This window comes from Coenobita brevimanus, chromosome 41, assembly GCF_032717465.1.
Source record: "Coenobita brevimanus isolate Jiangsu-jjx chromosome 41, ASM3271746v2, whole genome shotgun sequence".
Classification (NCBI taxonomy): Eukaryota; Metazoa; Arthropoda; class Malacostraca; order Decapoda; family Coenobitidae; genus Coenobita; species Coenobita brevimanus.
This window is the reverse complement of record NC_136994.1, coordinates 5,722,969-5,795,057: the sequence shown is the minus strand read 5'-3', so window position 1 is coordinate 5,795,057 and position 72,089 is coordinate 5,722,969.

Genomic DNA, 72,089 nt, shown 5'->3' with positions numbered 1-72,089 from the left:
TGTATGCAAACATGTTTCAGTGCAGCTTCAAACACTGGCAGCAAGGCGGTGGTATATGTGTGTCCATACCAAGTAGCTGAGACTTCATCATGATGTTGCCAACATTATCTAGATGCTGCTGTTCCCAAAATGTTTGCAGCTTGTTCGCTATTGTGTTGTTTACATGTTGCCAGCATTTGTTCCAGCGCACGTGTGGACGCGCCCTAACCAAACGGGGTGATGTGCAGCCTACTACTATTCTCCCATTAACTGGATGGAGAGATGAGAATGCAACTTCCATCCAGGAATCAAACTCCATCGCTGTCCACTGAAAGGGAACATCGGTTCAGCCTTGTAGGGGCATTTGCTTGCGGAAGTTGATGGGCCTGCTCGACCAGACAGACTGGGACTGATCTACTTTTACTACTACTGCTACTGCTACTACTACTACCACAAACAGAACCAAGAAATCAACCAACCAGTCACCGAAAACAAAATTCTAAACAAATAAGTAAATCAATACATATCCCTAATATTATACTAATTCAGGTGAGGATAAACGTACATAATATGACTTGCTGACTGAAGAACAAAAGTTTTTCAAAACTGTTCTCTAATTACAGGTCTAGTACTATTCAAGGACAGGAAAAGGAAGCGCAGTATGTTGCTGAATATCTTAATAGGGGATGAAGTAGGTTAACAAAACTCATGACACACCATCACTTGCAAGACGCGAGAGAGGAAAGCAAACTTATTTTTTCCTGTTGCTGGAAAGAACTTTTAAATATTACCTTCTTTGCATTGCACCTATTCAATTAATCCTACAGCACCCATTTTCATAAGGTATAGCCTACTCTCATACCCCTTCCTCACCCTTCACCAACACACCGCAATTCGTGTTCATTCCACCCATTTCTCTCTTCATCGCGCTTATTTCTTTGCTCTCAGACACTTTTTTTTCTCTTGGACGAGAGTAAAACAAAGAAGAAACACACACACACACACACACACACACACACACACACACACACACACACACACACACACACTGCATTCATCCCACTTATCCAGCAGAAACCATTTTCACAAGAATCCGGGGACTTCAATGGCGAGTGAATGTCAGTGTGGCTCATTAAGTTGGGCAACTTTTGGTAACTATCTCATTCTATCATTTTTTTTTTTCTGGCTTTCTTGACTACCTCGCCGGTCTGGATGATGGTGATGATATATTTTCTTGCCACAGCACCAACGTCCTCCTCACTCATTACTTCCCACACCCATTTCTTTGCCTCCTCATAGACGGTTTCATCGCGAGACGCAGATCACGCGGTCAATAAATGAGCTTGTTTCACAGCAGAGCTTACAGTGAAAATGCTGAGGCCTAATGAAAAAAAGCAAGTTTAAGTCAAGTACCATCATCATCCCAACCCAGTTTCCAAGATTCACACTGAGGGCTGTATTTCTATTTCGCTTCGGAGGTATGGCAAAGCCTCTTCCTCAGTTATTTATTCTGATAATCACACATAAATTTACTTTTCAGGTGTTACTGAAGGAAACTTTGTCAATACTGAACAAACATACGTAACTAGCAAGGGAAAATATTAAGATGGAAAAATAAATCGTTCTGGAAGAAACACTATGAACTCTCCTATGCTACTTGGAACACGACCCTGAGTGCGGAGATCTACAATAAAGTTCTTTGATGAGGAAAAAGGAAGCCGTGAGTACAAGTGTGAACATTACTGATTCACTTCATTAAAGTCTATAACGAGAGAGCGAGCGATGACTAGAAATCCAGCGACAGAGCTTTAGAGCCAACCAAAAGTTTGAGAATCATATTAGTTCCATTATAAAATGGATCGATATTTTTGCACCCAACTGTACAATCCCTCTCGCTACTGTGTCGAGCAAAGCTGACAAATTTATTCTTATAACTGAAAAGGAAGATGGAGCCCTACTCATATTATTATTCAGTTATTGTTGTAACTGTTGTCTCAGCCTCTACTAAACGTGATCCCAGAAGACTGCAAGCTGAAGTTACCCTTTTCTTGCTGCCTACCATCCTCCTTCTGAGGGACGGGAATAAAGATGAGGGATGTGGAGGCGCTCGGTAATATCGGTGCCCTCTCACTAAGGCATTCCTCTGCACCACATACCTAGCAGTAATATCTTTCTCCTAACCTTTCTCATCAGACAAGGGACAGTCTTCTCGTCAAATTAGAAGGCTTCTTAACACTTCTTGCTTAGCGAAATAATTTGCATATCACGCTTATCTTTCCTCCTTTAGAATAAACATATATTTCTTTCACCTCTTCAGTCCGGCTGGGTATTTTCTATTGTGCTTGTGTTATCTCCAGACTATTTTATTCATTTGAGAAATGCTTTCCGAATTGGAGACGTTAAACAAAGCGTTCAGAAACCCTCTTATCAAAATGATGGCTCTCCATTACTGAATAAATTCGTCTGACAGCAGCAGAAGAAAAAAAAAAAGAAAAAACAATAACGTCGTCAGACCCAAGGGGTTAATATTATGAGAGGATGCTGAAAAATAATACAAGATTATATGAACGCACCATATGCAAAAATAGATATGTAGGAAAGACGTGCTACATTTCTTTCACATTAACTTGGTTCAATATTTCACATCTTCCACTTTGATCAGTGGCAGAAAAGACAGTACCGAGGCTCGAATTCCTTTCCATAGCTATTTTTCGTGACTACCACCGTATTCCAGCGTTAATTTTCTGTTACAACTTAGCATTCAAGATGCAGAGACGTCATATTTAGGCCACATTAGAGTAAAAAAGAGTATAGAAAGTTGTAGCTCAATTACAAAAGACAATGCTACGGCTCTTCATCCTTTCCATAGCACTTTTAGTGACTAGCATCATGTTATAGCGTTAATGCTTTGTTACATCCCAGTGTTCATGATGGAGAGATAGCAATTTCAGGCAAGTCAGAGCAAGAAGAGTGCAGAAACCCTCCCAAGCTGAGAAGAACACCAGCAAGCTCATCTCTCCAAGAATCCTCATACGATACTGGTAAAGCAGTTATTCAACGAATGTTAATTACTTCGTTTTAATACTCAGCATGTGTTGCTCACGTCTTGAGTGCGGAAATATGGAGTAATTGCAGGCAGACCACGCCATGTCACGCCACGTCACGCTGCATTACACTGCATCACACCAGGTCACACCACATCAAGCCACACCACACTGTGCCACGCAGCACCACACAATACATCGCACCACCACCAAATGCCACCATCATACATTACACCAAACCACACAGCACAGCATACCACACAGCACACTGCACCACACACCATGCTAAACACCACTACACCACAGACAGCCACACCACACACCACCACAGCACGCGCCACATCACGTCACACCAAATCATACCTCACAACACCACGCCACAACACGCCTCACAATGCCGCACAGACGCATAACACCCGTCTGGCAGTGCTTTGTCATCACTTTGCTTTGCAGCTCTCTGATGCAAATGTCAACCGATACTCACAGTTCTTCATGCAGCACGTCAACTCTGGATTTGTCTTCCTTATTCTGTATATCCCTCTGCCTGTAATCTCAGTCCTCTTAATGCAATGTGCCCAGGCATCTCGAAATGAATGGATCTTGAAACTGACTCTTTCATTTTTTTCTTAGATTTTTTGCAAACTTTTAGCCTGTGTTTTCTATCTTTGCAAAAAAAAAAAAAAAAAAAAAAAAGATGCATTCTAAACTGGATTCTTGCTACTATCAAGGAATTACACTGAGCTTAGGGGAGACTTTTCGAACTAAAGAGGCAGTCTTTATTTATTCCTGCGCTAGTATGATTATCTGAAATGAGTAAAATTGTCTGAAGATGATAATTAAATATGAAATGTACAATACGTCGTCGAACTTAAACATTTAACTCTCTCTCTCTCTCTCTCTCTCTCTCTCTCTCTCTCTCTCTCGTGAATGTGTGTGTGTGTGTGTGTGTGTGTGTGTGTGTGTGTGTACACTCGCATATGATTGGTAATCAACAGAGAATCCGATGACGTGTGATGTTGTTGCCAGTCCCAGTCCATTTTAGGCAGCCTAGGATTTTGTTTTGTTGTTGTTTATTGTTTTCTATTTTACTTTTCTGACTGACTTAGATATATCCTAAAATAATCTTTTTTCCTGCTACAGCTGAACAAAACAGTTAAATTCAATAGACTGGTGGCTTAAGGTAAAAATGTGCCTCTGAAATGAAGGGGTTTAGTAACTGTCTTGGCGTGGGCTGGAACCGAAAACTCGGAGGTACGCCCAGTAGGCGATGAGTGCTATGCCTTCGAGTGTAAATATTGCGCTGTTTACCCTCTCATGGGCGGAACAACTCTATTTTCTTTCAGCTTAACCAGGAGATTTTATTATATTTTATTATTATTATTATTATTATTATTATTTTGAGGAGTTAAAGGTCTGAGAAAGAAATATAAGAATCAGTGTGAGTTATGGAGACAAAGTGAGTTACATGAGACAGAGTGAGTAGAGGTGTCAATTTAGAAGTGGGAGTGAAGTACAGGTGCCTAAGAGTGAGTTATAGAGACTGAAAGTGAATTATAGGGGGTGAGTGTGACTTGCGGAAGCCTGAAAATGAATTACGGGAGTTTGAGAGTGAGCTATAAGAGTCAGAGAGAGTTAATGGACCCTAAGAGTATGTTACAGGAATCTGATAGCGAGCTGAAGGAATCGGAGAGTAAGTTTTGGAAGCCTGATAGTGGGCAATGGGAATGATAGTGAATTATGGAGGTCGGACCGAGTTATAAGAGCCTAAGAGTGAATTATAGCAGCTTGCAATGTAGTTTTAGTAGTCAGAGTGAATTACAGGAAGCAAGAGTGGATTCTAGGAGTGCGAGAGTGAGTTGTAAGAGTTTGAGAGTGTTATAGAAATCTTATACTATTAAGTAAGAGAATGTTTGCAAAGACGGGAACAAAAATTTAATTTGCTATCGAAGTTTTCAAATAGCCTCTCGTCTATCCTCAGACTGCTGGAAACTTGTCACTATCGTCCCACCCTCCCACAAAAAATAAATCAGTAAAATAGAAAATAATGATGAAAACACACACTGCTCGCCCCACTAATCATAAAACTAACAGTGGGAAATGTAGAGCAGATATCGGGGTCGCATTCTGGTCTGCTGTGGATAAATGTCGCTTTTTACACCTTACTGTTCGCTTGCATGGTGTTTAGGTTCTTAGTCCTTTCAGCCTGCAGTCCACCGGGTCCACGTTTAGATGAAACTGGTAAAACAACAATGGCAACCACAACTCTTTCAATCCGGTGGCGCTTAGTTTATTCTTTCTGTCCTCTGGCGATTTTGTTTAGCTTGGGATAGATTTTTCAAATTTGCGGAGATTACGGGGGATTGATACAGCCGTCAGTACTAAAGAATTCTTCTAAACCTGATTTAAGCATCTTGAATTAGCATGAATACCCTGAATTACTTCACTTGGCAGAAGGAGTTAATATCGACTCAAGTTGCATAAATATCTTACTAGCGAATAGTAACGTGCTATGATCAGAAATTTACCAACCACGGGTGCCCCCTCCCCCAAAAAAATAAAAAGCTGAGTGGAATACTGGCCCAAGAGTTATCAACGTGCCCTATCTACGTATATGATGTGCAGAATTATATACATACCACAAGAGAATATCAGGGTGTAGTACTCATAATAATTCACCAAGAGAAAGGTGCAACAAAATCTGCTATGACACTTAGAATACGGCACTAAGTCACAAAAAATGCATATCTTTGGGTTCCGTGTAGGGGATTTCTTTCCTGTATACCACTTTTGCACTACGAGCCAAGTTTGATTTTCCCAGCATGCTCATCATTCTTTTTCTTACCTCTAACCTAACTTAGCCTTTCCTAAACCTAACCTAAACAAACATATTAACCTACAGTAATTGACTAACGAACTAACTTAACAAACTAACCTAACCTGACACTAAGAAAACAAACCGAACTTAAACATTCCTGGGAAAAAAAATGAAAAAATGGTCTGCAGAAACGAAAACAACGTCCTGGAACTTCCGCACTGAGACTAAATTAACCAATCCCGTCAGTGCTGCAGTGTGGCTCCGGATTACCCCTGTCTTTGGGATCAACTGAATTAGCTGCACAGGGTTACGAGCACCTTCGCAGTCTAGTGCTAAGTGTTGTCGCAGTGAAATAGAGGAGTGAGATAGAAAGATAGATAGACAGACAGACAGACAGAGACAGATAGATAGATAGATACACAGACAGACAGAAGGATTACGAGAGAGAGAGAGAGAGAGAGAGAGAGAGAGAGAGAGAGAGAGAGAGAGAGAGAGAGAGAGAGAGAGAGAGAGAGAGATACATGTACATAAGTAGTAAAAAATTAAGCACTTTAGCATACATAACTGTCCTCAATAATTGTCTTTAACTCTTTCATGATGTGGCCAGATCTATTATCTTATTCCAGTACACAGCAAAAGAATATATTTAACTGAGGGTAAACCATAAAAACTTAAGATTAGTGTCTCAATTAACTCTCTCATGATAGGGACAACTGATATGCGATTCCAACCAAAGTCAGACGATGTCATTCAGCCGAAACTGAGCCATAACAGCCTGAGGAGAAGGAAACTAGACACCAGTGTAGAAGGATGGACGGCGAGAGGAGTGACGGCCAGACAGACAAACAAACCGGCGGGAGTAAGCTAAGTGGTAGGAGGAAGGAGAGAGGAGGTACACTGGCGAGACTGAGGCAGGCAGGAGTGGTGTCTGGCAAACATGGTGGGGTGGAGTGAGGTGAGGGGGCGGGGAGGGAGGGGTGTTGGGGGGAAAGGGGGTGCAAACATTCAAGCAGAGATACAGCTGGGCAGTCACAGGCAGGGAGACCAGCTCCCGTAACTTACAATGGATCTTAGTCAGTTTTTGCAATATATAAATGCACAGAATTGAAGTGCAATACCGTAGTAAATAATATACTCTTATTTTATTTTTAGCGTTAGTAATCCCTCTACAATGGGGTTCTGAAGCGCCTGGTAGCTGTAAGAGTAAAGTTCAGGTAGGTTGTCCGCAGGATTGCTATTACATTCACTTTCTTTCACACATACAGAGAACAATCACTTTAGTAAAAAAGGAGTGAACCATTAATTGAAGAAGTAACATGTACGAAGGAAAAAAACGATCTGTGATGACAGTTGTTGCGGAGACGAGGTTATCTTCCATGTGGTTAGGATCATTTATAAATACGTCCCAAGAGGCAAAAGTTAGTTAGGAACTTCTCACGGACTCTGGCTGGTCCCTCTCGGTAAATCCTTTCATGTCAGAGGGCTTTATGGGACTGCCTGGCTGTGTGAGTGGACACCACAAATTGTTAATTTGGGGTGGATGGACGCTGAGAGGAACAAGACGCTATCATACGTGAGGGACGTGAGAAGAGAAAATGGCGCATGGGAGAGCCGAAAAGCGAAGTGGACAAGGAAAAGAAGAACTGAAAATAAATATAAAGGTCATAGAAAAAGAGAGGAACGAGGTGAAAGAAAAGATGAACGGAAAAGTGAAGGAAGAAAGAAAATATAAGAAAAAGAAAATTTTGGGGTGAAATATACTATAGATAAAGAGGAAAAAACTAGGGCACCAGGGAGCAAAAATATGAAGGGAGGGGATATTGGATGACAAATATTGAAAAATAAATTATGGGGAAGAAATATGCAGTTACACAAATGAGGTGGAAGGGCTAGGAAAAAACAGTAAAAGATAAGGTAGGGTGAAAGGGAAATGGGGAGAATGCATAAAGTAAGTAGGGAGTCTGGTGGAGGCACAGGGGGAAAAGAGGAAAGATGGGGAAGGACGGAGAAGGAGAGGGACATGAAAGAGTAAGGAACAGAGAGAGCATGGGGAAAAAAAAGAAGAGAAATATGGGGAGGAAGGAAAATGAAGAAAATATTGAAATGGGCAGTGAGAGTGAATGAAGAAAGATTAAATATGAAGAAAAGAGTGAAATCTGGTGTGGAAGGCATATGAAAAGTTGGGAGAATAGGGGGATGGGGTGATGGATCAATGATGAATACGAAGAAAAAGTGAAAATTTAGGGTGGGAGATATAAGAAGGAAAAAGTAGAGAAAGAATAATAGCTCCAAAGACAACCCCGTGAGGAGGTCGTAGTTATGATGATAGAAAGTTGAGAAGTGGAGAAGAGGAATGAATGATAAGAAAGAAGTAGAAAAGGCGTTGGAAGAAAGGAAAGAAATAAGGGAGCGGAAGGACTAGGGAAAGGAGGGAAACGGAGGCGTGAAACGAGTGGGAGAAAAGGAGGAAAGTGAAGGAGAAAATTGAGCGGCAGATAAGATGACAACGAAAGGACAGTGTGGATGAACATGGAGAAAGTGGAAAAGAGAGAAGCGAAAGAAAAGATGTGGAGGAGAGAGGTGAAAGAAATATAGTGGAAGAAAGAAAGGTGAAGGGCGATAAGAGAAAAGCGAAAGAAGCGAAGGAGAGGAAGAAAGGGAAGGAAAGGCTAAAAGCGAAGCAGATGAAAGGAAGGAATCACAAATAGCCACGATAAGGATGAAGTTGCGATGATCTAAACCAGGGCTGAGGAACCTTTCTCCTATTAAGGGCCATTAGGATATTATTAACATCATTAGCGGACCATACAAAATTTCAACTTAAAATCAACTGTAGTCCAGTACATTTTATATATATATATATATATATATATATATATATATATATATATATATATATATATATATATATATATATATATATATATATATATATATATATATATATATATATATATATATATATATATATATATATATATATATATATATATATTCGTTCATGGGTTTATGAAATTGCATTTATGAATTGCCTTGCGGGCCTCATCAAATGGTCTTGTGGGCCTTATACGGCCCGGAGGCCTGACGTTCCCCACCCTTGATCTAAACTAATGAGGGAGGAAAGGATGGAGGAAGGGAGGAAGAGAGGGAGGAAGGAATAATCAAAGAGAAATAGCAATGTACAGTAGGTCTGGGAGGATTTAGAGTAGGATGGAGAGCAGTAAAGCGACGGAGGAGAAAGGAGATGAATCAGAGAGAAACGAAGACTGGAAAAAGAGAAAATAAAGGAAAGGAAACAAGAAGTAAATTCTAACACAAAATATACAAGAGGAAAGAAGATGGAAAAGAGAAAATATGATGAAAAGGAGAAATTGAGGAGAAAAGGAAGAGGAGAGGAGAAAAAGAAAAACTGAGAAAATTAGAAGGGAACAGGAATAAAAGAGAAGAAAAAGAGAAAATGAGACGAAAAGGAGAAATATGGAATGCGAGTAATAAAGTAAAAAACGGAAAGAGAAGAAGGAAATGAGAATGGATGAGAAAAATAAAATAAAATGAGAAAACTACGTGAACAAGAAGAAACACAATAAAATCACAAGAAGCGGTGCCAAGGCACAGCAAACCCATTCCTGGCAGTCATTTCAGTGCTGACGTATAAACACAACAGGATATCTAGTCAAAGATGTGACATACTAATTTTGGAGTAAATCAGGTGTAAAATAACGATTTTATGCCCATTTGAAATTTTAGGCCCGACCCACCTGACACTGACCCCCTACCACTAACAGGGGGGTGACCTCCCTAATATAATGAGGCATGTTATAGGATGCAGATTTGAAAGATACACCTCTAGGTTTTGGATTCATGTCGATATGACGAATTCGAAAGGAGTTATGGCGATTTTTTAAAAACATTTTTTGGGCCTACAGCCTGGGCGTTTGCTAAATTTGGCCCAAAGTTTAATTAACTGATCAGAAGGTCAGAGTCCATCATCCCTGTAATTTTAGTCAAAATCGCACCAGTAGTTTTCGCGTAAGTTGTCAGCTGACGGACAGACCGACACACAAAGAAACAAACAGACAAACCGAGTGAAAACAAAACCCGTCCCCGAGCCCCTCCAGGGCGGGGACGGGTAATAAACAAGAGAAATAGAGGAGATGAATGAAAAAAAAAAAAAGGATTGAACAAAGGGAAAAAAGGAGACGAAATAAAATAAGTACAAGAGCAGCGATGGAAAAACAAAAAACGACAGAAACGCAGGAAACACGAAGTATGCAGAAAAGAAAAGAAAGAAATGACAAAAAAACTATTATGGTGGACATGGGGTTTGAATGGATAGAAGGTGGAAGAAGGGATGATCAGAGGTGGAAGAGTGGAAGAGAGGCTTGTGAGAAGAAGCAATGAACAAGCAGTGATGATGAGGGGGTGGGAGAGGTAAGAGGAAAGAGGAGGAGGGGGAGGAGGAGGAGGATTGGAAGGAACGAAAGGACTGACAGTCGATAATAATGTGTGTTGAAGAGGTAGTGGAGGAAACAAGAGTAAAGACTAAGCGAGAATAAGAAGAAGAGAGAAGGGAAAGGAAGAGGAGGAGGAGTAGAAGGGAAGAGTGGAAGGAAATGCTATAATTCAATTATGAAGGTAGCAGGGCGGAGAATGGATGGGGCGAGAGATGCAGAAATGAGCAAGAAGGGAAAATAAATAAGAAGGAAAGGAAGGCAGAGAATGAAGAGGACTGGAGAGGAAATAAAGGATAAAACCGAGAGTGCTGGGCATGGAATGGGACAAGCGGTTATGATGAGGGTGGGAGGGAGATCTGTGGAGAGATGAGAGGAGGGAGAGGAAGAAGAGGAGGACGAGGAGAGGAAGGAGAAAATAAGAGGAAGACTGCAGGAGGGGAAGGAGGGAAAGGAACCAAGAATGAGTGCGAAGGAGTGAAGAGACATTTATGATAAGGTTGAGAGGAGTTTGGGTGGGAGTAGGTAGGGAGAAGAAGAGACGAGAAAGAAGAGGACATTGACTAGAAAAGGAGGGAAGAAGGGGAAGAAGAGTGGAAAGAAAGGAAAACAATGGAAGAAGGTTAGTAGGGATAAGAGGAGGACAAGGAATGGAGAAGAAATTTGAGTAAACAAGAAAAGGTAAAGCAGAGAAGGAAAGGTGTGGGTAAATCCACAAGAAAGAATGTAAAGAAAATGAAGAAAATGAACACGTTAATATCGAGAAAGAAAGAAAAATAATGAAGACATAAGAAATGGAAGGAAAGGCAGGATAAAGTGCAAGTGAAAGGAAATGGAAACAGCGGTGAGGGAGAAGAGAGTGATTAATTCTGGAAGAAAATAAAGAAAAAATAAGAACAGGTAGAGTACATGGGACAAGAAGTGAAAGGATGGAAAGATAATGAGAAGGAATGAGAGCGAAAGGGAAAGCATCAAGAGGGTAAGTGAGGGGATAGAAAGGGAGGCAAAAAGGAAACAGAAAAAGTATCGTAAAAGGGAAAGGAAAAATATGGATTGGCGTAGGACAGGAAGGAAAGGAACAAGCGGAGACGAAGTGGAAAGCGCATGAAGATTACTGTGGGGAGAGAAAAGAAAAAGAAAATCATAAACAAGGATGGAAGAGATTGAAGCGCTTAGGGAAGATGAGGGGGAAGAAACAAAAAGAAAAAGAAACAAGCAGGAAGCTAAGGAGTGCATGGAGAGGCAACAAAGAAGGCGTAAAAGGAAAAGGAAGAAGACCTAAAGGAGTGGATTGGAGATGAAGATAGGAGGGAGATGAGCAGAAACAAAATGAGACGTCGGAAATGGAAGGAAAAAGTGGTGAAGGAGGAAATGGGAGGAGAGAGGGAAAGAGAAAAATGTGTAGAGATAGAGGGAACTGGAAAAACTGGATATGGGGTGGATCAGAGGACAAAAGGGAGATGAAGGGAAAAAAGAAAAAGCGTATGAGAGGAAAAACAGAAGAAAAGTTGTACATGGCAGAGGGCAAATGGACAGAGAGGGCGTGAGACAAAAATTAAAGATGCCAACGGACAGCAGAGGTAAAACAAAATAAACAAATGTGTAATGTATAAACAGGCAAAATGCATTGTCATGAAGCACAACAGAGAAAAAGCAAGGACATAACGGAGGGATACATGAGTGAGGTAAACAGGGACTTGTTAATGATCTATACTACAGGCAAGACTGCTGCGAGGATGTAACAGAGGCAGAGACTACAACGTTATCTGTGCTGTAGGAAGGAGAGCTACGGGTTCACGAGTGAGGGAAAAGGAAACACTATTAGACAGCAAAATTAGAATCACAATAACACAGGTTATTCAAGAGGAAGACTAGCATCCAGGAAGACAATGAAAGAGAAGACACAACAGACATAAAAAAGTGTACTTAATGTATAAAACACGAAAAGAAAAACACACACACAATCAAGAATCAAAGTAACATATAGGAAAGGAAGTGGGGAAAAAACAACAGATAAAAAAAGGTATGGCTAAAGCTCACACAGAGCGAGGAGCAATCAGGCGGTTGAAAAGTAGCAATAGAAGATACAGAAAACCGGAGACAACAAAGGAGACTAAAAGAGAGTAGTCGTTGTCCATGTATAATAATAAATAACAGTAAGAAAAGTAGTTCAAGACGAGGAAAAGAATCATATCGCAGGGAAGATAAAGGACAAGACACAACAGACACAAAAGGAGATAAGTGTCAAGCATTTACCAGACAGTAATAACAGGGGTATATGCAAGGCGTGGAACAGGGGAAAGAGGGACAGAGTATACAGGAGAAGATAAGAAGACAAAAAGGAACTGTATATGCAAATCACATATGCAAGAGGAAGAAGGGATGCATAAGTTATATACGCTGAATGATAAGATTCATTAAATAAAATGAAGGACAGGTTGACATCACACAAAAAATTAAATACGAGGTTCACAAGGGAGAAATGACAAAGAAGAAGACCGCAGATAGAAAGGAAAGAATATGTAGTCAGACAACCAAGAGCACAGACAGACTGACGGACAGAGACTGAGACGGAAGAAAGAGAAGTAAATGAATATAAGGAGGCAACCTATCAAGTCTCACGGGAAGAAGTGGCGGTAAATAGTGAAAATCAGCAAATGTCAGAAAACAAGTACACAGAGAGAGAGCGAGAGAAAGATAAACGGAAAGCTAAATACGGAGAAAGGAGACTGACTGAATATGTACACAAGGACTGGATAAAACAGAACAAGAGAAGAAAGATGAGATGTTGGTAAGGATGGGAAGGGCACAAAGAGATCAAAAGGTTTCTGTATGAGAGTTACTTCAGCTGTATGTACTACTCCCATATATGGTAAACCAAAACCAAAAGTGAGAGAGAGAGAGAGAGAGAGAGAGAGAGAGAGAGAGAGAGAGAGAGAGAGAGAGAGAGAGAGAGAGAGAGAGAGAGAGAGAGAGAGAAATACAAAGGAAACGAAAGATGATGGGAGTGAGAGAGGAAAGGAGCAGAGGTTGGGGGGGGGGGGAGAGAAAAAGAACAGAGGGAAATGGAAGAGACAGGGACGGAAGTTGGTCAAGTGTGCAAGGAGACAGAAAGAGAAGGGAAGGGAAGAAGCAGAGGCGTAGAGGGGAAGGGGAAGAGTAGATGAGGAAGCATTGAGGGACGGAGTAACGGAGGGACGGAGGAGGACAAGGGAGGACAAGAGGGAAGGGGAGGGAAGACAAGAGGGAAGGGGAGGGAAGACAAGAGGGAAGGGGAGGGAGGAAGGAGAGGGTATCAAAGGGAGAGAGGGAGAGGCGCAGGAGGAGCGGGGAAAGAGGTGACGAGGGAAGTGTGTGAAGTGTGCAGGGAGAAGGCAGATGTCTCAGGGGTAATAACAGAGCCAAAATGCTCGAGTCACTTTCACAAATATTTTTTGAAGCTTTTAACTTAGATTATAAGTGGAAATCTATAGTGGAAAATGAATTAAATTACTAGTTGAACGACCACTCTCGGATGAATAAAATCGTCTGGCTATAGCTGGAAAAGAATACTGGATAAAGGCTATATGTAGGGTCCAAATCTGGCTGTGGTAGAAACTAACCCCCTCTTAGTCCAAGGACATATTTTGTACTATATTATGGATGTTGCCTGACGATGTTATGCGAATTAGAAAAAATGTATTGTAGAGATTAATTAAAATCTTTCCAGCTTACTAAGTTTCTCGCAAATCATGTAATCTAGTTTGATGGTATCAAGAACATAAAGGAAAAAAATCATCAGGTTGAAAGGGTGAAAGTGTTGCAGTCACTGAAAAGATGTGTCCAAGTGTGGCATTTTCTTTCCTTCAGCATTACACCAAGTTTGAACTGGATGATTACGGTTACGAAAAACAGAAAGAAGACAAAAGCTAACCTTGTTAGAATTAAAACCATAGGAAAAAATGAAGCTGCAAAAGTGAGGAATTTGTTGTGCTGCATTAATGAAAAGCAGAAGAGGCGAAACACTTTGCGCACATTTATCTCTTGCTGTACTCCTTCTGCTCAACCTCACCAAAGTACTGAATACGAGCAAATTTTGCTCGTATTCAGTACTTTGGTGAGGTTGAGCAGGAGTACAGCAAGAGATAAATGTGTGCAAAGTGTTTCGCCTCTTCTGCTTTTCATTTTTTTTTTTTCTTCTGGGTTCTGCTCCTAAACTGAGTTAGTCTCGATTATACATCTGTCCATAAATGATTCACGTTGATACTATGGGTCAAGGGGGAAAGTGCCGGATGACCTAGAGTGTGAAGTAGATGCAATGAAATAGTTGGCGAAATATAATCCCCAGTTGACTTTGTGCCGAGATATACATGTGGCGTATATTACACCACAAAGTATTGTACCTTGCATTTCATCTACTCACGTGGTTTCCTTCCATCGTGGTTGTTTTCCTCAGTTCACCTACACACGTGGTTTCCTTCCCTCACGCCTTTTTCCACACCTTGTTCTTGGAATCAGCATCGCTATTGGTGCCGCTACCAATAGAATTCAATTTCTTCTCCCTCCTCACCTGTAATGGTGCCTACCACCAATCAAATTTGAATATTCAGGCAACCTAGGCTTACAGGTGCTCTACCCACCTCATTAGGGGGCTTACAACCGAGCGGGCGACCTAACTCCTTCTTGCTACTCCCAACTTCACCCGGCTACTACCTGCCTTGCTCTCCATCTCTCCTGGTAAAATCTGGCCACGTGGTACAACTTTACATATACAATACACATAAACACATCAGCCCAGCATTCCCGCTTCTCACTAAATTCATTACTCATATTTGTAGTCTGTAACTATTTTACCCATGTAATTGATCCACACATGCTGTAATATAATGGCCTTGTACTATCTTGAAATCATGCAGTAACTCTGTATTGTTACTAGTCAATAATTACTCCCATGTCTGTTTCTTCCCAGCAAATTTGTGCATATCTATCCTTACCATTTGACTTGGCGTAGCCCCTAGTAAAATATTCCCATAACTAAAACGCTACACACACAAGCGGGACGAAGCGGCTCTAGGGAGTACGAGGCGAAGGCACATAAACTGAGGCGGAAAGGAATGGGCGAGAGAGGTGGGGGAGGAAAATTGCACGGAAAATGAGGAGGAAGATGTTGGAAGAGGGAGAGGGAAAGCGTGGAAGGAGAGACGAGGGTATGGAGGAGAAGGAAATTGAGGAGGAGAAAAAAAAAAAACGTGAAGGGTGGGAGGGATAGCTGAACGCGGGAGAAGATGAATTTGGGAAGAAGGATGTGGGAGGTGCAGGGGAAATAAAGTGACACGAAAAGTTTTGTGCAGGGTGGTGGGTGGAGACTACAGGGAAAATGAAGACAAGCAAGGGGCCAAAATGAAAGAGGAAGAGAAGGAGGAGCAGAAATGTAGAAGCAAAAGGAGGAAGGGGAAATGTAGAAGCAAAGGGAGGAGGAGGAGTTGGTGGTGATGGTGGTGGTGGTTGTGGTGGTGATGGTATGGTGGTCGTGGTGAAGGAGGAGGAGGAGGAGGAGAACGAGGAGGAGGAGGACGTGAGCACGTGATGAAAGGAAACTGGTTGGGCGAGGAAGGCCGAAGGAAAGAAAAAACTAAATAAGAAAGGAAAAAATCCAGGAGGACAAATAAGAGGACAGAAGGAGAGGGCAAGGAAGAAGGAAGAGGGCTGCAGATGGTAGGGTGATCAAGACTGAGAGAATGAAAGACAAAAGGTAAGAATGGAGGAGGGAAACAGGGAAGACAAATAAGGGAAACAAGACACAGGCTATTGGAAGGGGAAAAAAAAAAAAGAAGGGGGAAAGGGAAAGTCAGGCAGACAGGAAGGAAAGACGAGCAAGACAGGAGGAAAGGAAGAGCGAAAATGGAAGCTCAAAGAATGAGAGAGAGAGAGAGAGAGAGAGAGAGAGAGAGAGACAGACAGACAGACAGACAGACAGACAACAGACAGACAGACACATAGACAGACACTCTGACAGAGATAGAGAGGAGAGAAAAAAAGGCATACGATTGTCAGGAGACCATCTAGCAAGTCGAATGGGAGGAAGCGGTGATAAAAGAGAAAATAAAGACAAAATGAAACGAAAACAGTTAAAAGCAAAGAATGCCAGAGAGATCAGGTACAGAGAGTAAGAGCGAGACAAAGCTAAAAGGAAAAATAAATACAGACAAAGGAGACAGAGTGAATACGTACGAGTACCGGAGTGAACACAAGGAGAGAAAACAGTACGCTAAGTAAAGGGAGAGATCCGAGATGAGATGTCAGTCAGGGTGGCAAAGGCTCAAAGATATCAAAAGGCTTCTGTGAGGTTTACTCCAACTGTACTGTCTATACGCCTCCAATTTGTCGTGAGCAGTAGCTGAGAGAGAGAGAGAGAGAGAGAGAGAGAGAGAGAGAGAGAGAGAGAGAGAGAGAGAGAGAGAGAGAGAAAGAGAGAGAGAGAAGAATGTAGGCGAGAATTTAGAATGCAATTTGGATTTTATGATGACGATGAACAAATGAATGTAAATTACCATTAGAAAAAAGAATATATAGGTAAACGTAGATGTAAATAAACCATAATCCGTCCGTGACTGAAGGCATGAATAACTCGGTGCTTCAAACTTGAATGCTGAAAGATCAAATATGTGTGGGTGGCAGGCAGTTACCGCGAACATGGGAGAGAGTGGGAGTGAAAGAGTATAATCTGAGTGTGGGAGCGAGAGACAGGATGTGAGAGAGTGGGAGCAAGGGAGTGGGGGTGAAAGTGTGTGTGGCCAGCAGGAGCAAGACGGAGGTGATGGCGTGAAATAGGGATTCAAAAGGGTTGAGGATGTAAGCAGTGGTGCATATTTTACCAGGTTATTGTATATCAGAATCTCGCAGCTTAGTTTCTGTAACTGTTTCTGTACAACACAGATATAAATATAATTGAAATAACTGAAGATTAATAGGCGAGAAATATTACTTACATAGAGGTGATAGAAAACTTCCCAGACGCATGAGAATATGTGCCAATATCAGTGGACAGGGGAGAGTGAATAAGTGAAAAAAAAAAAAAAAGTGAAAGAAGATCCAAATGACACCACAAAAAGTGGCATGTTTGAGGGAGATGTTGTTCAGAGTCAACAGAGCAATGGAGAGATTGCAAACATATAACTACTGTACTTCTCCGGCTATATCTCGTGGAAGTCAACCCTTTAACCACCTATTTTCCTCCACAGGCCTGGTCACGTAAGGACACATTTTCCACCAAAGACCTGTTTTTTCCCGTGGACCCATTCTCCCTCATGGACCTACTTTTCCCCACGGAGCAATTATTTCACTTGAACTGATCCTTCTCTTCGGACTTGCTTTCTCCATAGATCAATTTTTGCTCATGGAGAAATTTTCTATATGGACCTATTTTTCCCATGGCCCTATTCGTCCTATGGAAATATTTTACCTATTGACATCTTTTACCCATGGACTTGTCTTCCCATGGCCCTATTTCCTTCGCTGGCCTATTTTCCCCTTGAACCTATATTCCACCATGGAACCATTTTCCCCGCTGGACTATTATCCCCTCATTGGCCTGTTCCCCCCCTTGGAATGATTTTTATCATTTTGTGGTAGATGGGGGCGCTCACCACCCACTCACTCGATGTAGTGCTGCTCTCGGATGTCTGCCCTTTCCTCTCCATCCTTCTTTCCTTCCATTCTCTTCTGTCTTTCCTTCATTCTTTCCTTGTCCTTCTGCCTACGGGTGACTTTACACTCCCTCTTCTATCTTTCTTTCCTTCATTCGTTCCACTTCCTTCAGCCTGTGGGTGACTCTACACTGAGTGACAAGCCAAATGGTTTCCTGTGCACCAGGAAACCATTTACTGCGCTGGGTGGTAACCATAAAACCAAATTTTGGCGCCTGGTGGTTTAGTGGGTAATTATTGCACTCCAATCGGATTGAGCCGGCGAAGGTTTATATCCAAGAGATGGTTGGGGTTGATTGCTCATGTAATGCCACTCAGGGATGAGTGAGGCTGGTCATTCTCATCTTAAATGTCGGGACCAACTGCCTAGCCCCGGGCTCCTACGCTCCTCATGGGGCGATGTAGGATTGGATGATGGATGGATGGATGGGCCTATTTTTGTTCTAGGATCTCATTGGTCCTACTCTCACTCATGGACCTATTTTCTCTCCAAGGGAAATCACCAAAACTACACATTCAGACCTGTTCTCCCAGTGGCTTACTTCGTGGACCTATTTTCGCCCGCTGAAGCCATGTTCCTACTTGGGTTCTATTCTCTAAATACATATATTCCTTGGACCTACTTTCTCACTACCCACCCACCCACCCTGCATGGTAACCCATCCACACACACACACACACACACACACACACACTCTCTCTCTCTCTCTCTCTCTCTCTCTCTCTCTCTCTCTCTCTCAGATGGGTTAGGTGTACCCATCATCAACTCTTTCACAACTAGGGTTGCTCTCCTGGGTTGAATAAAACAGTTTCACTATAGCTTGATCAAAATAATAAAGTTTCATCGTAAAGAAATGGTTAAGCCCTTACGCCCATTCCATACGATTGTATTTAGTTTAGGGGAGACACAGGCTCTTAAACATTGTAATAAAAACAGTCCATCAGTAAGCTGAATAAATCATCTGCTAGTAACAAGAGTAAATAAGGATATACAGCATTCTTTGTAAGGTGGTTAAAGAGACAGTGGCGGAACAATTACAATAACTCAACCATTTTCCACCCAGACCACACATGTGTCAGCCAGATTTAAATATGAGACTTATAAATATAATTCTTCGTTCTCCCGCTGCAGCGAAAGCACGGCCAACCTTCTTCTCCGACAGAATTATACTTGCAAATGTTTAATCATGTGGGGCCGGCCCACTTTCGTGCCGGCGCATATTTCATGAATCTCCAACATCAGCCTCTCCCCAACACCCACACAACACAAATCCACCCCTCTACTCACACAACACCCAGCAATCCCTACACTTCCCCACCCCTCCACTACGTAACATTCACCCATCCCTTTAGTACACAAAAGCCGCTCACCCATCCACTACACAACACCCACCCATCCCTCCACCACACAACACCCACCCACCCCTCCACCACACAACATAAAACCACCCATCAACTCATCCATTACACAACACCTCCTCACCCGACGAATGCACTATGTAGAGCGTAAGGTGGGGGGCGAATAACAGAAAGAAAACTCCCTGTCTGTTCCAGATCTACAACCTCCTCTCCGCCTCCTGAAGATAAAGAAACGAGAAGGCAATGCAGGGAAAAAATAAACACAAAAGCTCCTCCCAGTCTGTTTCACATCTACCACCACGCCCTTCCTTCCTTCCTCCCTCTCATCCACCCCAGAGGACAAAAAATACGGAGGAAGGAAATAAGCTCCTCCCTGTATCCCCCTGTTCCCCCATCACTCCCATCTTCACCATCTCAAGAAGAAGAACAGGCATTGCCATGGGGAATGAAAGCGAGAAGATAAAGCATTTCCCTGTCAACTATATGACTGCCACCCATTTCCTTTGCATAAAACAAACAAATAAACATAAACAAGCAAACACATACAAACACACGCACGCACGCACACATACACATACTACTAATTGAGGATGAAAAAAATGCTTCTCTTTTCCTTCCAAGTTCTCTTCCCACATCAACCCCTCCCTCTTTTCCATTGCCATGCCACACATGGAGGCAAGAATAATTGAAAGAGTCTCCATTTCTACTCCACATCTTTCTCACAGGCCCTTCCAATGCCAGTTCCCATCCCCCCTACCCTGACAAAGGCGCTTCCTCGTGGCTTGAAAAGACAAAAATGAGAAATTCTTGCCTGTTTATTTCCTCCTTTCACTTGACCCTCCTGCAACCTCCCCTCCCCAGACAAAAAGATACGGGTGAGGTAGAAGAATGAAAAACACAAGTTCTCCCTCCCCTCCGCCCTCTTTCCATCACCCCAGCGAAAAGGGCAAAACGGTGTGTATCTGTGGGAGGGAGGTGGAGAAAGAAGAAGTTCCTACCTATTTACACCAGCTGTCACCACCCTCTCTCCGCTACACAGATAATAATATAAGTAATAATAATAGTAAAAATAATAATAATAATAATAATAATAATGATAATAATAATAATAATAATAATAATAACAGTAATAATAATAATAGAAATAATGATGATAAAAATAGTAATTACAACAACAGTAATACAACAATAATATCACTAACACGAGGGGGAAACTGAGAAAACAATATGTTTTAAAGTACTAGAGATGCAGGAGAAAATGGCCCTTACATTGGGCTTTGCTATAATGTACGGGAGATGAGTATCACTTTTTTCGAAAATCCTTAGCAAGAGACTAACAGACGATCTTCTCAAAGAGATGATTACCAATTCTGAAATAAAAATAATACCGTGGGGAAAGAGGACAAGGAAAAAAAATAGAAGTTAGTCAATCCCTAGCCTACATTCCCCCCTTCCACACCCAACCTGCCCAACCAAAGAGAAGCTATACTTACGAGTGTGTGGGGTGGAGGGTAAAGGATAAACAGAAGTTGCCTTCCATAAACCCAGACATTCCCCCGGTCTCTCCTAAGGGAAAAAAAATGTGGATATGCAATTCATGCTACGACACGAAAAAAATAAATAAATAAATAAATAATGAACTTGGATTAAAATTTTTTGAAGCGTGAAATGGAATGACTATGTATTAGATGTGTGTGAATTGTATCTGTAAAGGAAAACAAACACAGAAATGCAAATGGTAAGACTCGCCAGTTGGAGCCAAAACTGCGGAAACTTGAATATGTGAATTATTTTGCGGCCCACCATCGTGTTCTTATTTTCCCTGTTTCTGGGTCCCATCTCACCCTATCTATAGGTGGGAAGACGATGATGATGATGATGATGGTGGCGATGATGATGAAGTTATGTGAGGAAGAGCGAGCGTGCCATGCTCGAATGAATTGCCTATCTATCTATCTATTGCCTGACGCCATAATCCCGTATGGGGTGGCCATTTGACTTTGAGCTATTGGTTTTATGGGGAGGGGCACTAACCCTCCACCAACCCACTTGCTGACACGTAGGGAGCACGTATGGGTAGGTTATATGGTTACCACCCAGCACTGTAAATTGTTTCTTGGCTTACAGGAAACCATTTGGCTTGTCACTCAATGTAAAGCCACCTGTAAAGGAAAGAAGAGCAATAAGAAGTGACAGGAAAGATGGGAGATATAGGAAGAGAGGAGGGCAGGCACAGAAAAAGAATGATAAAGGATAAGGAAGAAGTAGGCAGCACTACAACAAGTGAGTGGATGATGGTTGCCACCACCTACCACCAAGAATGAATTGTAATGCAGTTAAATAACCTGCACTTTTCCCATCCAATCCTCTCAGTTCATTAAAAAATGGAGTTGAGAGAATGGATTAAAAAGGCAAAGGCAATTGGCCATGACTAATATAGTTTAAGATTTTCAAGGAAAAAGTGATTAACTGTGTAGATCGACAAGCATTTAACTCTCCACACACACACACACACACACACACACACACACACACACACACACACACACACACACACACACACACACAACAACCAATCCACCCACATACGAGTACATTACACCCCTCGTGCACAACAGGCCAAATATAACTCATAATCTATCCACACTCTCACCACTTACTGAAAACAGAAAATCCGGATAAAGATGCTCAAAAATTACGCAAGTTGCCCCTCTGTGTATCCTCGTATATCCATCAACAGCCTAACTTCGCCTCGCTGTTACCGTCTAGTGGAAAGTTAGCCTCGCCCATTTTTTACTGGGCTTAGGAAAATTAATGGAGAAGAGAGCATTAAAAAAGACGTCGAGGTCCACTCAGGGGAAGGAAAGGAGGTAGGGAGAAAAATAGAGAGAATAGAAGAATGCAAAGAAAGTGAGTTACAGCGAACCTTGAGAGAGGCGACTATGCACCAAAGAAGGAAGAAGTGAAAAGTGAAGAGAAGGCCAAAGGGAGAGAAAAGAGTGAGAAAAAATTGGTAGAAACATGAGAGAGAGAGAGAGAGAGAGAGAGAGAGAGAGAGAGAGAGAGAGAGAGAGAGAGAGAGAGAGAGAGAGAGAGAGGAATTAAGAGGGAAACAGTGCCCGGTCTTCAGGAACTTGAGCGAAGGAAAATAACCCAGAGATATCTAGGTACATTATAGGGAGGGGAGAGGGGAGGGAGGATGGAGAGAAAAAAAGGGAAGGAGGATGGAGGAACAGTTGAGTGGTAGAGATGGAAGAAAAGGTAGAGAAAGGGAGTGACAGGGAGCTAAGTTGGAGTAAGGTGTGGACAGAAAAATAAGGGGTGAGGATGAAAGGAGTAAGAAAGGGGTGAATATGTGGAGAGAAAAGGATGGATGAAAGAATGGCAGAAAGAGAAAGTGACGGCCTGAGATAAAGCTGAGGAAAGAGAAATCACTTAAAAGGATGACCAGGTCCATTAATTGGTAAGAAGGAAGGGCGGAGGGAGGGAAAAAAAAAGATGGGGGAAAAAACGAGAGAAATTAAGCGACGGGAAACTAAAAGGAGGAAAAAGCACTCCAAAGAAGAAGCAAGGGAGAGGCGGAGGGAAGGTCGCAGGGAGAGAATGGAGGAAGTGAGAGGCAGAGAAAAGGACAGAGGATAGATTGGATGGTGGCTGGGGCAGGGAGATGGACAGGGAGAGGATGGGGGGAGAGAGACGCACAGAGAATACTAAGCGAGGTCATGGAGAGAGAGAGAGAGAGAGAGAATGGAGACTGGGGAGACAAGATGGGTGCCAGAGAAGTGGGTACACAAATACAAGAAGGGAGTGGTTGAAACGGGGAAAGAATAAAAAAGTGAAAAAAAAAAGGGAAGTGAAGGGTAGATGAGCAGAAAGAAGAGAGAGACTGACAGGTATTTTAGTGGAAATAAAGAAACGTGGGAAAGGTGAGAGGAGATAAGTGAGAAGAACGTGGAGAAAATAAAACACTTAGAAAGATGTCCGCATTCATTAAAGGGTGAAAAAAAGGGAGAGAGAGAGAGAGAGAGAGAGAGAGAGAGAGAGAGAGAGAGAGAGAAGAGGGGGTGGGTAGGATAGTATCTGACGGAAAAGGAAGAGAAAGACGAAGAATCAGAGGAAGAAGCATATGGAGGAAGATGAAGCTAAAGGGGCAAAGAAAAGGAAGAGAAAGGGAATAGAAAGGATGAAAGGAGGAAATGGATGAGAGACAAGATGGAAGAAAAAGGAGAAAAAGAGTGCTAGGGATATGAAGAGGAAAAGGCAGGTTGAAAAAGGGAGGAAAATGGGTAAAGGGTGCATGATAGGGATGTGGAGGGAAAGAAAGAAAGAGTGAATGAAAGAACGGAAGTAAGAGAAACACAGTGCTAGGAATGCAAGGAAAAGGGAGTGGATGGAGGAAGGAATAAATGGATAGAGAGTGTATGGCATGGAAGTGAAAGGAAAGAGAGAGAAAGGATGGAAGAAGGATTGAAATGGACAGCTAATGAACGATGGAGATATAGAAAAAAAAGAGGAGGGGAAAATGATATAAACAGTGAATGATAACGACGTAAGAGGAAACAGGAGTGAAAGGGAGGAAGGAATGTAGGGAAAAGGGGTGAGTGATCTGAATGTAGAGAGTGAGAAAGAGTGACAGGAAGAAATGATACAAGGAGCGAGTGTTAGGGAGACGATGAGAAAAGGAAGAAAAGGTCGAGAGAAAATGAACTTCAGCGATGTGGAGAGAGAGAGAGAGAGAGAGAGAGAGAGAGAGAGAGAGAGAATGTATGACTGAATGAAAGAATGAATGAATGAATAAAGGGTGGAAGGAGGGATGACAGACAAGATTAGAGAGTAAAGAGGAGAGACAGAGAGAGGAAAATAAAAAATATAAAAAACCTGCAAGTGGAGGAATTGATAGATGAAGCGCCGCCATATAGATACACAAAATGCTAATATCATCACTCCCTTCTTGATTTGAAAAAGCCCATTCATGTATTCATTATAATGGTGAGTACTGGGTCTCAAGGAACCGACTATTAAATATGGGCACGGGCGAAAATGAAAGAAAAAACTAAATTCTTCATTGCGAGGATGTCTTTGCTGAGTTAGAAAAAATGATGGAAAGAAGGATAATGATAAAAAAAAAAAAAGATATGTTAGTGATCTTTTTAAACCCCCAGTGGACGTACTTTTCCCCTTCATTCTCGCTACATTCAGACGATTTTATTACACTTGAAAAGGACCCCGTGCAATCAAAGCATTGTTTAGGCTTTACCCTTCCAATTGGCAACTCATCCTGAGCTGAACGGATTCGTCAGTGTACCAAGAATTAACAAAAAATTGTGTCACCGGATACAAATGGCTATAAAAAGATGAAATTCTATATTCCCGTACCGGTAGTGATTTGGTTACCCTCCAGCTGAATAAAATCACACGGAGGTAGCAGAAATATAGACTTTACTGTATTGAGAACACATCAAACAGTAGCAAGACATAACGTGTGTGTGTGTGTGTGTGTGTGTGTGTGTGTGTGTGTGTGTGTGTGTGTAGGATATGAATGAGACATGAGAGAAAACGCAAATTGCACTTTTTTGCCTCCCCCTGCCCCCCTCCTTCCCCCCTCCTCTCTCTCTCTCTCCTACACACACTCACACACACACACACACACACACACACACACACACACACACACACACACACACACACCATTTTCCACCTCAACTTCCATCTCATCCTGCCCACGAATCGAACAGACCAAGCCGGACGACAAAAACGCGAAACTTTAAAAGGATTACGGAGAAAAAGAAAGGGTAAAAGAAGTAGGAAAGACTTTAGCGCTTTACGACTGCAGTGTACATTCCAGAGAATCGTAAATAGAAATGAGAGAGAGAGAGAGAGAGAGAGAGAGAGAGAGAGAGAGAGAGAGAGAGAGAGAGAGAGAGAGGAAAAAAATCTCAAAAATGATGATATAACCGCTCCGACTTGGGAGGGTGGCACTTCATTTCTATGCTCATTCTTCTTCAGGATCTTCTGTCACATCCTAATCTTCAGCTTTTTTTCACTTACTGTACGCATGAATACTCAGTCATTGTTATTTTTGAAACACTCTCTCTCTCTCTCTCTCTCTCTCTCTTACACACATAGCACCCAACAACATCTCTTTGAATTACTCTTCTCCATTTTTGCTACGTACCTTCTGCATACAATTTAATGTGCAGCAATTCAGGGCACTGGAGGGTTAAGTAGGTCATTTTAGTTAATACCAGGCGATTGTTCAGCTGAAAGTGACCCATAGGAGGCTGAGAATGCTGATACGGCCACCATTATCCCTCTTGTAGTTGAGGCAACATGCACCACAGCAGTTAATTCTCTTAGCCGAGGACATCTTTCTTCTTTCTTCTTCTTCTTCTTCTTCTTATTATTATTATTATTGGCCAGCTCATGCTGCCTTTATTGTTAGTAGCATTTTCTTCATTGGTTTCTTTCTTTTGGTCTTTCTTGTCTTGTTTGATTATGGCAGGCATTTCTACACTTCAGAATTATTCAATTCCGACCAAACTTGGACACAATGACCAGCTTATAACCTAGTTGTGTTCGCAAGGTTTTGGTTGCTAGGCAACTACTCGTTGTCTAGCAACGGCCTAAAAACCACTTTTTCTTACTTTTCACGTTTTGAACTGTAGAAGCATGGTTAATGGGCGTAGAAGGCTCTGACTTCTTCAGGAGTAATCTTGAGGTCATTCCCTGTCAGAAATGTGCTATCCATTTTCCTTTCCCTCTTCTAGTTTTCACGTGGCAACCCTGTGAAGACTGGCCTCAGCACCCTAGCAACCAGTACTGGTTTTCAAAAATGCCCCCCTAATTCCCCAGCAGCTCCATGAAATTGAATGAAACATTGGATGCTTATAGACGCTGACTAGTACTAAAACTCCCTATTGTACACCTATGTGCTACATTGGCCAGGTCAGGGGTCATCAAGTGCAAAAACGGCAAAGAGTTAAAATCACGACTATGCTCACTCGAAATGCTAAAGCTCCAAAGATTATTAAGGCAGGGCCATGATTCTTGGGTGGAATGCTGCACTGGAGTACCTCCACATAAAAATGGTATTCAGTGTCGAAACTCACTTCTAGTCGATGGCAGCGCCAACTAGAAGTTGTACCTCTGGTGGGTCATGGAGGTGATTTGTTTGTGGCCACACCATATGGGATTAAGGCATCTGGCAATAGATAGATAGATAGATTATTATTACTATTATCATTAAGGTTTAATTCGATTCTCTTTCTTCATAGTACTGGGTGGGTTTAAGAGCGTGGAAACACTCTCATGTTCCTATGACACATTATCAGCTGAACACAAACGTCTGGTGTTGGTCTGAAGAAAATATACTATAGTTGCTTCTACCATGCGGCGGTTTATGGTGACAACACAATCACTCAGTCCTCTAAGACTCACTCTCAGCCGAATTATACCGTTAGGAGTTAGCCAGAAAACAGTATGTAGAGTTCTTTCGATCATGTAAGAGTTTTGAAGTTTTATCAATTTCTCTTGGATGCAAACACAGCTGTCTGCAGGCTGAAGTTCCCTCCTTCCCGCAGCCCTTTATGAAGGCTACGAGTATTATAACATCTTTAGTTTGGAAAACTTCATCTAAGCCAATAAAATCGTCTGTAGAAAAAAACTATAACATAAGAGATGTTCTCGAGCTGGACGGGTTGACTTGTAGTATTACTTCCAAGACAGTATTTAAGCCCTCCCGTCCGCAGATGTTGTCGCGAGCACTCCCCACAGCCGGGCATTCCCGACAGAAATCGACAAAATCGTCTATCGTTAATGATTCATATCTCTGTTAATACTTAACCAATTGCAATAAATAAGGTTTCATATTACTCAACAATCCTTCGACGTCAAGTTGATGGCATCAGATGGTCCGTGAATTGCAGATAGGGAGGGTGAGTGAGTGAGTGGGGAATGAGGGCAATTTTTGGTGTTTTTTTTGCCAAGGTCCATTTGCGTGGCGGAGGTTCGGTGACACAATAATGGCTTAGATTAGCCCACCACACTTTTATCACTTCGATGACACTTCCAGGACACCAAAATACACTACAAATACTGTTTCCGTGAATAGTTGTCCATAATCTGTTGTACTGGGTGAATGAAGGCCAGCCACAGTAGCAGTGACCTTGAACTCACGCTGCTCGTCTTCCTCATTACAGACAGACACACACACACACACACACACACACTCTCTCTCTCTCACACACACACACACACACACACACACACACGGAAATGTATGTTTGGCTAGGATTGTTGCTCGATTCTGGCAGTGGTGATCGAGTAGAAGTCTGGATATTGCAACTCCTAGAAATAATACTATTACTACTAGAAGTACAAGTACAACTACCACTACAACAACTACTAATACTACAACTACCACTACTACAAGTACTACTACTACTACTACCACAACTACTACTATTACAACTACCACATCTACTACTATTACTACCACACCTACTACACTACTACCACTACTACTACCACTACAAATACAACTGGAAAAATAAATAAATAAATAAAATGTGAACTAAGTACCGGTAGTCATTTACGTACTGGCTACAAACGGAAATACCACTGTGACTTTCCTTTGGGTTATCATTTTTCTTCATAATTATGTATAAGCAAATGTCTCCCAAATAAAATAAGGCTGCGAGTTTATCATGAAACATACTTTCCGCCTCCTTTATTCACATAAATATAATCAGAGTTGTGAAATCATATCTATTTCGACAAAAAACAACATACCGGTATGTACAAAACTAACTTATTCATAATACCCAGACTCCTACCACTTGGTCTTTGCTTGGAAATCAAAGAAACAGTCAGTACACAATGCATCTCGAAATGATCAGATCTTGAATTTGGCTCTCTCTTGTATTTTGTTTTTCTCTTGGAAGGAACAATAATTGCGGGCTCGCGGCCTTTGGTTCCTTCTTCCTCGCATAAAAAAAAGAAAAAACTCACATTCAGTACACCACCACTTCGTCATATGGCGTTGCTGTGGTTGGTGCGATGAATTGGTGCAAAACAAAGCAACACTGGAAGGCTTCTTTACCTGCAGGTGTGCGAGGTAAGATTTCCATGAAATGCCTGCTGAGGTAGCCCCTGCACTGCAGGCAGTCAGGCGGTTGCTGTACACTGTGCCTACAGTTCACGGAAGGAATAACCTTTCCAAACCTCTCCAGAAGGTCGTAAATCACATTCTTCTCAAACTGTCTGAGGGATCTGCTGGTCTGTGTAACCTTGTACAGAATGAAGGCATTCAGTACACAGGTGTCCAGTACATGTAGGAATGCCTTCTAATACCAATTACAGCACCTCCTCAGACAGTTGATTGTGCCGATCTGCATATCTGATTTATCGACGAGTCGCATGTTCACATTATAGTCCAGAACAGCATCAGGCTTGAAGACTGGCTGCCTCGTTCTTCTATCGACCTTGCCTGTGTCAATCAACCTACCTTCGTGGACCGTGGAGAGGACATTCACCTTTCTCTTATCATGCCAGTGAATTGCCAGGAGTTTACCTGATTGCAAGGTCCTGCACTCCCCTTTCACGGTGCCTTTGGGAAAGAATGGCTAATGCTTCCTCTTTGCATGGACAGTGCCACACAGTCCAATTTGGTGTTCTTGCAGGTACTTTGCAAGACTTGGTGTCATGTAATAATTATCAGTGTAAAGGATATGGTTCCCACCAAAGTACCTGTCCATAGTTTCTTGACCACAGAGCCAGAGAAACCATGGGGGTCGTCCTTTGACAACACCACATGGCTCGCTGTATACACAATTAAATCAAACATGTACCCAGTCTTGTAATCACACAAGACAAAGAACTTTTTTCCGAAACAATGCCTCTTAGGTGAAATATACTGAAAGAAGGCCTGACGTCCCCTGAAAAAATGAGCAACTCATCAATAACAACTTTCTGAAATGGCCTGACAAATGATCAAAATTTCTCCTTCATCATCTCTAGAATCGAGCAAATTTTCCACAGCCTATCGTTCGAATGTAGGCCCATATTGGTGGAAAAATGTAGATACCTCAAGATGTCAAGATATCGGTCACGTGGCATATACTTACCGAATACTGGCGTCGCAGCAATATCGTCCACGAGCCAGTAATCATGTATGTTATGTTTCCTAACGTGAGGCATCAACATTGCCAAGCCTAGCCAAAGATACATTTCGCTAACACTCGTTGCAGTCCATTCCTTCATTTTCGCACTCTCCATCACATGCGAGGTTTCAGCCCAATTTCAGCAGAAATCCCTGAAACTATTCACTTCTTTCACAATGAACTCCATCACTGCTGTTGTGAAAAAAACAAGGAAGAAGTCCATTGCAGAAGAAGCTCTTTTGCAGGGAAATTCTGGCTGCAAACCTGTGTTTGTGTCGTCAAAAACAGGTATTTCAGGCTGAAACCCCATCCCTTCCTCCCACACATAGGTTTCAGACCTACCAGTCCATAGTTACTGCCTTCCCTGCTGTGCACGTGACCTTCCCCATGCCCTGCCACAGCCCCTAGCATGGCGGCATGATGACAATTCTGCCGACTCACCACTAGATGAGGCAGATGATGATGCTGGTGATGGTGATCGTGGTGGTGATGGTGTTGGTGAAAGGCATCAGCGGGCACATGCCTTCCGGTGTGCACCTGCACCAACATATCCAGATGGGCCAGGTTGTGATGAAGTGGCACGTGGTGAGGCAGGCCGGCGTGGTGAGGCCCATAGTGATGCAGGCCGGTGTGGTGAGGCCTGTATTGATGCAGGCCGGCATGGTGAGGCTCATGGTGAGGCCTGAAATGAGGCAGGTTCATGTGATAATGCAGGGGATGAGGTAGGTCAGTGTGGTGAGGCACGTGGTGAGACAGGTCGGCATGGTAAGGCATGTGGTGAGGCTGGAAGTGAGGCAGGTCAGCGTGGTGATGCACGTGGTGAGGCCTGAAGTGAGGCAGGTCGGCGTGGTGATGCACGTGGTGAGGCCTGAAGTGAGGCAGGTTGGTGTGGTGATACACATGGTGAGGCGGGTCAGCATGGTGATGCATGTGGTGAGGCAGGTCGGCGTAGTGAGGCAGGTCGGCGTGGTGAGGCCTGGAGTGATGCAGGCTAGTGTGGTGATACATGGGGTGATGATTGGAGTGATGCAGGCCGTGTAGGTGAACGTGATGGTGATGGTGTATGGGTAGAAAATTCCACCCCATGCCTCTCTCCTGCCCGGCAGCTCAGCCTGCAGTGTTTTCTCCTCCCGCCAGTCTCCTTGCTTCCTTCACTCTCTGCCTCCCCCGCCACTTTCTCCACTGTGCGTATATCACCCTCTGCAGGATCATCAACTACATCTGGTCCTTCATCACCAGAAAAGGCTGATGATCCAGCAGATGGAAAATATCGCTGCACAGTGGTGAATTCACGGTCACTCTCCTTCTCTGATGTGTATTTTTCCACACTCAACATGGCTAAGTCTGGTTCTTCATAGGAGGAATCAACTTCCCCACTCACAATTGGTGATAATGGTACATCTAACTCTCTCCCTATTGCATTATCACTAAGGCCTTTCCTCCAAGGGCCTTTGAACTTCATAGGAGTGGAAGTCAAAGGGCGCAGGTGGGTGGCCGAGGGTCGGGACACAGGAATATCTTTATGCATAGGCTTATCCATCACGGAGGTACTCAGGCAACTGGAGTGTGACTGAGATGCACGTGGGGGGTTGCCAGTGGGTGCAGGTGGTGAAAATAATCAGCTGAGTATTCAAACAATGGCGCGAATTACTAGATCATGTATACATGACACCCGGATAGCCCCGGGAGGACATGTATACATGTCATCCGGGCGGGATGGGTTAAAATGGGTGTTTGAGGTAACTGTTGCTGTTGAACATATTTTATGAGTACACATATTTGCATAATCCACAGCACAGGACTAAAATTATAATCAAAGTTAGTAACAAATTAGTCGCTGACCTGATTCTTTTGCAGTCTCTGTTAGATCGTACTCATACCACTTCTCTCTCTCTCTCTCTCTCTGGGGTACTCGGTAATTTATTCAAAACAGTCGTGATTTTTTTGGTTGTTGCATTTGGTTGTCGCATTAGTTCAGCACTTTTTGTGTTATTTTGCCTTCTTTCCCATCCTGAATATTGAATGGTCTCTAATGAAACTGGAGTGAGAAGAAAAAGAGGAGAGTTTGTGTGCATATAATATATACTGTGCATTTTTGTTTGAACACATGTACTTGTGTGTACATATATTCGTCAGGTCGCTGACCTGATTCTTTTGCAATCTCTGTTAGATCGTAGTTGTACCACTTCTCTCTCTCTCTCTCTCTCTCTGGGGTACTCGGTAATTTATTCAAAACAGTCGTGATTTTTTAGTTGTTGCTTTTGGTCGTCGCATTAGTTCAGCACTTTTTGTGTTATTTTGCCTTCTTTCCCATCCTGAATATCGAAAGGTCTCTAATGAAACTGGAGTGAGAAGAAAAAGAGGAGAGTTTGTGTGTGTATAATATATACTGTGCATTTTTGTTTGAACACATGTACTTTATTGTGTGTACGTATATTCGTCTGTGGATGTGTGCTCCAGTGTGAATATTTTTGGGTGGCATATTCGCATGCATATGTTTCTGACTGTAAATTATGTGTGTATGTTCTGTGTTTACATGTGTCTGATTATGAGTAATTATTTACATTTATGGGCATGTGTATGTATATTCTGTACCACTACACCACACAGGTGTCTATGTTTATTTTTCCCTCTTGTTGGCTATGAATTTCTGACCGTGGAACACTGGGGAAAAATTTTGTCCATACCTGGAAAAAGATTGTTTTAACTGGGTCGACACAACAATTTGCTCGAGTCCACAAACTAAATGTATGCGCATAATGTATGGGATGCAAGTATGCCCACTATCTGATTGGATATGACATAGTGAACTTTTAACCTGCCCCATCCCGACTGATTTTCTACCACTGACTCCCCGCAATCCCGACCAATTTTGGAAAAAAAATTTTTGGCTCAAACCTCCGCTCTTGGTGAGAAACATTGAAAATTCATAGAAAAATCGTGCACCTGAGGTTTAAAATACTCGATACAGGTAGCAGTACCCCTTATCTTACTGGGTTTTCTATCAGGCTGTCTCCAAAGAAAACACGTTAAAGGGAGGGTAACTATTCCACAACACTCATAAACGATATTTATTTATTTATTTGGTACAAATTTATATGTAGTAAGAGAGTATATTGGTTTTCACAGTAATATAGGCAGTATAAGCATTGTTTCACTCACCAAATATATCAACATACCTGACCTTTTTAGGTGACACTACCTGATCATCATTTCTGACTGTTTCTTCCTCTAATGCTACGTAAACTTTGTCTTCCACATCGTCATCGATTGGGGAATCACTCTGGCCTTGAATTTCATACCATGGCATGACATATCTTTATTGGCCAGGTCACTGGTAACAGGTGAATTGCCAAGACAATGGCGTGCGAGGGGGGGAGGGGAGGTCATGCTGAGCAAGGCATTGTCCCTGCCTGGCATCTTGTAAAGGAAAGTGTCCCTTGTATACGTACCAAAAATCACGCGTGAAATGTGAAAAATGTGCAAATGACAGACCTTGCAATTGCAGCGTGTTTATATATGTCAACGGGACACGGCGGGTTAATGGCACATGTGTGCTGAGGTGTGGAGTGGTGGGTGTATATTTATCCTGATTTAAATCTGTTAACGTGAATTCGAGACCACTATGTCTTTTTACCTGGAACACAGGCTACAGGAGTATCTGCTGTCTGAAAGAAAGAGTCTGATTCCAGCTAGAGGATGGAAGAATCTGAGGATTTGAACTTTGTTAAAACTGATTTTTCTGCTCTTCAGCAAGATTTTCCAACATATAAAAATATCCCTGCTAGTACTATCAAACCAGTCCCGAATGGGATAGCATTATATATGGAAGATGAGTTCGAGTATTAGTGCTAAAGTAGTTATATGTGATGGAAAGTTTGTGGCACATAGGAGAACTGTGGTGTCTTAAGGAGCGAAAGATCGAACCTAAGGCCAGAGTGGAAAAAAATTTAATAATTCCGATTCTTTATCTCCCTCCATCCCCAAATGCTTAACCCAACAAAATGAGAAGCTTGAGCTCTTTCAGCGTGACTCCTTTATTTACTAATTGGACACAGTAAACACTTTAGCAAATTTATTGAATTGTTTTCTTTGTAAAGGTTTCTACAACCATATTTAATCAACCACTTCCGTGCAATGATATATTTGTTCCAGTCATCCTACAGAAAAGTTATTGAATATTTATCTGTATCACGACCCTTTCAAGCCTAGCAATGCATTTATATAGTTTTGTTCTGTTGCTATTTGACGACTTTATAAATACAGGCTTTATCTGACTCTTCTGTTCAAAAAGTCTCTTCATAACTGAACAATGTTGTCTAGTGACTGCAAGGGTAAAATACATAGTACGTGATCGAATTCCATACTATTAACCCGCCCCATCCCGACGTTTTCTGGGCAGTGGTACACCCCAGTCCCGACATTTTTGGACCTTTTTTTTTTTTTGGCTCAAACATCCGCTTTTGGTGAGAAACATCGAAAATTCATAGAGAAATCGCTCACCTGAGGTTTAAAATACTCGATCTAGGTATGAGTACCTCCTTACCTGACTGGGTTTTCTAACAGGCTGGCACCAAAGAAAACGAGTTCTATGGGAGGGTACCTATTTTATCCAGTCATAAACAGTATTTATTTATTTACTTGGTATGAATTTATATGTAGTACAAGAGTATATTGGTTTTCATACAGTTATATAGGCATTATAAGCATTGTTTCACTCACTAACTCATCACCATTCATGACCTTTTTTTCCCACATTACCTGATCATCATTTCTGACTGTTTCTTCCTCTAATGCTATGTAAACTTTGTCCTCCACATTGTCATCAATTGGGGAATCACTCTGGCCCTGAATGTCTATTGGCCAGGTCACTGGTAACAGGTGAATTGCCGAGACAATGGCGTGAACGGGGGAGGGGGGAGGTTATGCGGTGTAAGGCATTGTCCCTGCTTGGCATCTTGTAGAGGAATAGAGGAAGGTGTCCCGTGTATACGTGCCAAAAATCACTCATGAAATCACTCGCAAAAATTGAAAATTGTGCAAATTAGGGACCTTGCAATGTTGCCGCGTTAATTCACGTCTCCGGGATATGAGTGCACATCATATGAGCACGTGAATTCACGTCTCCGGGACGCGGTGGGTTAATGGAGGTCTGTCAAAGTGAAGGGCTTTGCAAGTGTCTATCAGTAACTTCAAACGGTTGCACCTTCTGCACTTTTTCCTACCGCCAGACGATATTATTTAGCTTAGGGCACACAATCCAGTGCAGAAAAGTTTAAAAACAGTAATTATTAACCTCTCTAGCTCGATGAGGCTCTTTTGCTTATTTCTGCCAACTCCAGAGAATTTTATTAATTTGGGAAAATGGAATAAATGTGTTGGAAGAGTTGAATGATTCTTTGACCACGAAGGAGGAAGTGGAGAAGGCAGTAAAGGAGATGAAAACAGGGAAAGCTGCAGGTATGGATGGGTGTGCTGTGGAATGCCTGAAGGCTGGTGGAGTGACTGTTGTTGACTCGTTAGTAAGAGTGTTGAACGTGTGCTCTGTGAAAGGTATGGTGTCAATTGACTGGGCAAGTGCTTGTGTGGTCCCGCTGTATAAAGTATGAATGTACTATCTTTATAGGTATAAGTCTCTTGAGTGTTGTAGGTAAGGTGTATGGCAGAGTGTTAATTATGAGAGTTAGAGAGGGTACAGAGGGAGTGATTGGTGATGAGCAGTGTGGCTTTAGGAGAGGGAGAGGATGCGTGGATCAGGTGTTTGCTGTGAGACAAGTGTGTGAAAAGTATTTAGCGAAAGGCAAGGATGTGTTTTGGGCATCAAGGATTTAGAGAAAGCGTATGATAGAATTGATAGGGAGGCTTTGTGGACTGTTTTAAGATTGTGTGGACTTGGTGGTAGGTTACTAAAAGGGGTGAAGGGTTTTTATGTAAATAGCAGAGCGTGTGTAAGAGTGGGAAATGTTGTGAGTGATTGGTTTCCTGTGAGAGTGAGGCTTCGACAGGGATATGTGATGTCGCCTTGGTTGTTTAAACCGCCTCGTCCCGACCACTTTTCCACCACTGACACCCCCCAATCCCGACCATTTTTGGACCAAATTTTTTTTGGCTCAAACTTCCCCTTTTGGTGAGAAACAATGGCCAATCACAAAGAAAGTGTCCACTGGGGTCCATAAGTGGCCTAAACAGGTATACCTTGTTTACACCTGGTACCGTGTTCTGTGGAGGTGGTCTGTGGCTCTCACGTTTTCTATGGTATTATAAGTCTGGGAACCAATAAAAGTAGGTAGATATGTATTTATTACAAACAAAAAAAACATGTGGTACAAGAGTAAACTGGATTTTATACAAAAGCAGAGGTGAAATAAGCATTGTTCCATCATGCAAACCTAGCGAAATCGCCCAAACTGTTCACCGATGAATCGCTAACATTGCTGATTCATCATACATATCATTTTTTCAACTTACATAATACATCTCCAATAACATTATATCCTTTTCCACTTTAGAGAACTGTTTTTACATATTTACAGGCCTTTCGATAATATTTAGTGTAATGTTAGCGCATTTTTACGTAGGGAGTGAACTCGCTGTGACTGTTGTTTCAACTCGCATTCTCTTTTTTCAACCTACATAATACTTTTCCAATAACATTATACTCTTTTCCACTTACAGAACTGTTTTGAGATAGTTTCAGGCCTTACGATAATATTTAGCGTAATAATAGCGCATAATTACACAGCGGGTGAAGTCACTATGACTATTGTTTCAACTTGCAACCTATTTCTCTACTTATATAATACTTCTCCACTAACATTACACATGTTTCCACTTTATATAATTGCTATCACATATTTGGAGACCTTACTTTTCTACTGAGCGTAATATTATCGCATATTTACACAGTGAGTGTAATCGTGATATCATTTGTTTCAACTTACACTATTTTTCAACTTATAAATTACTTTCCCACTAACATTACACCCGTTTCTACTTTATATCATTTCTATCACATATTTACAGACCCAACTGTTCTACTGAGCGTCATATTATCGCAGATTTACGCAGTGGGTGTACTCGTGATATCACTTGTTTCAACTTACACTATTTTTCAACTTATAAATTACTTTCCTACTAACATTACACCCGTTTCCACTTTATATAATTGCTGCTATCACATATTTACAGGCCCGACTGTTCTACTGAGCATCATATTTTCGCAGATTTACACAGTGGGTGTACTTGTGATATCACTTGTTTCAACTTACACTATTTCTCAACTTATATAATATTTTACCACTAACATTACCCACGTTTCAACTTTATATAATTCTTATCACATACTTACTGGCCTTACCATTATACTGAGCGTCATATTATTGCCATCACACACAGTATCAGTAGTGTATGTAGTTGTGATATTCTTTGAAACAGGGCTGAAGGCACAACACAACATTGCACTCTGCACACTCGTACCTTGTGTCTTTTCTCTGAGTGGCTGGTCTTACTGTCGAGTGCTTGCATACATGGCAGCGGCGCTGGGGTTTACGACGGTTTGGTTGGGAAGGGATAGTGATCGGGTAGTGGCGTCCTGTGAGGCGCAGGGGAGTCTGGGCAGCCATAGAGGTGAGGTGTGGGGGCCTGTCCTGTGTGTACCTGGTGATAATTTCACAAGACAGCTCCCTCACAAACTCCTCAAATGTCTCAGAGATTCCCATTGTCATGGCGTGGAGGTAGCATGCGTTGAGGACCGTGATGTCGAGCAAGTGGAAGAAGAGCTTTTTGTACCACTTCATCGTGGTCCTGGCACAGTCCACACTGGAAATCATGGAGTCTGACTGATCCACTTGCCTCATGTTGAGATTATAGTCCAGTACCAACTCAGGTTTCCAGACGTGGCGCCTCCTCTCACTGCAGTGATCAACGGAATCTGTGCGGTGCATCAGGGAGCTGTGTACAGTCGACAGGAGGCAAACTTCCCTGTTGTGGTTCCACAGGGTGGCAAGGATGTTATTTGCCTGGAAGAAAACCACCTCATTCTTGTCAAGTTTCCTCCCTACCTTGACCATATGGTGACGGTTTCTCTTTACTCTACCACAGACTCCAGTGTCGTGTTGGTGGAGGAACTGAGCGAGAAGAGGGCTAGTGTACCAGTTGTCCAGGTACAACACATGATCACGATGAAGGTACTCCTCTATCATTGTCTTCACCACGGCCCCTGAGAGTCCAATACTACGATCTTCTGTTATGTCTGTCTGTGCGCCCGTGTACAAGACTATGTCTTGCACATAACCAGTCTTACAGTCACACATAACAAAGATCTTGAACCCGAAACGGTGTCTCTTGCTGGGTATGTACTGGCGAAAGGAAATATTGCCTCTCCACAACACAAGACTCTCGTCTATGACGAGGTCTCTGTAAGGATAAAATGACGAGCGGAACATTTCCTGGAGGTGATCAAAGACAAGCCTAATTCTCCTCATTTTATCTGTGTTATTGGCATTAGCAGGGTCGTCTGCATCATAAAAGTGGAGGCAGCTGAGAATCTGCTGGAATTGATTACGACCCATTACCTTTCCAAAGAAAGGTGTGCTGGTCATTGGGTCCGTGGTCCAGTATGCAGGAATTTGATTTTTTCTTACAACACCCATCAAGAGAACCAGGGCAAAAAATAACATCTCAGCAAGGGTTATAAGATAGTCATATTGCTGGGAGTTCCTGCTTGTTGTACCTAGAAGTTCACTTTCACGGTGCTGGCTTCTTGCAAAGAGGTTCGTCTGCTCCACTATGCAGCCCACAAACTCCTCCCCAAAGAACAGATGGAAGAAATCCACCCTAGTGGAGCCCACATGCATATCTCAAGCCATGCAACCAGACCGCCACTCCTCAGTGAAAGGGTGAATGATGGGAGTAAAATTACTCCCATCTTCCCAGTTCCACGACACGCTACCGTCTCCAGCCTCGTCCCCATCATCGCCTTCATCAGGGTGGGGAGGGGAGGGTGGTGGGGGAGGTTGGGGAGGTGGAGAGCGGCGCGCTTCCTCACTCGCATTTCTCTTCCCTCTCCATTTTCCTTTCCCCTTTCCCTTCCCTTTCCTTCCTTTTCCCATATCATGGGGCTGTGGGGAGGAAGTGAGGGAATATTGTTGGGCAAAAGACGTGCTAGGGAGCGGCTCCACCTCGCCTCCCTGATGCCCACATACACAACATGCTCGTGCTGCCTCCCTCACACCACTTTCCCTTTCACCGCTCACTCCCACCACACCACTTTCCCTTTCACCCCGCACTTCCACCACCCCACTTTCCCTTTCACCCATCACTTCCACCACACCACTTTCGCCTTCCTCAGACAATAAAGAAGGACCATACCTGATTTGCCTTCTCGACGCATCTTCTGATCCTCGAGGTGAAATTTTCTCCCTCCCCGACCACAAGGTTACATCATGTCCTACACAGCCATCCTCGTCCTCGTCCTCGTCCTCATCAGAATCTCTCTCTAGGGGCTGGAGAGAGGTCCGTGCATGTGTATAGGGTCCAGGCTGGCCTTCCCTCGCCTTACGGTACGTAACATACCACTTTTTCCTCGGTGAAGGGATCTCCTCATCACTGCTGGTTGTTTCCTCCTCAGGCTGCACATAATCCCTATCCTCATCATCATCATCCAGTGGAGAATCACTACCTCCAGTGAAGGCATCCAGGGCGGATCGTATTTCGTCCTCAGAGAGACCTTTATGTGCCATGTCTGACCTGGGTCACTGCTAACAGGTGAGTGACCGAGACAAGGGCACATGCAGGTCATGCGGGGTCTGGGAGGCTGCCCGCCTGGTGGCAGTTAGGGGAGGCTTGCCTAGGTGGGCGAATCGAAAATCTCGCGTGAATTTTGAAAATTGTGCAAATTATGGACTTTGCAATTGCGGCGCGTTAAAGTACATCAACGGGATTGGCAGTGACAAAACGTGTGGACTTTAATTCACGTCGACGGGACGCCACGGGTTAATATTTATATGGATGGTGTTGTAAGGGAGATGAATGCAGGAGTTTTAGGTGCAGGTCTGAGTCTGGTGAATATTGATGGCGAGGAGTGAAATCTGAAGCAGCTGCTGTTTGCAGATGATACTGCACTGGTGGCTGATTCAGAGGAGAGATTGAAACAGTTGGTAGAAGAGTTTAGAATGGTGTGTGAAAGGAGGAAATTGAAAGTAAATGAGAATAAGAGTAAAGTGATGAAGTGTACGAGGTTGGTAGATGGTAGGGGGATGAATATAGTTTTGAATGACGAGTTGCTTGAGGAGGTAGAATGTTTTAAATATTTAGGATCACATGTTGCTGTTGATGGAAGAGTAGATGCAGAAGTGAAGCTTAGAATGAATGAAGTAGGAAAGGTGCTAGGAGGAATGAAAAAGGTGTTTAGATGTCGTTCGCTTAGAATGGATGTAAAGAGAAGGCTGTATGAAGGTGTTGTGGTACCGACTGGGTTATATGGGGCTGAAACATGGAATATGGGTGTAGCAGAGAGGAAAAGTTTGAATGTAATGGAGATGAGGTGTCTGAGGAGTATGTGTGGAGTGACATGTATGGATTGAGTGCAAAATGATGAAGTGCGAAGGAGAACTGGAGTTGTTTGGGAGATGGCTGACAGAGTTGAGCAGAGGGTGTTGCGATGGTTTGGCCATAGGGAGAGAATGGATAAGGAGCAATTGGTGAAAAAGATAACTAGATCTGATTTGAGAGGTGTAAGGCTGAGAGGGAGACCACGAATAGGATGGATGGACAATGAGAAGAGAGAGCTGGATGTGAGAGGGATATCTGTTGAGCAAGGAAGAGAGGCTGTGCATGACAGAAATAAATGGAGAGAAATTGTGAATGAATAAATGATGACGCAGACCTGAGGGGATATTCTCCCGCATTTGGTCTGCTCAGCTAGTCAGGTCAGGTGCGGGTAAGGGGATGGGTCTATTATGATGTGGCAGGGGTAAACCAGCCCTGCTGTCGGGTCCTGCTGTGGATGTCACTGATTGCACTGCACAGTTGACCCTTGTGTGGTGTGGTGTGGTGCAGTGAGGATCTGTCCCTTCTCCCCTTTGGGGCTAAGATGCGAATGAATGTGTTTGAATGGATGAGTAAATGGGGAGTGTGTCGTCCTGTCTCGGCTACCTTCCTTTCCTTGGGGGAAGCAGCCTAGGTATATAGATAGATACATAGGCAAAATGAAAATGGGTGGAAGAGTGTAGGTGAGAGCTTCAGTTTGGGAGGCTGAAGGTGGTACAATGTAAGGGTGAGGGTACAGATGAGTAAAAAATAATGGCAGGTGAGGAGTTGTAAGTGGGGAGGATGGAGTAGGACAGGTGTTTAGTAAAAGTGGGAAAATGAAGGTGGAGAAATATAAGAATAAAGGTATAAGATAGGGTGATCCAACCAGAAAGAAAAGATGAGGGAAGAGATGAGATCAGAGAGGCAAGAAAGGCAGGTTAACAGGTGACAGTGTAGCTGGGTCTTTCCAGGATTAACCACCTCAGTGTGAATACTTTCTTTTCCTTATTTCTTGCTACCTCCAGAGACTAATTACCCGTCCCCTCCCCGGAGGGGCTCGGGGGCGGGTATTGTTTTCACTCTGTTTGTTTGTTTGTTTGTTTTTTCCGTCTGTTAACAACTTTATGCAAAAACTACAGGTGAGATTTTGACTAAAATTACAGGGATGATGAGAGATGTCATTTTTATCACATGATTAAGTTTTGGGCCTAATTGGGCCAAGGCCTAGGCTGTAGGCCCAAGAAGTAAAAAAAAAAAAAAAAGTTTTTTACCGTAACTCCTTTCAAATTCGTCATACCGATATGAAACCAAAACTTAAAGGTGCATCTTTCAAATCTACATGCTATAACATGCCTCATTACATCACGAAGGTCACACCCCAGTTAGCGGTAGGGGGGAGTCAATGTCAGGTGGCTCGGGCCTAAAATTTCAAATGGGCATAAAATGGTCAATTTTCACCCGATTTACTTCAAATCTGTTATGTGACACCTTTGACTAGAAATCCTGTTGTGTTTGTATGTCTGCACTAAAATCACTGCCCGGGACGGGTTTGCTGTCCCTTGTCACAGCTTCTAGTTATACTTAATAATCTTTCGTACAACAGGCAATTTTCTTTCATTTTAGGGTGATCCCTTTTGTTCAAATAGATAATTAAGGTTCTATCTAACCCCTCCTGCTCGGAAGTCTCTCCCAAGCGGTATACAATCGACAGATGTTTAAAACAACAATGACGTACTCAAGGTCATGGGCCCAATCACTTCAGTACGATGACGTCTATTTAATTATATCCTTCAGTCTCTGGTGATATATTAAGCTTATACGGTAGACTTTTCGGACTGAGACGTCAATCAATTTCGTCACCTCAACAGATAAATAAAACTAATAAACAGTAACTTCTGATTTTAGCTTGATTAAAATGAAAGAGCAAGGCGGGATCTCAGGTGGGGAAGAGTGGTGGTATAAGAGAGAAGAGAGCCTCAAAATGTGCAGTGAATTAGGAAGTGTGAGAAAGGTATCAGGTGAGAGTATTAAAGTTTGAGTAGGGCATCAGGCAAGACGGAGTAAGAAACACAGAGAAAGAGATCAGGTTAATGTCAGACAGAGAAGTGTCAATACTAGGCACATATTAGTTAACATCGTCAGACTCGTAGGACTTAGTGTCAGTTGAATAAAATACCATAGCTGTTCCGAGCATGAGTATGATATAATTCTTCCAGCTTCCCCAACATATCTGTTTCTCTACAACTCGTGATACAAAATCGTATAACCTGTGAACAAGCTCAACTTATAATACTGAAGGTTTAAATGAACGTTATACTAGCACTCCCTGGCAAACAAGATAAAAAAGCAACGAAGACTGGTATGTATTACAATATAGATATGCATTCTCATACATTTTGATATGAATAATTCTCTTGGATGTTTGGAAATGCAAACACAGTGACCGCTGATAAACTTTCTACAATAAAAGTGTTAAATAATATACGTGATAAATCTTTTCTTAAAAGCTGTGCATAAAATTATATTTCATAGACATCACAAGATTATGTTTTGTTGTATTCAAATAAACTTTTAAAAGAATTCCTGTTGCAGTCATTCTCAAAACAGTTTTACCTATATAAATCAGTAAATATGCATAATTAACACTCATTCCATTTTAACCTGGTTTAAAACTGTCATCATCTCCTCTTAAAATCCGAGCTATAAGGAGAGATTAGTCATGGAATAAATTATGACGGTCGTCATGAATAGTTGCTGTGGCACCAAAGCATTGTCTTATTCTGCAACTTAACAAGGGGAAATAAGCTGCAGAAGGAAGAATATCTCCACTAAATAAAACTTAACGAAATATAGGATCAATTTATTTCCCCACTCATAGTCCGGTACATTTATCTAAATTTAAAGGGTGCATTAACGGAAAGAAATTCATGTTATCGACTCCTGACATTCACTTCCTTGAATTTTACATACCATGTAAACATATTAAGGAACCAGACTTGTGTTTTCAACAACAGCTCTAACTTCACAAGGGTAGCTGTAATATTGGTGGTCTCGACACAAAGCATTCGGTTTCAGAGGACCTGCATTATACAGACTCGGTGTCTGAGAACTTGGCATTAGCGTATCCGGCTTTTTCGGACTCCAAAATATGCAGACTCGGCATTATAGAATCTGACATAACCGGCATCAACAACAGCACTCAGTGAAGGAAACCCGAGTGAAGAGTTATTTTTGCATGATGACTGACCGAATTCCTGGCAACTAGGCAAACACAAACTGGTGATCCTTTGAACTGAGGAAGATGTGTTATTTACCCTCTTTCCCCCTGTGTGTCTGACACTCTGTCTATCTGTCTACCTCTCTATTACTCGATCCATCTGCGTAAATAGTACTTCTATCCTTTACGTAGCGAAATAAGGGTGCACGCTGGGACAGGTTGTAATTTTACAGTCCTTGAATATATCGCAGGAAATAGTTTCTCTGTAGGCCTGGGAATACATACAGATGCTGGAACATGAAACAGTGATTTATTCAGCTCACATATTTTTTAAAATATCATATTACAAACTTCCAAGCTTTCCAACATTTCATCAGAGAAATTGTTAGTATTCTGAAAGACCAGCACAGAGAAAAATAATCTGGAGGACATAACGACACCAAATCTCCAAGTTGTCAGACGATCTCAGTGCCACAACTCACAAAATACAACTCTAGAGAACTTCGCGAAGATAAATTCACTGCACACAGACTTCTCCCCCTCCACCTTTCTGAAAGCTGAGGCTATACTAATAAACCAAAACACAGAACTGTACCTACATTTGGAAAAGCTTTTTAGTCGGGATGCAACCCTTCCAAACGTGGGTATAATTCTTCCATTTGAAACACATATAGCACTCTGAGAGTAGGACACAAACCATTATAGATCTCCTTCCCTCAAAGGGACATCAATGTTTTCAATAAATCCTACTGCAAAATCTGTTACAAATATACCATATCACTACACAGGAAACTCACCAAGGAAATGCTTCACATTCATATAGGCACCTGTGAAAAAACACCGTTTACCACAGAAGCTGCCAAAACAGGTCACTGGAAAGCTCACAAGCTAATTACCTAGATAACAGTCCGTTCAAATGCCACCCCAGAAAATAAAAGAAAGAAAGAAAGACAACCAATTAATCATGTCCGCAATTTAGAATACCAGCAATCTGGAAGGAAACCTTCAATATCCCATACCCAAGAATTTATAAGCTTCCCAACCAACCCTCTTCATACTGTCAAATTTCCCCTGTCTTCGCTGTATAAAGAAAAAACTGGCAAAAATAATCTTTAACGAAACAAAACCACATACCTCCTTCACCACCCAACAATGCTTCAGACAAAACTATTCCATAAGCATGCTATACATCAATGTATCATATACTTAATGGCTTCAACCTGAAATCACCCACCCAGGACAGTATTAGCAGCAATAGATATAAACAAGGCCTTCAGCACTGTTCCTGACCCATTTTTTACCTCAAGATTATCAGCAATGATATGTGCAACAATAACAGAATCTGGACCATAAGCTTTCTATCGGAAAGATCAAGTACAGTAACACACAACCAAGACCTTTCAAACACAGAAGGTATCACAATGGTGTGCCTCTAAGAGCATTACCACCATCAAAAATCTCTAATTACTTACGCATGTCATTGCACCAACCAGTACCATCCCTCAGCACTAAAATACAGTTCTACGCTAATGAACTTACAGACGCTGAATAACATGCTATATACACTCCGATGGATAGAAACATACATTACTTCACCCAGCTGGAGGAATAGATATCACAAAACCGAATGACACTTTTACTACAAAAATCTATAATAACATTCCTAACACCACACAGGAGAGAATCCAGTCCATGAAAAGGCCTTCCACAACACTAAACGACCAGAGGAGTCGCTCCGATAAAAGCAGCACGTATAATAACAGGATGCATGCAGTTACAAATATAGATCGCCCACATAAAAAAGACCAAGTTCTCTCTCTTGACTGCAACCTGACTATACCTAGATACTAGCTCTGCACAAAATCATTAAATAAACCGCGTGCATCTCACATCACAGCCAAACCTCCAAATGTGAGATACAAGAAAATCACTCCTGCCTCTTACTATTCACACCAGTACCAAAATCTACCACACGCTCCCAATACCCCGTATATATCACACCCAGACACAAATTACCCAAAAAGCTCCTCTTCATAGACAAGGAAGTCCAGTTACTGACAGCGCCCCACTTGTAATATGCATGTACGAAAACAACCTCCCATGCCTAACAGGACCAACTTTGGCAAGACCTCACTCAGGTCATCCCTCATCCCTAGCACTTCTATCCTAAATTTTCCCGTCACATAAAACACCTCATCGAGGACAAAAGCAAATTAAAGAGAAAAAAAAGTTTACCCACCGCAGACGGATTAGCAAGCTGTCACAACTTAAGGTGCACCATAAATGAAGTAAGAAAAATAGCCAAAAATTGTGACCACCCTTGATCATAGAACGACCATCAACAACTTCTGGAAACAACATCAGATATCCACACATCGAAAAGTTCTCCCTCATCAAATCACGAAGCGGAACTAAGCAGCCATGGAACTATCCCTAGCTGGAAGAATTTTGCAATGAATTTAAGAAACTGTCATGTATCAATATTAGTCACAAGAATGCGAATAGTTAAGACAGCAATCACTTACTCACACACACACACAGACACACACACACACACACACACACACACACACACACACACACACACACACACACACACACACACACACAAACACACACACACACACACACACACAAACACACACACACACACACACACTCAAGCACGCACGCACGCATGCACGCACCCACACCCACCCACTCACACACACACACACACACACACACACACACACACACACACACACACACACACACACACACATTCAAGCACGAACGCATGCAAACACGCACGCACCCACCCACCCACCCACTCACACACACACTCAAAAACAGTAGGACTTGACCAGATTTCATAAATCATGTTAGAACACCCTGGCTCTGCATTAATAAATGCCCTTACTCAAATGTTCAACTTCTGGATTCAAAACCAAATCCCTAGTATCTGAAAGAAGGGAACCGTCATCCCCAATCCCAGACCAGAAGAACCTCCCAGTATTCCCATAATAGACAGACCAACATCATTTGCTTTGCAAAGCACCAAAACTCATGGACACATTAATCTTCAAGACCATCACCCCCTCTCATATCTTCAAGACCATCACCCCCTCTCATCCCTGTGTCTGACTACAACATAAATTCCTACCCAAATACTCAACCACCATCCTTGATGTCTTCAACAAGAAACATTCACCACTGAAAACCTTCAACAAGAAACTTTCACCACTGAAAATCATGCTACCAGCAAAAGACGTAAAAAACGTTTGTGACAGTACCAAGACACATTCTGACAAGCTAAATCTGAGACACAAAAACTGATAGAAACGATTAAAAATGGCAGGCCACTTCTTACCAGGTGGATTAGCGTAAGTACTCTAGCAAAACGAAAGATTAAAATTCGAAATGTCCGCTGGATTCTTCGGAGCACACGTTGATCTTTTCCTCCATGACCAGTCGAGCTCTTCCTCTTCAGTGACAGCAAAGTCCTATTTTGGCATCTTGTCCACTCACTTTCTTGTCATAATATTCACTCCTCACCACAACAAATACTGCTTCACGACCCTCTAAAAATCAAGAGGCAGCAGCCCACCTCCAAATATATCTATATTCGCTAAAACTTTATCTTAGAACAAAATGAGTGCCTTACCGAACAAATAAACTATTATCCTTTCCACTCCAGAAAACATAAATCTCATGTACCAACACCAAGTTTCCCTCTTTACCCACCGCATCCTCCGGAAAGACATTCAAAACTTTGGACACGCAAATGATCTTTTCTCAGCATACAAACTAAATCATGAAAAAGCATCTCGCAAACTTGATGCCTATAAGTCACTTACAGGCATTATCTCTGACCAACAGAATGAATCCATAAAAATCTTCCAAAAACAACTCACTAGAACAACAGGCATCACGTTAGCCCAAGCAGTCCCTAATCTTATCCAACACAAACAATGATAAACTCTCTCTCTCTCTCTCTCTCTCTCTCTCTCTCTCTCTCTCGTCGATAGTCAGTCAGTCAATCATTCAGTGACCTTCCTCAAAAAACTCAATCTGTCACCCGTCGGTTTTGCCATACAGAAATATTCCCCCACCATTTTCAAGGCAGGGACATATGACAGCTTGCTTTCCACTTTTTTGCTTTCTCTGACATTCCATTTGTAAATTCTCCTCCCATCATCATAATGTTTTTTTTTTTTTTTTTATGGCCCTCATTTTTTTTATTTCTGCCTTCAGACTATTTTTTTTTTTTAGCTGATGTCATTGAATCCTTTCTTGACCATTCAGGAGCGTATCGGCCAATGATGTAGCTGCTTAGTCAGTTTTGAGGTGAAAGTGACCAGTCGTCTTTCCCTGAGTGGCATTATGTGAGCAATGGAGCCAAGTCCTCTCGGCCCATACGGTCGAAGCGTCATAACCCACTAGACAACCATTCGTAGGTTTTTCGATCGCTAGACGTAATTTTTTGCCCATCAGATAAATTTCTCCTCTTTCTCGATATGTCCTTTATGATCTCACTCTTCTCTCCAGTATTGCTGATGTCAGACTATTGTCCTTATCTTTCTGTCTTCTTTTCCTCACACTTTACCCCTCTTCTCCTTACTGTTTTCCTCTTTTTCATTTTTCTCCTCCTCCTCCACGTTCCTCTGTCTCCTGATTCAATCTTTTATTTGCAGTATTATACATCAACAACCACCTGCCATTATCTGTCGGTGTTTTAACCCTTCTTTCCTTATCCTTTAGTTTGTCTTACTAACTTTATCCATTTTTTTCTCCTTTAACTGCTTCTCTCTCCTTATTCTTCCTCTTTCTCTTGATTATCGTCTGTGAATCATTTTTAAATCATTCGATCTCCCTTTCTTTCTCTTCTCTTTTTTTCACTTCCCCATTTCCATCATGTTCTATAAGTCTTCCTTTTCCATCTTCCTTTGCCTTCATATTATTCCACCCCATTGCAATATTTTCCTTCTGTTTACCCGTCTCTTACCCTACACGTCCATCCTCCATCTTCTCTTCTCATGTCTCACTTCCCTCTTCCTACCTCTCATCAAGAACCACCTTCCTCCTCCTAAACACTCTTTCCTTCTCCCACTTAATGTTCCTATCCTCCTCTGCCTATCTTCCCTCATCTTTCATTTTTCTTTACTCTTGCTTGTTTCCCTTTTCCTCTCGGTTAGACTTTCCCTGTTATGCAACCATTTGCCTTTCCTTGGTTTTATCACTACCCTCCCATCCAACCCGCGAGCATTCATTTGATCATCATTTTTCCTTCTGCGCTTTCCAATTCTCTTCATCGAATGCTCTTTCCTCTAAGACAAATTTACTCTTCGTTACACTTCATGTGTTTCCTTGTACTTAGTCCTTTTCCTCGTTTCCATCCATCCTCATGAAAGTGCAGAATTTTTTCTCATATTTTTTACTCCCTTACATTTACTGTATTTCACTCCAGTTCATCGAGCATCATATTCGTCTTCAGTTCTGGCTACCTCATCCTTCTTCTCTGTCATGCACACTCTCCCATACAATACTTCATCATCTCCCTTCAGTTTATTTTCCTTTTCATCATCCACCCATCTTCTCACTCATCTAATTTTCACTCTACCTGCCTTCATCATTCTTCTAGGTCATCTACAAACTTAGCTATATTTTCTTCTTATTTTTACTCACTGCCTCACCACACCATTAACAGCCGCACCACAGTAGTCACTGCCTCACCACACTATTCACTGCCTCACCTCATCAATCATTGCCTCACCACATTATTCACTGTCTCACCAAACTATTCCCTGCCTCACCACACTATTCACTGCCTCACCACATCACTCACTGCCTCACCACAACACTCACTGCCTCACCACAACACTCACTGTCTCACTACTTTACTTCTTCACCATATCTCACACTGCCACACGATACTTCACGATACCACTCCGCTCACTGCCTCTCCACACCACACCACAACTCACCACACATTGCCTCACCACACCACATCACTCACTGCCTCACCAAACCACACCATTCACTGACTCGCAAAACCGCACCACTCACTGCCGCACCACACCTCACCACACGCAGACTCACCACACTACACCACACCAATCATTGCCTCATCACACCACATAACTCACTGCCTCACCACACCACAGCACAACAGCCACACCACACCACACCACACATTATCTCACCACATCACACCACTCACTGTCTCTCTGCACCACACCACTCACTACCTCATTACACGACAACACACACTACCGCAACGGACCCACTCACTTTCTTGCCACATTATTCACTCCTCACCTGACCAGTCACCTTCTTGTCACAATATTCACTCCTCATCACAACATTTACTGCTTCACCTCACAGTTCGCTGCCTCAGGTCACCACCTGCTGCCTCACTGGACAACTCACTGCCTTGCCACATCATTCACTATCTCATCCTACCACTCACAGCTTCACCATATGGCACCACACTACTCACTGCCTTAAACCACCATTCACTGCCTCGCCTCACAATTCAGTGCCTCACTACACCATTTACCAATCCACTCACTGTTTTGCCACACCACACCACACCACTCACAACCTCATCACACCACTCATTGCCTCATAACACCGCTCACTTCACTTCCCACCGTCTATAATCCTCACTAGAACATCTGCCTCTTATCTCCAGATTTTTCTTCCCTTTCTTTCATTCCTCTACCCTCTCTCCCTTAAAAATGAACCTTCCTCCTCAGTCTTCCTCATTCCTTTCTCACCGTCTCCTCTCTCTCCTTTTCCCCAGCCCCCCTTTGCCTTCACCCCATCGCTTCTATCTCTACCTCTCCCTTTCTCTCCCCTCTCGTGCTGTTCAAAATGCTTCCTCCTTTTCTCTTTTCTCTCCCAAGTCATTGCACTCGTCCACCCTCTCTTTACAGCCACGATTTTCTCTGCCTAATGTAAACACAGCTGCAACAAAGGAAAAATAAACAAAGCAAGATCCCGCACGGCCAAGAGTACTTAAGCCTAGGAAAAAAAAAAAAAAGGCAAGTGGTCTTCCGTGGCCCGGGAGAGACAGCAAAAGTAGGGAACTCTTTTAATTACAGGGTAGGCATCAGAGAGAGAGAGAGAGAGAGAGAGAGAGAGAGAGAGAGAGAGAGAGAGAGAGAGAGAGAGAGAGAGAGAGAGGAGGGAATGGGATGGAGTTAGAGGGAAAGAGTCCAAGAGGAAGGTAGGAGCGAGATGGAGACATAGGAAGATGAAAAAGGGAGGGATAAGTAGGGGAAAATATGGAAGGGAGGAGAAAGAGAAGGGGCCTGATTAGTGTGGAAGAGAAAGGGGAGGTCTGGTGTGAAGGAGAATGAAGGAACTGGGAAGGCGGTACTTGAAAGACTGAGATAAAAAGAGGGATTAGGGGATTAGAGGGGATGGAAGGGATAGGAGAGATAGGGTAGATGGACGAGAAATATGGGTAGGAAGGGATGTATGGTGAGGAAGGGAAAGGGGGGTAGGGAGAGAAGGACGGGATGGGATAGAAGGATGAAGGCAATGAAGGTATGAGTGGTTGGGAAGGACAGGTGGAAAGGCTGGTGGGAGGAAAGGGGTATGATAAATTGAAGGAACTGGAGGTTTAGAAAAAAAAAAAAAAAGGTGGATAGGAGGAGCTCGAGGGGAGAGGGAGGTTACATGCAAGGAGTGGTTAGTGGGAAAGAGGGGTTGGAGGGAAAGAGGGAGTTGGAGGGGAAAATGGGAGGGGAAAGAAATGATATAAAGAGGGCTCAGAAAAAGTACTTGCTGTTCCTGCAGTGGGAAAAGAACAAGGAGAGAAGAAAGGGCTACGAACACACACACACACACACACACACACACACACACAGAGGGGGGGGGAGTAAAATAATGGGGTAAGTTAGGGACAAGTGGTTAGAAAAGGAGAATGGAAGCGGAAGACATAATTAAGGCTTCTTCTGGGTGGCTGGGTACAGGCAGGAGGCCTAATCTGGTGTCTGTCTTTTTCTTTCCTTTTTCTCTTCGGATTTCTCTTCTTCCTTTTTTTTTTTTTTTTGGTTTAGAAAGGCTTGTATATGTGCCACTTTTGCCGTATGTTTTTCTGCGTCTGGTCTCCGTCTGAGCTGATTTTTTCTATTGGATTCCCTCTTAAGTCGTCGGTGTGTTTCCGTGATTGTCTTTTGTGGCTTGGATGGGGGAGAGAGAGAGAGAGAGAGAGAGAGAGAGAGAGAGAGAGAGAGAGAGAGAGAGAGAGAGAGATTCTAGTTTATAATGGAAAGAACAGCAGAGTTTAAAGTATGGCATAATAAGATCAGGGCAAAATATTTATAGGAGAATGGAATATCCGGCATTCAGGCTAGGACTCTGACGTCATCAGCACAAGAATTAGAGACAATAATAGTGAACGTAATAACAGAGACGATTTGACTGAGACAGCCCACGCAATCAGTTTATTGCATTAAGCATTCAGGATCATAGAGCCAGGTTCTGACGACAGTACCATTATTATCAGTCAATGAAAAGGATCGTATAATACAGGCGATTAGAATTACACTGCCCTGACAATCAGAAGGGTAATTTAAGGAACTTGAATTAGAGAGCCGGATTATGACGTCAACAGCATTCAGAATTTAAGTCAGTATGAACGAATGTAAAGGCAAAGGTGATTACAAATTAAAAGAATCAGTTATTATTAAAAGCATTACGACTGATACCTCTGACGTATTGCTATAAAAGTAAAACTATATTTATACAATAAAGTTTACATCCTCTTCAAATCTGCAGAGTTGGGACGTTATTTCGGTACGATACCTTCTCTGGATTCCCAAGCTTGATAGGATATTTTAGGGCATCATGGCAACCTCGTGGCTGACTAATACTTACTCCAGCGTGCAGTTGTTGCCGCGTACATTATAATTATACAGAAATACCATTCTAAGCGGTACTTATTTTACGTTCAGAGTGCGATACCTTTTTTTCCGTTAAAATAAGGACTGATGATATAGTAAGAGTCGTGTGGTACTGATAATTCCTCTCAAATCTAATTACATTCACAAAGTGTTCATACATGTAAAAGAGCTACACTGGAAAAAAGTCTCAACATTCAAGTGTGAACACCTAGGAGAGAGAAAGAACACTAAAAAAAAAAATCGATATATGAATAAGACGAAAATAAAGATGAAAATAGAGACAGAGAAAAAGGGCGTCCAATCATAAAACCATAAAAATCTAGGTCGATACCAGCAATAGACCAAAAAAAAAAAAAAGTTACCACCGCCCACATAAAAATTTACAGAACCAGGGAAAAGAAGAACGAAAAAACTGAGCAACGCGAGCCAAGGTGAGAATTTATGAAGATGAAGCGAGGCGAGGCTGAGGAAAAGTCGAGAAAAGACGCGACAGACGGGGCAACCAAAACACAAATGTGAAGTCAAGAATGATGATGATTAATACCGACTAACTGACAAGGGCCACAAAGGCAGACGCGCGGTATCTAAAATCACAATCATCTCGTAGCATAGGAGCAGCACCAATCAATGCTACATCCAGGCCCACAGATGTATAGCTGAATGAGCCCTAGCAGTGAAATGGTCAAGGTTTATGTAAGATTGTTTTTTTTCTACTTTCATTTTTATTCATATAACTACTAAGTATTTCACAACTAAACCAGAGTTAACATTAATGTGAACACACACACACACACACACACACACACACACACACACACACACACACACAAAACAGAAAACTGTTACTCAGAGTCACTTATATGGAAAGAGGTTAAGACACTATTTACATGTCAATACAGATCCTGGTAGTGACGAAACTACGAAAGGGGCAAAGAGTGGTAGCGCAAGAGAAGGAGGAATAAGATTTTGAAAAAGAGGAAAAATCAGAAGTTCAAAAGAAAATGGAGAAAATGAGAGTGAAGAAAATGAAGAACAGGAGGAGAAGGAAAGAAGTGAAGTCCGAGGGTGCAGGGAAAATGATGAGGGGACAGGGAAAGATAAGATGGTTCTTGCCCCAATGTACACGGCGCACAAAAATTGTTCGGCATCTTTGGGTAAGATGGTAGGGAAAATGAGCAACTTCCGTCGACACATGAGTCTATGAATGTGGTGCCTCAAAACATATACCAACCAGTAAGTGAATCTTTTTTGCAGTTCTGAGTTCTAATTATCAAAGTTAATATTTGTACATAAAATTACAGGATGCCCCAGATATCACAATCCTCCATCCATGTTTCAAAATGATACGTGCTGTAAGAGTGCCGATATCTTTTTGGAAGGGATTACATGCATATCATACATATTTCCTAATATTTATGCAAATGGATACACAGGAAATATATATATAAAGGAAACGTTCGTGTGCATTACTATTTCACACAAAACTTCCAAAGACCTGGCAGCCTAAATCATGACAGGTTAAAATATGTTATGCAAGATGATCATATTCTGTGATATTACACTTAGTCGTCATCATCATCATCACCATATCAACTTACTCTCGCCATCACAAATAGAATCAAAGGAACTCACCAAAATAATATGCATAACTAACATGGAGGGATCATTGCCAAGATCACTGTTTTCCCCTATGAACTTACTGTCACTTGACTCATTTTCTTCCAAGGCCATTTTTTTCCCCCCATGAACCTATTTTGCCCCATGAACCTACTCTCCCCATTGGACCACTGTCACTAATGAACCTTTTTCTCCCATGGAGCTGTTTTCCCCTTGGACTTATTTTGCCCCATGGACCTATTTTACCCATGAACTCATTTTACTTCAGTGACCTATTTTACCCATGAACCCATTTTACCTCAGTGACCTATTTTCCAAATGGTAGTAGTAGTAGCAGTTGTTCCCTAGGCAGTCTGGCCGAACAGTCCCGAGTCCCTTAGGAAGGCCATGGCCGAGACCGGGCTTTCCCACAGAGCTCTCAAAGAGTGTATGTTGTGTTGTTGGCGTAGGTGATTGTGTGCAATGCAGTCTTCCATAATGTGCTTAATAGTATGGGGTGCTGTGTTGCATCCTGGACAGGCATCAACGACGGAGTCATCCAGCCTCTTCTGGTAGCTTAAGAGGGCTGGATGGTGCCCACATCTCAGCCTGGCCAGGTGGACCCTGTCTTCACGAGGAAGATAGGATTCAGAAGGGTGGATGTCAGGAGGGCGTCCATGCAGCTGTGTGTTGTCTTTAAGTGACTGAATGGAGCGGCGAGTGATCTGAGTGTGGATATGCTTCTGGAAGTTGGTCTGAGGTGGGCGAGGGGGGAGAGATGACAGTATTTGTGTATGGTAACGTGTGCTGGGTGTTGTTTTGATGTTCCTTGGTGTGGGTGGATGTGCTGCCATGTACTGTAGTGGATGTTGTGGGTTTGTGGAGGCTGCAGCAAGAAATTGGGTACCTCTCATATCTAGGTGATCCTTGACTTTGAGGACTTTGGTTTCTTGATGTAGGTGGTCTGTGGGTGTAGTAGCTGTGCAGCCTGTGATTGTTTTTAGGGCCTTGTTCTGTATGGTCTGTAGAGTGTTGTAGTGTGTTTTGGTCAGGTTAGAAGCCCAGGCAGGGCTTGCATAATTCATCACTGAACGTATGTATTGTTTGTATACTGTGGTGGTGGTTTCTTTGTTGTGTCCGAATGTTGTATGGGCAAGTTACTTCAAAGCATTGAGTCTTGGTGCTATTTTATTTTTAATGTTTGTGATGTGTTGTTTAAATGACATTGATGTATTGTATGTTACACCAAGGATTTTGGGTGTGTGTGTGTGTGGTAGGGGAGTGTTGTTTATGGTGAGGTGTGGGATGTGACTGTTCTGCTGTCCAGTTTGTGAGAAGAGTCACTGTAGATTTGGCTGGGGCTATTTTGAGCCTGTTTGTGGTGAACCATTCGTGTAGTGTGTTGAGGTAAGGTTGAATGATGTGTGCAGCTGTGTTTGTGTTTTGGTGTGTACATATAAGTATCCAAATGGTATTACGTTCGCTTCATAAACTATCGATCTCTCCATGGACCTGATTTCCTATATGAATCTTGGTTCCGTCCATGGGTTTATTTTTCATTACGGGATTATTTAAGCCCATGAACATATCTGATTGTCTACGGTGAACCTATTTTCTCCATGAACCTATTTACCCATGCGCCTATTTTCCCCGTAGACCTATTTTCACCCTCCATGGACTTCTATCTATCTATCTATTGCCAGACGCCTTAATCCCATACGGGGTGGCCACAAACAAATTGCCTCCACGTCACCCTGTCCCCCGCCATTTCACTGACCTGCTCCCAACTCACATCCCCCTCTCTCATATACCTCTCTGCTCCATTCCTTCATCTCAACCTTGGCCTTCCCCTCGCTCTCTCCCCCTCCACCTCACTCACATACACTCTCCTCGTCAGTCTCTCCATTGACTTACATTCCCTAAATTTGCCTATTTTTCACCAGAAAAATGGTAGCATATTACAAAAGAAAATTACATTCACCCTAATTTATAACAACTGAACCACCCACCATACGTAAGAAGAAAGAAAATATTAACCTGCCATATTCAAATGTACCACAGATATTTGGCCGATTACAACAGGGTCCTTAACAGTTAGCAAGATACTTTAACGCATGACGGAGAGAGGGAGGGGAGTTAGTGTGACCTTTATGAGGCTTAATTAGGACGAGGTAGGACAGTGAGGCCTGAGAGAGAGAGAGAGAGAGAGAGAGAGAGAGAGAGAGAGAGAGAAAGACCGAAGATTCAAACAAAGAGGGAAGTTCAACAAGAATAAATAAGAATGATAAGGCATACAATTGTTGTGATAGCCTGTCGAGGAAAAAAAAAAAAACAGGAACCTGGGTAATATAAAGATTCTTAACGACAAATGTACAGGATAAAATGTCTCTATAAGTTAATCATCACTAGTCGCTTTGTTTTCTCATGTCGTCACATTATTATTAACTCCACTTTAATTGCAAAGAGTTTTGCAGCTCTATTATTCAAGGCAAATTTATATGTACAGTAAACAATTTCATACAGAACATTACCTTAAAAAAGCTATCTTTCAGCTTCAAAAATCAGATATTCTAACAGCATTTGTAGAAAAGACGGAAAGCAATTTCTTTGCCTGACAAATCTTGTATTGACACTGACGTTGAAAGTAAAGAAGATTGAGTATTATCTCCCTTATAACCGGGACAAGTCTATGTTTTGATCCAGCTACCTTTAGATGCCTTTACATACCTGACTGAGGTGTAAAACAGCCTCAGAGTGTAAGCCCTGTTAACTCTCATGATTAGCACAACTCTAGTATAATAATCCAACTAACACACGTTTTTATTTGACTGAGAGAGAGAGAGAGAGAGAGAGAGAGAGCACCATAAAAATGAAACCGAAAGAGCACTTTAAGGCGTATTTTTTTTCTTTTAAACCTCTTCCACGGTTTTCTTTTCAGTGTTCTCTTTCTTCTCTTGTTTCTTCTTTCTCACCTCCTCATTCAGCCCAAACTTTATTTCTTCCTCTTCCTTCTCCTTTATTAGCGGACTTTTTTCTTCTTCCCTATTCTTTATCTCATTCACCACGGTCATTCACCTGTTCAAGCTGAGATCTTTTCTAAGTTGTATATACTTGTCTAGGGGTAGGGAAAAAACAAAAAAATGCCAGTGAACTGAAAGAGCTAAAGAATGAAAGAATGCCAATGGGAGGCAAAGTAGGGAAAATTAGTTAGTGAAATATAAGAAATAAAAATGAAGCTAGACAATAAAACAACTACGATGATACGACAAAGAGAGAGAATGGAAATGAAGAGAAAAAAATAGGACGATATAAGCAATGGAAAAGGACGTTCAGTAGTTTAGATGGAGTTGCGTGTAAGAGAAAACAGAAATTTAAGAAAATGGAAGCAAATTAAAGCAAAAGAAAATGGAAAGCATATGATAAACAAGAGAGAGGAGGGCAGGGAGAGGAGGAAAAAACAGAATAGCGGGAAAAAGAGAGACCGGAAAAGAGAAAAGTAAAGGGAGAGAAAGAGTAAATAAAAAGAAAATTAGGAAGCTAGGGAGGAGAATGGAGTGAGGTGGAGAATGAGAGGAAGGATAGTGAAGAAATGTGGAAGAATGGAGGATGGAGAGCGGAAAGAAGTGGGTGAGTGGAGAGAAGTGGAGGGAAAGAGAATTAAGAGAATTAGGGGAAGTGCTGTAGGAGAAATGATAGGAGTGGAGGGGAATGAAGGAAAGTGGAGGAGACTGGAGAGATGAGAAGCTGAGAAAGAAGAATGGAGACAAAAAGATGGTAAACATGGAAAGATGTGGAAGAAAAACTTAAGGAAAATAGAAAGAATTGATAAATAGGAGTTGAATGAAGACAAGAGGAAAAAATAGAAGAGAACTGAAGGTAAAGAGGGAGAGGAATGAAGCGAAGGAAGAGAGAGAGAGGGGAGAACGAGGAAAGGTAGATGAAGAAAAGGAGGAGGACAAAGAAATGTGAAGGGAGAGGAAGAAGGGTGGAGAGAGGAGGGAGAGAATGGAAAGAGGTCACCATTCCAACTCGTAAACCTGGCTTACTGCCTCCCACGTTGCCCCTCCAACCACCCTGTGTGTGTGTGTGTGTGTGTGTGTGTGTGTGTGTGTGTGTGTGTGTGTGTGTGTGTGTGTGTGTGTGTGTGTGTGTGTGTGTGTGTGTGTGTGTGTGTGTGTGTGTGTTCACAAAATATGTGGGAAAGTTGTGGACCAATTTTCACCAAATCTTCAGGAAATAGCAACCATGTGGATGGGCAGAAGATGTTAATTTTTGCCAGCTGCCATATTTCAAATTACATTTTGGCCAATTTCTCTGCAACAGGTAGATATATATATATTTTTTTTTTAGATTTAGTTTGTTGGTAGCTTGTACTTTAGCTAACAACATATTCTGACAGACGAGTAGCATTCGGCCCCCTAATACCTTTGTTTTCACTAACATTAAACGTTATATCGTTAAAATATACACGTATGTAGCGACGGGGAATGTAGGTTCACAATGTGTAACGATGCTTTCTAAAAGCATGTAACGAACACAGAATGTGGTCGACCTCTTTGTGCTAACTGTTTTCAGTGACATGTGGTTCATACCGGTCATAATTAACAATTATGTGCGTTCCATGTCTGTAAAAAATGGGTGCTTGTTCTCTCCTTTGCATTTTAAGGCTTAAGCATAAGTTCCTTAGATGCATGTTGCACTGTTACACTACATATACTTTATACTTCAGCTGTACATGCTTATTTAACATATACAGCAAAAAGCTTGTCAAGAGTTTTCCCTGCTAAAACATACTTTTACCTCTGTGATCTGATGACGGCTTTTTGTAATATATTCTTGCTATCGGTACTCATTTTATTTATCCTGGAAGATATCCATCCAACTGGAGGAGAAAGCAACAATCTTCAATAGACCCTGCAATTTAGTGTCATCCTCTACATTATGTATTTGCTATCACCAGCCACATCATTCAGCCTTTAATGTGGCTGAATGTATGCATTTCATATGTACAGTTGCCAACATTGAAACACCTCACCCAACGGATCGAGGGAAAGAAGCAGAGCAATTTTGTTGGGGTCATCTCCAATAGAACACGATCTTGGCATCCGCTTGTAGGATATATGGTGACTTTTCTTGGCGACTGCTACCGCAACGGCCAGTGTTACAACATTTTTCAGTTCTCCGATGTCACCAAGACTGAATTATCAGGACAAATTGCCAGAAAACGGCTCTGCTCCTGAGATATCTCCATAATGGTACTATTATTGCGACGTGGACAGAAAACATCGTCCACATAAAGGCGGAGAAGCATAGTTCTTGTAGCTCAACCAAATAACAGTTCGGAGAAAACACGTTTCTTTACGTATTCCCAAGAATACCATAATTGCAGCTACATATTACCAGATCATGACACTTTTAATTTTTCCCCAATACTTAGGAAAATGTAAGACGTAGAATACTGTACAGCATGTGGGAAAAAAAAATCTCCTAAGAGTTCACCTTCTCTGCTATTCAGTTTTCTGTTCTGGATAATATTCATAAACTGAGAAGAACAAGGAATGTTTTTTCGGCAAGTAGATATCTTTGATTTGATACATAAGGTTGAATATACCCTCAGTGTGAAGCAGACGTTGTGGGATATTAGGCAACTGCCGTCGTAAAACGCTGCTGCACGACAGGAAAAAAAAAAAAGATAAATCAATTTTTCTGGTATTAAAAAAAAAAAAGGGTGATAATACCACCGACAACCTCATTTCCGGAGGTCCTAAGAGAAGAGTCAAATGAACTCGGCTGGCGAAAGGTGGTGAGGGAGGGGTTGTAACAAGAATGCAACGCCGATTATTTCCAGCAATTATTGTGTGACGAAGGTTGTGGTGGACAGAATGGTGCACTGACGGACACGGCGGTGACCGGGAAGACGGGACTCGGCAGACCAACAAAAGATTTTGGATGGAGGGGAAGAAATAGTGGAGGCCAGAGGTGACGAGCAGGGAGGCGAACAGGAGGATGGCATTCTCCATAGACGGACTCAGCCATGGACAGAAGATGCTGAACAGAGAGAAAAACGATGGAAGGCACGGGAGAATGCAAGGCAAATAAACAGACGGAGCAGACTAAAAAAAAAAAAAAACTATGTTGCTTAAAGGATAGCGCGGTGGGGTGACGAACAGAGTGGTGAATGAGAAGATGCAACTCCCAACAGTGAAGGACAGGAACAGATGTCTGGCAGACGGGAAGAGGCGAAAAATTATATATATATATATATATATATATATATATATATATATATATATATATATATATATATATATATATATATATATATATACAAAGAGAGAGACTCAGTGGTAGAGTGTGCATTTTCGTACATGGGAAAACGAGGGTTCGCGTCCCGCCAGGGTAATAAACTTTGGGAGTGTTCACCGGCCACGTACTTCATTGGCGGACATATGGGGTGCTGTGGTTGAACCAGTGTTGCATAATATAAAGTATGCTTGCACCCAGTCGGCTTGCGCGGGCTGATTACACTTGGTTCACAGGCTACACACTCATGCAAAGCCACTCCAACACTACATTCACACTTACAAGCGCTTCTCACGCTACATGCAATATCTGCCAGACAGCCTAAGCCACTTGGTAGAGATGCATAAGCTGTATCTTCCCCACTTCGGTCGGGATAGGCCGGTCCAGCAGTGGACACTCAAACGGCTGCTACTGCTGCTGATTTCATTATATATATATATATATATATATATATATATATATAATAACCACCATCACCACAACCACTGCAGCAGACTCCTGTAACTACTGCTTCTACTACCGTCACCATTACCTACCAGTATAAAAACTTTACAACCATCAGAACCAACATTCCCACAACTTCCCACCATCATCACCGCAAAACCGTTACCACATCCACCGCTACCACAGTCATTACCACCACCACCACCACTACGAGTATAATCACCCACACCGTTACTACAATCTCCAACCATCACCACTATCATTACTAGTATCTTGACCCCATCACCTCTACCAGTCTCATACAGACACCACTGCCATCAATACTATTCCTACCACTATCACTATCTTTTACCATCATACCTTTACCACAATCTCGTACAAAGGTCACAACCACCACCACCATCTTCACAATCTACCTCCGATACCATCACCATCATCACAATCTACCACCAGCACAACCACCACCATCACTACCAGAATCCCTAAGCACAACAACTACCATTAATACTGCCTCCTACCACTACCACACCACCACCCACCATCATCACTAAAGTCTATTTCATCTTCATATCTACCACAGTCTCATACCACCACCATCACCACCACCTGAAAGAGTAATCAGGGGTGCAATAATAACGATCATAAAAAAAAGTTATTCCCGCCCCTCTGCTCTTCCTCTGTCTCGTTATTTGTGATTTAATAACGCCTTCGGACTCCGACCTTTCGTCCCGCCACTATCATACCTCTCACACCACCCTCTTTATTAAAGTCTATCAGTTTAAGCCTGTCTGTCCCTCTCTGTGCCATTCCTTCACCCACAGACTGAGCCATTCAAATCATTCACTATTTCGACTTACCCCCCCCCCCCACACACACACAAATAAAAGTAAGTAGTAACAATGGATTTTATTACTAAACCGAAACACATGTAGGCCTGTCAACTCCACAAAACCCTCGATTATTATAGTCCTTGCCTGTGAAACACTCATCGTACAGATCTTTCATGCCAGCCCCCTTATAATTCTTAGTGTTCTGTCTTTGAATCGAGTAAACTGCTGAACAAGAGCATTTACTTCAGCCCTGACTCTGAAATTGGGTATCTTGGCCCCTTCTACCAGATGTCGTATTTTTGTTTGCTCTCGCTACGTTCAGACGATGTAACCCCGAGCGAGAGACTTTTCAAAGCAGAGGGATTAGAGCTACCCCACCGCCCCAGTCCAAGCCAAATTCCCCATTCTGACAAAGGTGAGGAGAGAGAACTGCGCTCTTGTCTCGTAAGTTACGTGAAATATTTTTTAAAATATAATACTGCTTCTACAACTCACATCTTAATCAGTGCACAGCTGGGATCTGTCGACTGTATTCAGTCATTTCGTGTCAGTGTCATTCTAATACCAATAGCAGACAATAGGTTTTTTCCGATAGATTTTTCAGCCTTTGACTTCTATGACTTTTCTCATTAAACAAGATCGTCTGATGAGTACCTCAATATAATATCCATGTATTATGTGTCCCCTACTGCCATATTTCAAGCCCTCTGTATCCCCAGTCTTGTAAGAGGAGGAGTGATATGTTCTATAATTAAGTAAACTGCTTTAAAAATATTTTATTCTCTCTTTAGAAACCAAGAACCCTACCTTGCTTAGGCAGACAACGTAATTTTGTATTCATTTCATTTCAAGCCGATTTCTGGTCAATTTATTTATCACCTCACATTTATTAGATTAATGAAATGTAGCCGATGGTCACCCACTTCAGCTCTTAAAATATCTCTTAAGCTGAACATATTGATTTCATAGCTGCAGGAGTAAAAAAAAAAAAAAAAAATGTTTGCTCCACAAAAATAACGACGTTCTCCTGCCCAATTCGAAGCCCTGTGTCTCCTATTCCGCCAAAAGATGGGCGTGAGAAGTGCTCTCGTTAACTGTGTAAAATACCCCGTTCATTTTAATCGTATCAAAGAAAAGCATGTCTCACTGGTCGCTCATACGGTCCAATGTCAAGTCCTTTATTCTCCCATTCTGGCTAGGGATGGGGAGTGAGACGTGCCCTCCAATCTCTCGGCGAATATGAGCGTGGATGTGACAAATATTTGGGGAGCCCTCGCATTCCATCAGGGGCTCGTCATCAGGTGGCGATAATGTTTGCCAAGGATAATAAAATGCCTCGTTAATCTTGGGGGCCGACCTTGCCTCCTCCAGTTCTTCCAGGATTGTATACTTGCCTGCTTAGTAAATTTTCCAACATATATTCTTTACTGATGACAGTATTTACGTCGTCGTCGTAGTCGGCATGTAATTATCGTAATAAAATCGATGGAAGAGACGCTAGAAAGCCCACCAATTTTATTCAGTCAAGCAGCAAGTTAAGTGAGACTGAAAATCACTCCTACAGTTCGAACATTTACTCTTAAATCAAAGGATCAAATCGTATTCTGGTGTGTTTAGTAACCTCTCTACAACATCTTGGCGACTTACTTTGTGTCCTACATCTCAGTATTCTAATTAAGGCTTGTGTTCTAATGAGTTGCTGCGCTCCAACTCGAAGTGGATCGTAAGAGCTAATATGCAAACAGTGGATGCATTTACCCCTAGCCTAAGGACGCTATGAACAGGGCGACTACTTATCTCACTTTAAATGTCAGAACTAAGTTGTCAAGACTCGGGTCACCATGATCCTCATAAGGCAGTACAGGATTGGATGAGTCATATATAAAAAATATATACTGGTAATAAGAGATGCTGGTACGCCTCATAAGAGGACTGGCTCTCATTTGAGGAACCACATCATGAGGCAGGAGAAGGGCTGAGGAGAAATTATTCTGATATGACGAACCCCTCCCCTCGTTTCCTCTCCAACTCCACTATGACTCCCGTCCCTCTCCACCTCCCCAATGTCCACCTCTCCCACCTCCATCTGTTCCACCCTTACTAACTCACTATCATAGATCGAGGTGGGAGAAGTGGACGTTGGGGAGATGGAAAGGGACGGGAGTCATCATAGAGTTGGAGAGGAAGCGAGGGGTGTGATAGGTGGGGGCGCTCACCATTCACTCACTCGATGTAGTGCTGCTCTTGGGTGTCTGCCCTTTCCTCTCCTCCCTCCTTTCCTTCCTTCCTCTTCTGTCTTTCTTTACTTCATTCTTTCCTCGTCCTTCTGCCTACGGGTGGCATTACACTCCCTCTTTTGTCTTTCTTTCTTCCATTCTTTCCTGTTGCTTCTGCCTATGGGTGACCCTACATTGAGTGACAAGCCAAATGGTTTGCTGTACACCAGGAAACCATTTACTACGCTGGGTGATAACCATATTACCAAATTATGGCGCCTGGTGGTTTAGTGGGTATTTGCGTCGCTCCAATTGGATTAAGCCGGTGAAAGTTTATATCCAAGGGATGGCTGGGGTTATTGCTCATGTAATGCCACTCAGGGATGAGTGAGGCTGGTCACTCATCTTAAATGTCAGGACCAACTTGCCTAGCCCCGGGCTCCTACGCTTCTCATGAGGCAACGTAGGATTGGATGATGGATGGATGGATGGATGATGCAGCCTTTTTATCTCACGGCTTATACTATTAACCTTTTCCACATGAGGACCTTCTTCTTAAATTCTTACAATGCTTACATAAGTATGATTTCTTGCAACTTATAAAAAGGGCTCTGGTAGTAAGTGGGTTAATGAATGTTATATATAACTTCTCCAGTTGGGAAATATTTCATAGGTAAGTAAAACCGACTGCAGGATAGGAAATAAAAGCAACATATTAAGTACGACATCGGATTCTAGAGGTTACTCCTGCTAAGGTGGACTGCTTAGTCTGAACTCCATCACGCTAGTAAGAAAAAAAGTATGATGCCGTCTCTGCATATCAAGGTTTATACTATTAAATTAGGGTACTCACTCAGTACGATGATGTTTTTCTTATTATTTTACGGTACGTTTAGACTATTGTTTGGGACTAGGAAAGATTTTCTCAAACTGGAAGGGTTAGATGTAGACTTAATAAATTCAGTCAGTATGTGAGGATTTTCTTAAGTTAAATAAAATAGCCTTATAGCAGCAACAATCCAAAGAGAAGAACACTACAAGGAATAAAGGGGATTTAAGGGGGCGAATATGTCGGCAAGACCTAACTTTTTGACAGTTGTATATGGGACACCGGTAACTGTTAGATGTGACCAACTTTCATTCAAACATTACAGAGTGTAGTACGCAGTGACACAGACAGATTAGACAAGTAATCATCATCATATTGTCCAGAAATTACCGGTATCGTCAAAAACTGGAGGCTTCATATTCTGTTTTATTAATACTATCCTTTTTACTGTTATGGCTGACACTTCCCACCCACACGTCCTAGCTCGTCAAAACTATTTCATATATGATGCAGTCTTTTATATCTCATGGTAAATCCCAATTATGGTTCTGTGTCACAGCTTTAAACAATGAGGAGCACTCAGGGCAGGCGCGGATTTAACGGGGGACGTAGGGAAGGACACCCCTGTTATTTCTGGCAGACCTATGTTTACTAATAATAAGAGAACAGTGTTATTTACCAAGGCAATTGTAATATATTTCTTACGTAAAGTTTACCACAGAAACATTTCAGTGACTAAAACCACAAAATTTTTTCAATTATTAAAACAAGTAAAGCCAGAGTGCATTTTGATCTGATAGTTTAAATGGCGTGAGTGATGATTCTGCTAGGAATCAAGCCTCCCCACGTCCATAGTGATGAATCAGACCCTGCAGATAGTGCAGCACCCGCGCCGACCAATCGATTAAAAAGGTGAACATTGGCTTTGCCATGTGATCTGGACCTTCAATACAATACTTTAAAAACGAATTAATTCATTCTTGCCAACCCTTAACCCTTCCACCATCGTTGGTTCAAACAAGATCAAAACTGTCTCAGTTGATTTAGCCCAGTGAATTTTTACCTTTGACCTCTCACTATGACGTTGACCATTGAATGATTTTTCTCAAAATTGAATCCCGTTAACCCCGTTTAAACCTGAAACACTCCATAACATTAAGTCTACATCGAATAAAAATTAAGTTGACCTTGTCATGTGACCCTGACCTTTGAACTATTATTCTTTAAAAAAAAAATGTCATCCTATTGGATGAACCTCAGCTCCCTCACAAAGTTTGATCCAAATCAGGTCTAATCGGCCTTACTTACCTTGTTCACAAGCAGACACGAGGTTTGAACTCAGACTTCACTCTATGACCTTGACCACTGACTGAGTGTTCCCAATCTGAAACCGCTCCTTCTTACCTGACCTTTAAATGTTCCACAAATGTTGGTTCAAATCAGATCAAAACTGAGTTGACCCTGCCCTGTAACGTTGGCCTTGGACTTTTCTGTTACCTTGACCTTTCACCAAATGTTCTTTTACCTTTTCCTGAACCCTTCCACAAATTTGGAATTAAATGAGATAAGAATGTTTAAATTTACCTTGCCTTGTTACCCTGACCTTTGACCACATGTTCTAAAAAATCTTACTCTGTTATTGACCTTTAACCATTTCACCATGTTTGGTTAAACTGGAAAAATAATGGGTTATTTTGTTTAGCCTACACACGGGGTACATACACGTGCGCGCGCGTACGCGTCGCGCACACACACACACACACACACACACACACACACACACACACACACACACACACACACACACACACACACACACACACACACACACACACACACACACACACACACACACAAAACTGCACTTGTCACACGAGCGAGGATGTAATAACCATCAGATAACACAAAAGCTATATACTGGTACTGTTATAACTAGAACTTGTTCTGTACATGTAGATCATTGTGTATGCGTTGTATGTTTATGTGTTCATGGGCAGGTTTTCTTGGTGCATTTTATTTCAGTATCATCATCATCATCATCATCACCATCAAGAGCAGCACCATTATCAGGTTTTTCCAAGCATAATTTGGTTACTTCCCTTTATTTCCATGTGTTACTAGTGGGTCTGCTTAAACTTGTCTCTGAATCATTTTCTTTTACTCTCCCTGGCCTTCTTGTCTGTGTACCCATTTAAGCCACTCCGCCATTCATTAATTTTCTCTCCTGTTTCTAACGTATCGTCACTGACAGTCTTCACAAATTTTCCATTTAGAATGTTTTGCCTTATTCAAGGATACAATACCTGAAGTTCAAACGTCATGTCCTAACACTTCCATGGATATTAGGCAAGGCAAAACCTCCTTAGTCTCAGATAGACAAGAATTGAAACCCACCCTACACACTGACACAAATCTGAACATACCGACAGCTACTGAGGGGGGAATGCACTCGCTCCTACAGACCTAGAGGAACATGGGTGTATATCACTTACTAGATGCAACACAACTGCGCTCACTTGACTACAAGAACACAGGGGGCATATTTGCCTGTTAAATGAGGGCATTCAGTGACATAATTCCCTGGCCTGGATTTTGCAACAGGGGTTACGAGGCTGCTTTCATTATTAGAGATGACCGATGAGAGAAATGTGTTCTTTGGCCGATTCGTGAAATTCGGTCTACGTCTCTTTCAGCTGCTTATTAAGACAGACAGAGAATACGTGAATAGCATGCTTAATTTGTCATGCTCCAGATGCCTTATTTTTTAAAATTTTCACCCTGAGACGTCGTCTGTTATTTATCGTTAGTGCATCCAAATTACTTTATTAAATTTAGGTGAGCATCTCCGTAGGAGTACTAAAAATTGTAATCAACTCCAACACATGGAAAAGTCATTGGTGGCAAGAAGAATAAAACAGAAGAGTCATTTTCATTTGCACACAAGTGTGTATGCATTAAGGTTATGCATACAATACTTCATCGCATTAGAAATCGAATATATAAAAATCATTCAAAGCCAGACCACCAGTGCATGTTCGTCACAAAATGTTTCCGATATATATGCAGACAATATAAAAATTTTCAGTGAAAAAACAGCAAGCCTTCCCCAAGCATTATGCAGGTAATCTATATTCTCAGTCGATGTGGGTCTAGTGACAGTTAAATTAATAAACCTGCCAGTCTCAACCACTAAAGTTACTCACCCCAGTCGACTTGCAGATAAAAGCACTCGAAGGAGTTTTAGGACACCCGGGAAGTTACGAGCTGCCCCCTCTCTCCCTCGTACTTTCGGTTCGGACCATCGTCATCAATTTATTTGGAGCCGTAGGATGGCCACCATCGTAAGCACTTTATACACCACTATCGTTAACACTGTTATTACTTTCAACATCCCATTCCGGTTAGTAGAATTATTGCCATCCTCATCACTTCACCGTCATCACCAATCATCATCGAGATGACTGTAGTTGCCTTTGAATACTCATCACTGTCATTATTTCACTTTCCCTATACAATTATCGTCATCATCACTACTTTATTTGGATCAGCATTTTACCTCGGTCAGCACAGTCACTATTGTTATCTTTTCACTTTCTCGACCAGTTTTTACCATTGTCATCGCTTCACGCGCATCCACAGAATCATCATCATCCTCATTTAATTTGTTAGAATAATTATCACCATCCTCATCTCATTTTTTTCCACAAATTTTAATCCCGGCCACTCCCATCATGCATTTCAGTCAGAATTACCAATTTGCAGTACCAGCACTATCATGCCTGTCACACTCACCATCTTTAGATAAGTGAAGTTCAGCACAGTCAACTTAATTCTGTCATTACTTTCAGGGTCATCATCGTACATCATCACTACTGCGGCTGAAATAATCAACTTAGCATGAACATTCGCTCTTACGCTTAGCGTACAATATCATAGTTGAAGCCCGTCCAAAATATCAGTGTGCATCTGTGGTGCTGGAGTTAATGTGATACTAAACTAGGGATGAGATTAGAAATGAAAGGGTAGAATGATGAACTGAAGCGCCATCTGCCCTTCTAATGCACTGTACTGCCTGAAGCGCACTTCGACACCATGTTTCGAAACCGTTGAGTAGCAAGCTGGGACACCACAGGTGCCCACTGACCATGTGGAGTGGTCTTACTATTCATGATCAACATGAACGAACACGACTGCCACCATTGTAATCATCAGTATACAAAAATATCACAAGTATGATCAGCATTAACTTACAGCATCATTATTTATACAAAATAACCCAGGTACATCATCATCACAGACACTGCCACCACTAATAAGACATAGAAACAAACTATTAGTGAGTCTAAGTGATGGTGTTGAAATGTAGGTTGAGATTAAATCCTGACAAAATGTGTGATGTGTTGTTTCCGAAGTATTTATGCAGGCTTATGAAAAAATAGAATATAGACTAAAAAGATGGAAACTAATAAAAAAAAAAAAAAAACCGGCACGAGCATTGACAGCAGTAACAAGAAAATACAAATTTGAGCGTGGAAGTAAGGAAAGGTTTATATGACAGTATATAACTTCCAACAAGAAAAATGGAAACCTGGACACATATCTGCATTAGAAAGCTGGCTATTAATTCTCATTACTGAATCTTAGCTTTGGGAGGTGGAACAGTTGCCAAAAGTTAATTTATATCTTAACTGAATGAAGGGATGGTGGGGGTTGAAGGGTATGGCGAGGAGGGTACGGGATAAAGGAGGTGGAGTGGTGTGGTTGCCATGTATCATTGTAATAAGTGATACATAATGATTTGTCAATAAAACGTTCAGATGATTAAAAACGGTAAAGCAATGTACCAAGCTCATGTAAACCGTGAAAGTAAGAAAGAAGGGTAACCTTGCTCCTTCCTTTTTCTCATCCCCTTCTACTCCTTCATTCCCACTCTGGTCATATGAACAAACCGAAAATATCAGCCAGTTATATCAACGAATCATTGTTTCCTTCTAAGTTCCATGTCCTAGAATACAAGCTCAGTTACAGTATTTCGACATTCTTTATTAGTACTCTGTATCTGTAATGACGGACATACCCTTGAAGTAATTAAAAATCCATCTGTAGGAGTGCAAAGTGGTAGATATGATTACCGGACGTGGGTTAGGTCTAGGTGATAAGAAACAATTTTGTATACGGCAACCACGTCATACCTCCTAACACCCTCATCCCCGACTCTCTGTCTGTCTGTCTGTCTGTCTGTCTCTCTCTCTCTCTCTCTCTCTCTCTCTCTCCAGCATGTTTGCCACGGTGAACTGCAGTGAAATCGTAAAACTGCAGAATTAATTCACCAGGTTTATTACTGTAACCAAAAAATATGTCTCTCTTCCTTCGTAACATGTAAACATTGTGAAACACTGTATGGTGGAGCGTCGTACTATGCCCTTGTCCTCTAAGGAGATATTCGAACACTATACATACATAAGGGTAAATTAATATTTGGTTATTTGCGTAATGAACGGCGAAAAGAAATCACAGAACACACACTATGTAATCTGTACTAAATTTCTGATGGATGTGAATAATATTTAATAACAGGAGAACGCGAAAGACACCAGAGTAAGGATATATTATTTCATTATTACAGTAGGATGATCTTTGTGTGATCGATTATGGCTTGAAATTTCCGTCTCATACGAAACTGGGATACGGTAACTTTCACGAATCGATGACAAAATCTTCTGACATCCCTAGAGTTTAGTCCAACTATTTATTAAACCAACAACATATGTGTGGGGTTTAAAGCATGCCACTACGAATAAGTAATCTGGCAGGCATTCTTATAAAAATTCACGATAGCTCATTTTTTCCTATAACTGTTTCTTTTTGGAACTCGCTTTCCCAAATTAGATTCCCCTCAAACTTTAACCTACAGCAGTTTAAGTCCAACTGTTCCTTTTTTTTTTTTTTTTTTTTTTTTTTTTAATGAACAGGGGAGACATGTAATCTGGTGTATGATTTTTTTTTGTCATTTTTCTATTCATTTTCTGTAAAGAAAAATTATGGATATAACCACAGAATAACACTGCTTTTGTCTTTCACTGTATGAGGCTGGATAAGCATTTGGAGTGAGGGCTGTTGAAAAAAGTTACCACAGAAATACGAGTACAGTGACATGGAGGGACAAATCGACAAATAAAAGGATTCATGAAGAATGTGAATATAGCGTAGTCATGGATGCAGTCGGAAAACCAGAGAAAAAATTAGGAACTTCGGCCACATGCTGTTTTTTTTTTTTTTTTTTTTTTTTCTGGCCTGTCGACCACTGGGGCCAAAGCCCCTGGTCATTAAGGCCATATATGTATATATATAATTGTGTATACACATATACACATATATACTGTACATACATATAAAAATATATATATATATATATATATATATATATATATATTTACACACACACACACACACACACACACACACACACACACACACACACACACTTCCATGCATATATACAGACATTTTCATGCACACGTATATATATATATATATATATATATATATATATATATATATATATATATATATATATAATATTTTTTATTTATTTATTTATTTTTCTTGGTTTTATATTTTTAAGACCTTATAAAGAAAACCTAATCTAAAGACCGTAGAACTAATCACCTGACAGACAAATCGCTGACCTATACTAAATCCTACAGAGACAAATAGCTAGACCTACACTAATGGTAAAAACACCTCGACTAACAGAACAGCATCGACTGCAGATATGTAATGCCTTTCTACATTACATACCTGCACTCATCACCTGGTGGCTGTCAGTCGAGGCACAACCTAATATAGGGGACATCAATATATGAAAGGGAACCAGACGAGTCAGGAACATTTCCATATACGTCAGCTGTCGTCCCTAATTAGAATAACTTAAGCAAGATGTTATAATGTATTTACATAATTTATACAAAAAGTGAAGAACCTCGCCCAGCAGACCACCATCGACTGCAAGTGCCCAATACCTTTCTATATTGCACACTTGCACTCATCAGCTGGTGACTGTCAGGCGAGGAACGGGGTTTAATGTAGGGGACATCAATATTAGAAATAGATCAGTGGGAGGAGGAACTATTTAAAATATGTCAACTGTCAATCCTAATTAATAGTACAATATATACATAATTACAGTCGATAAAAACAAAAACCGTATAGTAAAAAAGTCACATCACTCTGATTAGTCCGGTCTCTCTCAAGAAAGCCATCAATTTATCAGTCATAACAATGTCCCCATCACCCAGGATGGTGGAAAGGGTGAAGGGGACGTCTGCTGCGCCGCAGTAATTTATAAGTGAAGCACGTTCACGAATAAATCGCCGACAGCGCAGGATGATATGACTGTTAGATAACACCGCATCACACATGTCACAGTGCGGTGGGAATCGTCTTTCTATATAAGGTTTCATATGAGTTATTATGGTGTCATTAAACCGTAGCCACATGCAATGAATGGACAATGAAAGACTGACTATGACTGTACATTAAGAAAGTGAAGTGATTAGGAGAAGAAGGAGAGGAAGGCCGATTGCAAGTTGGAGACAGTGTGGATGATTTTATGAGGAGTTAAACTCGGTACTTGGACCTTTGCAATAATTACCTATCTGCCCTAATGTTTGCAATAAGCATTATGTCTAGGTACTTCTTCAATGGAGGAGGATTTTGTGTTACGGAAAGACT